The 60,948-nt window shown below is 45.1% G+C and overlaps 1 protein-coding gene and 1 long non-coding RNA gene across 2 annotated transcripts; one reads left to right on the forward strand and one right to left on the reverse strand.

The window, feature by feature from the left end:
* The first annotated feature begins 6,840 nt into the window (after positions 1-6,840).
* LOC127056632 (uncharacterized) lies at positions 6,841-25,744 on the forward strand. The gene is made up of 5 exons (XR_007775860.1): positions 6,841-6,966; positions 8,952-9,111; positions 10,161-10,240; positions 16,566-21,707; positions 25,730-25,744. It is a non-coding gene; the product is annotated as an uncharacterized LOC127056632 (long non-coding RNA).
* On the reverse strand, positions 24,438-44,117 carry LOC127056630 (V-set and immunoglobulin domain-containing protein 4-like). The gene is made up of 7 exons (XM_050964717.1): positions 43,999-44,117; positions 39,046-39,402; positions 33,732-34,013; positions 33,320-33,397; positions 28,502-28,615; positions 27,062-27,083; positions 24,438-25,836 (listed from the first exon to the last, which is right to left on the reverse strand). Exons 1-7 carry the CDS (start codon positions 44,051-44,053, stop codon positions 25,623-25,625), a joined length of 1,122 nt encoding a protein of 373 aa, XP_050820674.1. The 5' UTR covers positions 44,054-44,117; the 3' UTR covers positions 24,438-25,622.
* Positions 44,118-60,948: the final 16,831 nt, after the last annotated feature.

Here is a 60,948-nt window from a genome sequence, read left to right on the forward strand (position 1 = left end):
GCCAACCCCCGGGATATATATGCATTACTGTAATATTTACTCAAAACATGTTAGTCTACAGGACCTTAATTTAAAATTTGCTTTAAAAATAGTTCATTATTTAGTTGGTGAAGATGATAAATCACATCTCTAAAAAATCCTTGAATAGATTTTTAGATGCACAATCATCTTTAGCCTTAAATGCTTGGATCTGCAGACATATAATTTTTTAAATAAATTCTTCAAAAGACCACTCTTATCTAAAATACACATTTTAATTTTAATTACTAGAATAAAAAAAACTTGCTTCCAAAGTCTTCCTGTCCTTTCTGTCCATCTCTTTCTCCCTTCACCCCCTTCCCCGCTACTCGCCCTTAAAGGGACAACACCCCTTTCCTGCCAGATAGCTGGACAAAGTTTCCCTTTCTTTACTTCTGACTATCTGATGAACTAGTTTTAAGAGAACCCTTCAGCAAAATCAGTACCTTAGTAAGATATAAAACCCTTTGTTATGCCTAAAATCTTTGGAAACATATTTTTTAAGGTTGTGAAATTTCATAAACATGTCTATTGTTATGGAGATCACGCAATGTAAATTAATGTTCCCTTTTTCTAAAAGGAATGAACATTGTTATGAAAACACTAAACTTCTGTGATGGATTAATTTAAAATAATGTCTTTGTTTCAGTGAGTTAAATATGTGGTAATCTGGAATGATTACTTTATGAAGGCTTAAGAGTACATTTAAAATATAAAATCAGCTTAGAAATAGTGATTAAGAACATGTAAAACAGAGAAGAGCTGCATCATGTATGCCATAATATTTAATGTTGTATTCAGCAAGACAGCTGACTTGCCCTTACCACAAAGTTTTTGCAAATAAATCTCTGACAAACATCAGGGCTGTGACTAACATTTTTTATTCTCAAGTTTAGTGCTTTTAATTAGGTACCTTCTGCATTTCCAGTCTTTACCCTCTGACATGCAGTGGAAAACATTCTCCATTTTCTTTTGAAAAAACCCTCTTCTGCAATTTCTTTAATGTCATTTGCTTCCCCCACCCCCATCCCCTGGGCTGCCATTGGGCATAGCGGCACCAGTTTAATAATACTGACCAGGGCCCCATAAATCCTAAGGACGGCCCTGCTCCAACCACATCAGACTGTCCCTGTGGTGAAGTCAGAAGCAGCAGCCACTTTGGGAGAAGCTCCAGTAGTAACTGGCTTTTGTGAGCTTTTAATCAGAATCGTCTCCAGGATCCAGGGGAAAAAACGGAGATTGGGGGGGTGGGGGGAGGGTCGGGGGGAGATTCCACAAGTGGGAAGGAAAAGAGCAAGAACATTTGAATGTTACAATTATAGCAGTTTGTCAAGCAAGGACCAAGTAGGATTCTTCAGGTGAGAGGAGAAACCTGAGAGAGAGCACTGGGGTATTACAGTGTGATGGGTGAATTACAATTCCTGTCCACACTGGGATTTTCATCCTGCATTAGCAGGGCTTAAAAATAGGGAGCATCTGTGCTCCAGATGGGTTACAGGCAGGGCTGGCGCTTCCATTTAGGTGACCTAGGCTGTCGCCTAGGGTGTCAGGATTTGGGAGGGCGGCAGGCTGCTCCGGTAGACCTCCCGCAGGCGTGCCTGCGGAGGGTCCACTGGTCCCGCGGCTCTGGTGGAGCATCCGCAGGCATGCCTGCGGCAGGTCCAGCGGAGCCGCGGGACCAGCGGACTCTCCGCAGGAACGCCTGGCGGGAGGTCCACTGGAGCCACGGGACTGGCGAGCGGCAGACCCCCACTGCGGCGTGCCGCCGTGCTTGGGGCGGCGAAATGGCTAGAGCTGGCCCTGTGCCTAGGGCGCCAAAAACCCTGGTGCCGCTCCTGGTTACAAGACTGGGCTGGAACTGCAGTAAGGGTCTGATCCAAAGCCCACAGAAGTCAAGGAAAAGCCCATTCACTCTCACTAATGGTTTGGATCAGGTCCTAAACTGGCAGCACAACACTTTAATTTGCTTACATACTTGTGGAATTTTGCCTTCCAAGACATCTCTCAGCGCTTTATATTCAATGAGCTTCCTAGTGTAACACCACTGCCCTTGCACTGAATCCAGATCTAGCCCAGAGGACCAGATTCTGCTTTAACCTACACTTGTCCAGTCCCACTGACATCGGGGAGGAGGCATGGGTAGGGTGGGGTCAATGAGAGTGAACTATGGCCACATGAATTTCACGAGTTAGCTCATCCCGAAATGAACGCAAACCAATTCCTGGCCCTGGCCTCAGCTGGGAGGGGCATCACTCATGATAGGCCCAGATTTACCTGCATCCTATACAGACATGCTGCTTACTCCTACACGTATTGACAATGGAACTGCAGGATCTTGAAAGTAAAATGAGCGAGGACGTGGTGAAATGAACCTCCCGTCCCATTCTAGGTGCGGGCTACCTCATTCAAAGGTGCTTTGTCACCCATATTTGCTGCACAGTTTTGTGCTTTTGGCAGGCAGAAGGCTACAGCTGATACCCTATGCAGGGCTGGCTCTACTGTTTTTGCCGCCCCAAGCAGCGTGCCGAATTGCCGCCGCAGACGGTGGGGCAGTCCGTGTGCCATTAGGGCAGCATGCGCGTTTCCACGGCAGCGGCAATTCAGAGGCAGCTTCTGTCTTCAGCCGGAAGACGAAAGCTGCACCGCTGTGGATAGCTGAAGATAGAAGCTGCCACCGAATTGCCGCCACCGCGGAAACGTGCATGCCGCCCTAACGGCACACGGACTGGCCCCGCTGTCTGTGGCGGCAATTCAGCGCGCTGCTTGGGGGCAAAAACACACAGACTGCAGCCCCTTGCAGATTGCCACCCCAAGAACCTGCTTGGAATGCTGGTTCCTGGAGCTGGCCCTGACCCTAAGTGTCTCAGGCCATGGCTACACTTACAGTTCTGCAGCGCTGGTAGTTACAGCTGTGTTCGTACAGCTGTGTAGGGCCAGCGCTGCAGTGTGGCCACACTGACAGCTACCAGCGCTGCAGTGTGGCCACATTTGCAGCATTTGCAGCGCTGTTGGGAGTGGTGCATTGTGGGCAGCTATCCCAGCATTCAAGTGGCTGCAACGTGCTTTTCAAAAGAGGGGGGTGGGATGGAATGTGACAGGGAGCGTGGGGGAGACAGAGAGAGTGGATTTTTGGAGCTGACACTGTTCTCAGCTCCCTGCCTTGCAAGTTCTAAGGGCTGGAAGATACACAGTGCCTACCTTCAATCATTTTAAAAGTTTTGATCTTTCCCCCACCTGTCTCTTATTAACTAAATGCTAATTATGCACTCCTAAATAGCCGTCAGACCACATAAACAGTTGCTCAACATTACCCCTCCCCCCTCTCTCCTCAAGCAAACAGCTTTGAACATTCCAAAGCAATTATCCTGCCTTCGCTGGCTCGCTCGCTGGAGCAAAGAGCAGCTGTGTTTGTTTTTTAGCAGGTAGGTACGGGGAGATCAGAGTTCAGCCATTCTTCTGGTTTGTTGTGGACAGGAATTCTGGGATACCTCCTTATACCCCGGAGGCCAATAAAAGCGCTGGTGGTGTCCACACTTGCTGACCAGAGCTGCATCACCAGCGCTGGAATTGCTACACCCGAGGCAGACCAGGTGTACAGCCAGCGCTGCAACCAGGGAGTTGCAGCGCTGGCTGTGCTTTGCAAGTGTGGCCACATCCTGAGTTGCAGCGCTGTAACCCCCTCACCAGCGCTGCAACTCTCCAGTGTAGCCAAGCCCTCAGAGAGGTTATGTCTGCACTGAAGCTGTACTTTCCATCTCGAAGAGACATGCCTGCACCTGAACAAGCTTGAGAACGAAAAGTAGACGTTTAGCTGTGGCAGTGCGAGTGGTGGGAGGGGCTAGCTGCCCTAGTGTGTGCCTTGGGACTCAGATGGGATTATATTTGGGGCAGCTAGCCCATCCCATAGCAGAGGCAGCCCCAGATACACTTCTATTTTTAGCATGCTAGCTCTACCAGAGCTAACCGGAGTATGTCACCTTGAGCTGGAAATTGCACCTTCCGCTAGGTTGCAGACGTACCCTGAATAAAGATCGTTAATATCCCCTAGGGGAGGCTGCAAACATGTTCTGGAAAGGCTGACTTGGTTAGGAAATGTGGAGTGCAATTTCAAAGCTATTGCATGCCTTGGGGTAGTGTGATGACACCTGACAAGCTGAAGGGGAAATCAGCTTCACTGTGAAATCCCCACCTGCTTTTGCTAAAGCTGGGCCTAGTGGCTCACAGGCAGTGGGGTGTGCTCTAGAGCAGGGTGTCCGGACTGGAGAGAGATTTAGGGTCTCTCACTGTCTGGAGACTCAGACCCATTGCTAGCTAGTTCAGGTCACCACGGGTATGTCTACACTGCAAGAAAACACCGGTGGCTGGCTTGTGACAGCTGACTCGGGCTCACGGTGCTCAGGCTGTGGAGCTATAAAATTGCTGTGTAGATGTTCGGGCACAGGCTGGAGCCCAGACTTTGGGATCTTGCAAGTGGGAGGATCCCAGAACCCAGTTCTGCAGCCCAAGCCCTGTAAGCCCAAATCAGCTGAGACTGGACAGCTGCGGGTGTTTTATTGCAGTGTAGACAAACCCTAACTCTAAGGGGCTGTGTGGTAGCTGCGGATTGTCAGAGCACTATCATATTCCAGCCATGCCCCCGACGGCGGTGGCCACAGCCGGTGTGTGGTGTAGGAATGGCTCTGCCTGCTCTGTGCCAGCTTCAACGCCTCTATGGGAGGAGTCCTCAGATGGCAGGTCTGGGTGCTCTCCAGCCCCTTTGTGCCACCAGCTTGGTGAAAACAGGCTGAATTATAATGTAAAGCCTAGCCATTTATGCTTCACACGCAAATAGTTTAATGCTTTTTATCCATATTAACTACTATCTTTCTTTAGCGCAGGGAAGGTCAGTGTTGTAGGCTGTGACACAAGGGGAGCATGAAATATAGTTGTCCTGTCAGTATCATGTTTCAGACATAATAAAAGACTGGTGAATAGTTTTCAAATGTGTTTACTTCTGCATAAAGGGTCAAATATTCCAAAGCTCCTAAGCGAGTATCTCATTTTCACAAATGACATACGCAAAAAGTTCTCTTACAACTGCAGGCTGAAAGAACAAAGATATTTTGGCCAAAATTTTCAAGCCTATAATAAGGCTAAACCCATACATAGACACTAAAATGTAAGTGTCCTGATTTTGAAATTTTCTAATTTCCACTGGGTGTTAGGAGCCTAAATACCTTTGAGGATCTGAGTCTGAGTATTCACCATTGCCATCAAAGAGAATGGGAGCTGTAGATGTTTACACTCTTAGCCATCAGCTTGCTTTACTTAGGCACCTACTTATGGATTTAAGAGCCCAACTTTAGGCACCCAGGTTTGAAAATGTTCATAGATTCACTTTAGATTTAAAGACCGGAAGAGACCATTCTGTTCAGCTGGTCTGCATAACACAGCCATGGAACACTAGCCTTCATCTTTAGTACAGTCCAAGTGTGTTTGCTGTGTGAGCAAGATCAAACACTGCTCTGAACACTACCCACCACAACTACCCTGCATACACTTATTTATAGCAATTTAATTTGTGGAGCAATGTATAGACATAGGAATGTGGTTTCTTGATGAAAATATTTGAGCATGTTTACAGCTTTCAGATCTTTTATCAAGCTCTGGGTTGATTTTTTTTGTTTATTCAACAGCCTGATTCTGCTCTCCCTCACATAAGTAAGAATCAGCACTGACTGCACTGAAGTAATGGAGTCACACGGGTGAAAAAGCGATGTAAATTGGGTCAGATTCAGGCCCATCATGTTTTATCTACAACATTGCAACTTGTGACACAAACAGCATAGGAAACTAGTGAGCACATATCAGATCTGCCATTGCGTTCACTTAAAGAGAGAAGCATGATGAAATTGCTCCAAACTGAGACGCTAACTCTGAGCTTTCTTAGAGTGGACCTCTTGGACTATGGATTGGGGCTGGATTTCTAGCACGTTCGAAGTTTGAGGGTGTTAAGATTTAGAGTTCTGGCTTAGGATGTCCCTAGGTTTTTTCAACCCTGTTATTGTCACAATAAGCACATGATTTAGTGTATGGACCAAACTCTGTGTTACACTGCACTCCTCCTTGTATTGCATGCCCAGAAAGGAATACAAATAAAGTATGTCCTCCCTCACCAATAATTTGATCTGGAAATTCAAGGAATTTATGGAAGTTTCCACTGATTTCAAGGGCTTCTCTGTGTTTGCATGGTAAAGAGAGAGAAAGAAAAAAAAGATTCAGAACAAATTGTACAAACTACATCCCCAATTCCACTCCCTCCCATTTTTTTTTAAAATCATCCATATTTTCCATTCCTCTTTATTATTATATATTTTAAAATGCCGGGGATGAAAGAGGAACTCAGCATGCTAGCTATATCCCTCATTCTCTAATACTCCCTGTCAGACACAAGGGTTAGGGCTTGTTCTTAGCTGAGGACCTGAGCCTGGATCCTGCAAGCACGAGTGACTTTACACATACAAATAACTGCATTGAGTTCAAAGTGTGCATGGCCACTCATGTGCATAAGTGTTTGTAGAATCAGGGCCTTGGCAAGCACAGTAACAAGATGGTGAAACAAGTGGCTGCCTCCCCCTGTGTGTTGATAAAGCAACTGAAAGCTGCTGGCTTTGTTTAGGTCCCAGCAGGCAAAGACTACAGACCCCTCCATCTGGTTTGGCTAGAGGTACTGAGACAGCAGTAAAAGCAGGAAAGTTGGAAAAGGGAAGGCTAGATGGGTAAAATGGGAAGGAAAGGCAGCTTCTGAATGGCAACAAAGGCAGAACTGATCCCTGGTAATTGATGAGACACAAGCCAGGAGCTGACTAAACATGCAGTGACATCTTTCAAACGAGCACGGACTCCATAGGAAGATGCTGCACACAATGCTGTCTGCACTAAGACTTTTCCAAAAAATTCCTGGCATTGGTAACACAAGTGTTGTGGAGCTTAGCGTGGGGGGCTTTCTGGCGGTTGTGTTCAACACTGTGTGGATTACATGAGAATGACAGTTGGAACTAGCAAGCTGGCTCCACGAGGGCTCCTCTTGTTGCTAACACCCATGGAACCAGCGTGGTGTTCACAATGGTGAGAATGGTTTGTGAAAGTTCTCCAGTCAGAACAAGCTAATGGTAAACAAACCATTGATGTTTTCTGTGCTGGTGTGTGTACAACGCTTATATCAGGGGTTCTCAAACCAGGGGTCAGGATCCCTCAAGGGTCACAAGGCTATTACATGGGGGGTTGTGAGCTGTTAGCTTCCAACCAACTATGTCTCCAGCATTTATAATGGTGTTAAATATATAAAAACATGTTTTTTATTTATAAGGGTGGGGGGTTGCACTCAGAAGCTTGCTATGAGAAAGTGGTCACCAATACAAAAGTTTGAGAACGGCTGGCTTAGATACTCTGGAGATAGGGGTCTTAGAAATGTCGGGGACTCTAACCCAGACAGCAAAGTTCGTTGTCTGACCGCGAGAGAGACAGGCAACACCAGCAAGATCCGATTAAAAGCTCTTTATTGACAAGTGCACGCATCAATAGAGAGCAGCTCGTCTCCAGAGAGAAGCAGCCTGCTTTTTACATTTTAGTATAAGCCTATATAGACAGTTTCGTTGCATCATAAATTATTTACTGGAGCAACCCACCCCCTTTTTTTAACAACTAGAAACTAGACACTTTTAGTATACATGTTTTACAGCATTAGGTGATTAACAATATTTTAGCAAGCACCAGAAGTTAGGAATGTAGGGGAGTTAAAACAGACAGAGAACTGAACCAAGGAGTGAAAACAGGGAGGCAGGGATTTCTTATTAGTTCTTTAAAGGAACTGTTTCTAACACAGCACAGTTGGTACTATACCAAAAATGCAGCATCTTTCTTATTTTACTTTTTCCCAGCGCTTGTAAAACATGCTGCTGCTTCTCAGTGTTTTCCACTCAAAAATTACCCAAAAACCTCTGTTAGCCTAACTTCGGTCAGGTTGGCATACCTGGTTTTGTCTGCAATATTTTTTTTCAAGCCTAACAGAAATATGGTGGGTGAATAGGCAGATGAGCAGACAGATGGACAGAGAGAACTAGCAGTGCAGTCTGTGGTATATACAGTGACTTTTAAAAACAAATGCTTCCTTCCCATAAATCGCCTGTGGAAATCAATGGTGATCTGATGGGGGCTGGTTATTTCTTTTGCAAGAGAGAGGGGTCCAAACTACAATTTCAAATCCAAAGACATCTGATTGGTTTGGGAATGAGATTCAGTTCCTTGGTCCCAAACCAGCCCCATCTCTTTTGGTTCTGGCTTGGGACCTTTTTTTTTAAATTGGGTCCATAAGCAATTGAAGGTGTCAAAAATCTCTCAGGAACAGCTGATCTCTTGAGATATCCTCTCTCTTTGGCTGAATGATATCTCTCTGCCAGCCTATGTCTCTTTCATCTATTTCCCTTCCCAAGTGCTCTCCTTCTGCACCACGAGTCCACATTGCCAGCTTTGTCACAGTGTAGCCATGGGCAGCATCGTAATCCAAGACAATCTGGCCATTTAAATATTTAAAGTAAGTTTCCCCTTCTAAAAGCAAGAGGCTAGCCCCTGGAGTTCCTTTGTAAACCAGCAGTGAACAGCCTCCCCCAAGGTGTGATTAGCTCAAATACAATAAATGTGGCCTGGTTACCAGTTCTGCTGATGCCTTGGGGCCTATTCTAATCTGCAAGGTATTCAGTCTGAAAGTGCATCTGGACAGTTTGCACAGACCCCGTCCAGCTTTGCTTTAGCAGCAGTTTGTGAGCTTTGCACCCTGTGAGAGGGACAAAGCCAGGAGCTGCTTCTGCTGCTGCATTTCACAACTCTGACATGTTGTCACTCACATCCAGACATTTCCTGTTATCTAACCTCAGCCTTATCTTCCCCATTTTCAGCTTCCTCTTGAAGAAGGAGAGGCCCCTTCAAAAACGAGCTGCCTTCCTGGGCTGAGCACCACTGCTCTGCTTCTGCTTTGCTCCCTGGGTGCCCCCAGCAGGCCCAACGTGCCTGACCCAGCACCACACAATTTCTTCTCCCATGAGAGCACAGCTACAGGTATGGGTTGTACCCGCTGGCACTCCTGCTTGGCTTTACTTTCTTGTATGCTGTAAAAGGGGGTGGCAGAGGGGAGAAGGGACGGAGTTTCAACTGGGACACTTGTTCACTCCTCCAAAGGGCCTGCTATCTCTACTTTGAGGTGGGTACAGCTTAGGAGAACAGGCAGCAACAAACCACTTCTAGCAATTCTCCTGTCTACAGTTGTTTTTTGGGGGTCTTTTTTGGGAGACTTTGGGGTGAGGTCCCAAGGAACAACTCCAATTTCTGCCAGCCCTCTGCCTGGACACTCCACCCCCACTAGGGTGACCAGTCAGCAAGTGCGAAAAATTGGGATGGGGATGGGGGGTAATAGGAGCCTATATAAGAAAAATTGGGACTGTCCCTATAAAATCGGGACATCTGGTCACCCTAACCCCCCGCCTTCCTTGGTGTCTTTCCCCTATGTTTACAATTTGGTCTAGATCATTTCTTAGTCCAGCTTCCAGAATCTCTCTCCCCAAGATACAGAATCATATCCAATATTCAAGCCTCCCTGGGGCAGATATTTTTAATGAGGGGGTTTGCTGGGTCTCTCCTTGGAGGGGAAAAACCATGCAGCTGGACAGTAAATTTTAAGTATATGGATAGAAGGGTTGGCTTCTTCATTTGTCTTTTCTCCCCATCCATCCTGCCAGGAAAGAAAATGCAGCTGATTGTGTCTGGGAGCTCTGCACTTGGAACCATTATTAATTTATGATGATGATGATGATTTATTATTAATGACTATGTGTACAGTTTCTAATGTATGCCTGGTGCTTTACACAGAAATTAAAAACATGTTGTTGGCCTTGGGGAGATTTCAATCCAAATGAGACATAGAAAAGCCAGGGCTATAACTAGCAACGAGCAGGGGGAGGTGATCCGGGAGGAAGGAGGTTTCTGCCAGTGAAAGATCATACAATAAGTTAGTGCACATGCCCCACTGGCTGGGTCCTTTTCTTGAGTTCTGTGTATGTGAATTTTAGATATTAGCATTTTTCCTCTCTTTTTCTTTTCTCCTTTCTTAGAAGTTAGTGAAGCAAACAGTTTGAGAGAGCAGAGTCCAGCAGGAGTGCAGAAGAGGTGGGGTGGAGGCCAGCGCTGAAAGGTGAGTTTCAAGGTGGGATTTGCAGGACCATTCAGAGATATGCAATGCTAGCAATAATTAGTATTGTATCAAGCACTTCTACAATGTTTTGCCTAGAAGCATAAATTATCATGTGTAAATTGCCACTCTTCTGATTTTCAGGCTCCTAAGTCATTTCTGCAGCTCTAATCGATCCCCTGACGTGTTAGACTCAGATTATCCATGTATTGATCAGCTATCAAAAGGTTCTCCTTGGCTAATAGTTTTATCCTTTCTGGGTCTCTGAATTGGGTTGCAAATAAGAACTCTGGGGACACCATGTGCTTTTATGTCAGCCACAGTGAGATGGGGCCCAGCATTAAACTCTGGATGCGGCTTTTGAATATCCCAAAGTTCAGGGGTGTCTGTACCTGGATTATTGGTTCAAGCCCATCCTTGAAGCTGAGTTTAACTGTCTGCATTGTAAATTGGCTCCTTGTCCAATTATCCAAATAAATACTCTATAGGATTTTTTTATTTTTATAACTCTGTGGGGTGAGAGAAGAAAGCTTTAATACTGTGTACCTCATAAAAATCATTAACCTCTGGGTCAGATCACGATACCCTTACTCACACGGAATAGTGCCCTGCTCCATGAATAGTCCCACTGAAGTCAATAAGACCACCTGTAGAGTAAGTGATCCTCAAGTTGAGAAGAGATCAGAATTTGGGCCTATTTTTTATTTAAAACAGCAACGTATGTCTGAACAGTGCATTATATTCATCTATTACATGGCACTACAGATGTGCACAGGGCTGTACAAAGACAAATGAACACAGCCCTGCTGCAAAGAGCTTTACCATCTAAGCTACGGTGCAAACAACATGAGAAGATGTCAACGCAGGGAGGGAGAGGTGGAAGGGAAGGGCATGCAGTCCTATAGTTTCTGGGGAGACTAATGCATGTACCTTAGGGGGTTGACTTATTGTTTTTGGGACTCTGGTTTATAAGCCTCAGTGGAGAAGTGGGGTTTGAGAAGAAGGTGGAGGAAGGGGTCCAGGTGGGTTTGCAGGGAGAGGGAATCATGTGAAAAAAGGGCCAGAGGCAGGTGTGGGGCAAGGACAGAGAAGGGACATTCAGATGAGTGGCTTGGGCTGAGTGAGGATGAGTGGCATTTCTGGCAAAGAATAAGACAACGACCTAGGACCTATGTCTCTACTCAAGACAGCTGGCATAAGTAAGGACAAAATCACGCTGACTGGGGGTGGGTTATTGGGATGACAAGACATGGGGAGCAGGTGCTTGGGGAAACATTTCATTGTTTTATACGTTTCCTTGTAGGGACATTTGGTTTGAGCCTGGCTGCAAAATCAAGAAAGCAGCCTGAGCCCAGCTCCCTGGAAGGTCAGAGGGCACATGAGAGGCTGCTTGCCAGCCCAGGTGATAAACTGAACCAGTCCCCTGGATCCAGCACCCCTGAACTTTGGGGTGTTGCCAATCTGGTTCTGGAGCTGGATGTCTCAGTTTGAGCCTATCTCTGGAACATGTAGAGCTCCATTGTGCCTGGTCCCTGTACAGAGGGAATTGGTGCGAGAGGCGTCTCTCTACATGCACCTCTGTGCCAAGGCTGGGCACAATCTTTGTGCCTGATCGAAAGTCCCCTGAAGTCAATGGGAATATTTCCGTTGAGCTGGATGGGCTTTGGATTGGGTGCTTTTTCTCTGAACGCAGGAATCGCTTTGGTTTAGTGCTGTTGGCAGGGCTGGATTCCTCGGAGAGGGTGAGGGTGAGATGAGACCATAACCTCACCCCCACTCCCTCTGTACCAGCCAGCAGAGCTGCAGTGTGTACCCTGCACCTGCTTGCAGGTGGCTGCCTCAGCTGTCCTCCTGGAGTCAATGCTCTTCCAGGAACTCTCTGCTGCAGCTCCACTCTGTCCCCTATAGTGTATGGCGGGTTAAAGCCATTATAAAGCCCTTAGCAAGTAAACAGGAGAGTTTCCATTAATTCTAGTGCTGGGGGGAGATGATTTCATCTGCAGCAGGGTCCCATGTGCAACTAGGAACCATAGTGCTGTAAAAAGACCAAGAGCAAGCGCACAACGAAAGCTGTCGTGTGGCTTTTGGCAGGCCCTGTGCTGCTGTTGCTCAACTCTTATGAGGGATTGAATGCTTTATTTACTGCTGAGAGAACTCTCATCTAGTTGGATTCAGCATCCTTGGAAGGCTGTTCATAACATGATCAGCTCTCATTAGCAGGGAGCAGAGCATTTGCTGTCCTGCATGATCTAAGCAAGCAGCAATGACACTTGTCAGCCAGAGAGCAGGTGTTACTAATGTACTGGGCATGATACTTAGGTAGTTGCTCTGTCAGAAACTTATTAGCTGTCTAACCCAAATCCACAGATGTGCTATAGCAAAAATGGACTTGGGTACAACCTGGCATGGCTGCTTCAGTGTAAACTCTTATCTCCAACTCTGATCTTTTCTGGAGCATGCCTGGTACTTGGCATTGAATCCTTTGATTCAAATCCTGTGCTCTTTATTCAGGTAAACCTCCCATTGGCATCGACCATAGTGATGGATGCAGATCTTCAGTGGAATAAACTAGGATTCAATAGGAGGTTCGATTAAGTAAGGGCCTCAGGATTTGGCCCAGTGATATTAGGGTTTTCAATTTACAGCTAGAGCTTGGGGGGACACTCAGGAAGCCTGATTCTGACCTCACTCCAGTTTTAAATTAGCGTAAGTCTGTTGATTTCAATGGAGTTACTCTTAATTTACACCTGCATAAGTGAGAGGAGACTCGAGTCTAGAGGTTACAGCTGGTAGACCATTCTACAAACCCAGCTCCGTGGATTCTCTCTCTCTTCATTTTGATTTGAGATTTGTGTTTGAGCAAGTGTAGCAATTAGAAATGGGTCTGCTTGCAAACCCAGGTTCTGACTGCATTGAACCTGAGAAAAGGTGTGTATCCAAATTGAGAGCTGAACTTCAGAGCTTGGGCTTGGTTCCACTGAAAATTCAAAGAAACACACAGCCAAAATACAGGCACTTGTATAAGTTTGGGGTCAAATCCATCCTGCTTTGCTATTTTCCTTCTCTCACCAATTGCACAGCGAATAGGAAGAGAGTCCTGTAAAACTCCCAAGAGAGATCCCAAGTGGCTGATATGCTCACAGCAGGATTTCTAAGCATTGGCCTTTTATGCCATTCACAAGGGACTGCATGGAGAAAGCTTCTGTTTCTGTTTTTCTGCCTCCAGTAATATTGATGGTTAAGTCTGCTTTTGAACACCAGGTTTTTCCTTAGAAATACACATTCCAACTGGAAACCAGAATCCCTGTCAATAGTGAGGTCCACCCAAACAACATACCATCGATACAAGGTGCGGAGTGAGTTTCTCTCCTACATACTGAAAAAATGATCTTCACTTTGTGCCCCCCCACCCCCTCTATCTGTTGCTGCCAGCAGCATTATGAGCAGCTCTGTTTTTCCCCTCTCAAAGCCACAACGGCTTTAACCTAGAATAGTAGAAGCAGTGGTGCTCATTTTTTTTAAAAAGAGCCTTCTTGAACTTCAGTATCAAATCCTCCTCTGGTGTAAATCAGCATCCCTGCACATAAGTCAATAGAGCTCTGCTGATTTATACTTTTGATGCAACCTCCACATCAAACTTTACTGGAAAGAGAGTTCTTAGAGCAAACATGAGGCATTTGGACCACTTCCCAGTTAGTTTAATGACGAGTTCATTCTTCTTTCCCCCCTTGTATAGAGAGAATGGTGCCAAGGACTGCACAATGTCTAACTAGTAATCATAAATAATTTGCATGTAAAGCACAATGACGGATCTGGGGAGAAGAGCCAAGCACCTGCTGCCCAGTCCCCTGCTATAACCATTAGCGCACATCAGCTTTGCAAGAGTTAATCTGTGGCCTTGGCTAAACTAGAACACGTGTACGGCTGTGACTTAGTCACTTTGAAATCAGTTTAGTACGACATGGCAAACCCCTCGGGTAGACCACTTAGATTCATTTAAATTCTGCCTAAACCAACGTAGCTTAAGGCCGTAACAGACTGGATAGGTTTTTTTATTGGTTCAGTTACACTGGTGCAAGTTTACCAATATCAACAAAACCCTGTGCCAACAATGTTGTTCATGCAACTATTCAGTGCAAAATACTCCCTTAAGCAGAGGACAAGCACAAGGACCATGCATCATTAAAGTCTCATTTAAACCCAAACTTAAGTGTTTAAGTGGAATTTGAGCGTTGCATAGCTCTTATGCTTACTATGCATAGGAGTGAGGTTGGGGGAGGGGATCAACATTGACTAGATCTTTTTATTTTCCATGTAGAAAAAATACACTCCTTTGGGGGGTGCATGTGTGTTTGTGTAGTAAGATATGAGAAACTAAGATATCATCATATCTAGAAGTTAGAAATTAGAATTTAGACCTGTTAGATCACCCACTCCATTTAACTGCCAGTGTAACAGTTTAATTCTGTTTTCATCTCCTTTAAAGGTTTTCATTTGAGTTTCTCACTGTGGTCTCAAAAATAGCCTGCTTACGTTCTCAGAAACTTGGTGCCTCTGGTCATGTGAAATGAAAAGAAGAGAACTCTGACAGCAGCTAACTGTTTCATTTTTAAAAATAGGCTGTGCCGGGGCCTATACCACAGAGCATGTGAACAGCACTGAAATGGTGTGACACGGGATAAGTTTTTTCCAGGAGTTGTGATAGATTTTCCCTGCATCATAATTTCAAGCAGCAACCAGCTGCTGGCTTCCTTTAAACACATGCACGCATCTGTCAGTGAAGTTTAGCAATGTCTTTTCTCTTACAGACTTGGTGCTCTGAATTTTGTAAAGCAAACTATTGATCAGATTGTTTTTAAAAGGATTAAGGCAAGGACACTGCATCTGCATGTTTGTGTGCAGAGGAGCGAGGGGGGCGGGGAGGGAGAGAACAAAGGGAACAGGGTTTTAGTGGGGAGTTACATTAGGTTATGGGGGAGTGAGTTGTGCTGGCATATGTGGGTAGAAAGCTATGTTTGTTCATCGGGGCGGGAGGGAAGCTTCATCGTAGAGCAGGCAGGAAAGGGAACAAAAGGGTTAATTTTGACAATGGAAGAGAACATTCCTAAGGTCATTCTTGAAGAAATTCATTATTTCTTTCTGAGTTCCCCTGGCTGAACAGCAATAGAGAATTAGAACCCTTACAACATTATTGCCAAACAGTGCAGTCCAATATAGGAAGGTGGTGGGCTTGAGACCATTACTGGAGTGAAGGCAAGAACGCTGCTGAACTGCCACATTGTTTTAGCAGTTTTGGTTTGGTGGCGGTTTTGGGGTTTTTTTTTTTTAATGAAAGTGAATGCATTTGACACTGGACTTTGAGCCAGTTTTAGGATCTGATCCTGCTAATAGTGCAGTTAGTGGAGTTGATTTCAAAGGGACCAGAATCATATCCCTCATCTCATATAGGCTTGGAGGTCCCATTTTTCAAATTCAGGTGGACAATTTCAAATCTGGGTGCTCAGTGATCTCAGCACTTAAACATCAAGGGTGAAATCCTGGTTCCATTGATGTCAATGAGAATTTTGACATTGACTTCAGTGAGGCCAGGATTTCATCCCTAACACCTGTTTTAGACACATAGACCCAGATGCACAAAGGAATTTAGGCTCTTAACTTCCATTATGGACCTGGGCCAGAGACGCCAATTCAGCAACATACTTAAGAATGTGAAGCATTGGCTACAAAGAGATGCTTGTATGCTTGAAGTTGGGCACATTCCTAAGTACCTGGCAGATTTGGGGTTGCAGGTGATTGTGTGATGGTTGGAATGCAAAATTACAGCAGGGGTTCTAATTAAGGAGCCTAAATTTGAAAATCCTGGCCTGCTTATCTAAACGTATAATTACAGAAATGAAAAATGCAAATACTGTATTAGATTATCTTGCCTGTGACCTCATCTGGTGCAGAAATGCTCCCTAGGGTATATGCTCTGGGCTTTTGTCTAGACTAGTACTTTTTAAAAAGGCCCTTGAGTACCCAGAAAGATATCAGCCTTCCTGACAATACATCCAAACTCCACTTCTATGTTTGTGGATGGTCCTTGTGTGGGCAATGCAGTAAATATTTCAAGCCCTGTGGGCTAGCAGGGCACTCAGATTAGCTTCTATCTCTGGGCATCAGTCACAGCTCCTCATATCCAGCTTCAGTTCACAGATCAATGTAGCTGATGTGAACTCAGCAGAAGTCAACACTTGCTTATTTGGCTCCCCTCCTCACCAATTAAAGGAAGGGATTTTCCTTACCTGTCATTGACAGAAACTCAACCTTTCTTTTTCTTCCCCTCTAGGACACTACGTCACTGAAGGTTTCCCAGGTGGTATGCCCAAATCCTGCAGTGCTGCGCTCCGTGTATTTGACAAGCTGAGTTTGACACTCAGTGTGGCAGAGTGTCAGTTTGTCAAATACCCCAAGTGAGGCATTTGCTTAGCAACATACATCAGCACCACAGAAGATTGATTACTTCATTTGACTGTTTAATATTTTCTCTCCGCTGAAAATACAAGGAGCTATCTAATAACTGCATACTATGCTTTGCTTCCTGTGCTAGCAGATTTCCTTAGTACCCCAAATTCAGAAGCATCTGTTTGAACACGCATTTGAATGGTGAGTTTCTACAGAAATAGGGCCAAATTTTTGCTGGCACACTTCCATTGAGTTACACAAACAGAGAATTTTGACCAGAATTATTTAGCCAAAGACAATGCTCGTAACTGAAGTAATGGTGGCAATTAGGAGGTGATGTTGAGTTGTTGTGTGACAATGGTTTTTTAGTATATTCAGCTAAGCTAAAGGTTAAGGCAGTTGTGATCCCACTAACAACACCATTGCCAATAACAGAGAATTTCTTCATCAGATGTGTTGAAATATTTATATATAATCATAGAAGATGGAGAGGAAATAGACTTATAGGGCAATTATTTCATTTTCCCTCTTCTCTGCCAGCCAATATAAGATGATTCCCTGCAGTGAATTCTCCTGTGGTTTGTTTAGTTCTATTTTAAATGACTCATGTGAAGGAGCTTTCATCACTTTGCTTGGAAGTCCTAGTAAAATAAATCTCATGTTTAGAAGTCTCCTTCTCTTCAGCCAGTTACTCCCGGTAAGATCTCCTAGCAGAGTTGCCTATTATATTTGCTGTACCTCTGCCGTTGTATTGACGCTATACTAAGCCAGCTCACATGAAGAAGACCTATTTATTGGCCGCCATTTTCAAAAGTGACTTGTGATTTTGGGTGAGACATCATAAAAAGGTCTGATTTTCAGAGGTTGGGGGACTCAACATATTTAGAAAATCAGGTCCCTTTATGGTGTCTCAAGTTGGACACTCAAAAACTGAGCCAGAACCCAAAATCCCTTTTGAAAATTCAGGACATTGTTACTTTGCTAGTGCAAAGGCTTGTTAGAAAACAACCCTTCTCACTGTTAGTGGAGCAGTATCAGCAGCCAATTGTGCAATTAAATTTTATATATATATGGTATTTCATCCTTAACTCTCCTTTTTTCTTTAGATTACATCCACTTATTGTAAAATGTTTTGGAGATGCTGGGCTTTGTATGAAGAATGCTGTCTGTAAATAAATGGTTTTGACTTTCTAAGTGAATAGCATGCTGCTTCTGATCATCTACATAATAGAACTGCAGTGTGCACCTGTGTGAGCAAACATGGCTGTAGTCATTCTGATTCAAACTGTCCCTCCTGAGTTTTCTTTCCAGTCCCTAAAGTTGATTCATAGACTGTTCTCTCCTCTTTATTATTATTTTTATCTGTGCATTCAGTTTTTAAAAAGTACAAGGTCCATTGTTCTGTCTGATTTTCCATTTCTGATAATCCATAGTGTAACTGAGGCATACATTATCCACCCTAAACCCTTTCTGTCTCTGGTCAGAAGCCACTGGGTCAGATCCTCAGCTCTTGTAAATGGGCCCGGCTCCAATCACGCTACATCTTTTGACACCAGCTGAAGACACATCTCAGGGTCCATTTTAAGTCCCTCACCTCCTCTTTTCCAGCAGTTTACTTCAGTCTTTATTCTTACTTCTTTGTCGCTCCCCTCCTCTTCCAAAATGTCTAAGAGCAGATCCTTCAGTTTCTTCCAGACCTTGGGAGGAAGCAAGATTAATCTCTCCATCTTTGACATTTTGCTCGGCCAAATCCTGCTGTTTCTGGGGCATTTTTATTTTAAATTCCCATCAAGATCTACAGATACTCACCACCTCTGAAAATCAAGATAGACACAAAAAATCCAATTCACCCCAAATTAGCAAATCCCCTCTGAAAATACTGGCTTAAATGTCCGCATCACAACCCCACTTTGCCTCATAGTTCCATGAATATAGTCTGCCCTGAATCCCACCCTTGTAGTGGCACTGATATCAAGTCAATGGTGTTGCCGAGATGCAACCAAAGGCAGAATTTGGTTCATGACACGTTAACCACTGCTGCCAAGTATTGTACATCTTGTACACAGAGCAGTTTCACAGAGGAAGCTGTGGTTTTTCTCTCTCCTTTGGCTCAGATTCTGGAGTTGACTGTATTAGTCAGATCATCAGGTGAGTGATCAGTGCAAAGAAAGGAGAAGTTCCCCGATTATCTGGAGAAACAACCCTCCCCCTGGCCACCCCTGCAAACCCTTTTGACTTTCAATGGGAAATGTCCTGTTCTGGCTGGCTTCTCCCTACCAGAAATCACATGCCCACAGCACAGAGGGAAGCAACAGTGCAGGGCCAGAAAGGAAGCTGCTTGGTGCTTTTGGGGAGGGGACCAAAGCGTAGGTAAGGGCATCCCTGGGGCTGCCGGACCATGTAGCAGTCAGGGACAATCAGAGCACTCCAGCCATGCCTGCTCTGGACCTGTCTCAGCCCCTCTTCAGTTTCTTCCTCCACTCTGCTCCTGCCCCATCCTTTGCACCATGGTTTCTGCAGGGGCAGCACAGAGCTGATGTTCTTTTGCTGAGGGGAATCAAAATTGTGGGCCGCGTGGCCCCTTAGCAGCCTCCATGCACCAGCTGGTGCAAAGTAGCCACAGGTGCAGCAGTGAATTTCCTCCAGGTGCCGCTTAGGAACATTCCCTTCTCTTTATTTCCAGCGGTGCACAGCTCCTGTGTGTCACTTGTTGATACAAAGCTCTCCAGTGGTTACCAAAGAAGCATGGACAGACCCTGAGAGCCATTAAACAATGCGAGGCTTATTTCTCAGTTAGTGGCACAGAACTACACCCCAGCACAGCAAGCGGAGATTGTCCCCCTTAGCTGCAATACTGTTCAAATGGAATCAGACCCTTACAATTGCTTCAGCCCTCAGAAAGGATGTGCACACTGCCCTACTGGAACAGAACCACGAGCTGTTTAGTCCATTACTCTGTCTTTAATAGTGGCCAGAAACTTTAGAGGCGGTGTGAGCACCCAGAGATCCCCTCATTATACAGTACTGTTCCAGGGAAAGTGGAAGAAAAGATATTTCTTCCTGTCCCTGCCCGTTGATCAATTAGTGCCCCGACACATGAGGACTGACAGCCCCAGAAATGTTGCAGTTGCTATCACCTCTGCAGATACTATTGTTAGCTATAAAAGCATTTAAGGCACTTGTTTCACATAAGAGTAGCATATAAGTAATGTCAAGCCACAGGCTAGTGTTGGAGGCAGGAGGGAAGGGGGCAGAGTCTGAAGCACCTTCATGCACTCAGGCAGATTGCTGGTGAGCAGCTCAGCATGTAAACCCAAGTAAACAAGCAGTAGGGAAGAAACAAAGACAGAGACAAAGTGATTGAGTCAAGAGCATAATACAGGAAGCAGCACATAGGGTTGAGACAGGGAGCTAAGAACAGGGCTTCACACACCCTTCCAGGAAGGAATGTTCCTCCCATTTGTTTTTTGCCAGAGATCTTTAAATTCACTGGGGCAGATTAAAGGAGTAACTGCAGATAAGGGAGACAGTCCATTTATACATTACATGACAAATGTTGCCTACGCTCATGACTTTTTTGGAAGCCCATTTCTTAGCACCCCAGCTTCTGGAATCAAGAGATTCTGCTTTCATTAACAAAAGTAACTTGAAAACATGAAGTGAGGGCACCCTGAATGCTCGGAAACCAGAAAGCAGATAAAAAGAGCCCAACATTAACTATTTGTAAAAAAATAAAATAAAAAAATCCCTTTTTTAAGCCCATCTCATGATTTTTTGATGCTTCAAGCTGGCAGTACTGCTAGGGCATATGAGGTGCTGGCAAAGTGGCTCAAACATCTCCAGTCTCAAGGATCCAACAGGTTTATTTAAAACAATAAACCCATCAGGAAGGGCTAGAACAAACAGGCCCCTAAGCTCTCAGGGCAGGTAGAAGGGTGTTCTTACTTCTCCATAAGAAACAAGCAGAGTAGCTTGGCTTTAGGCTAATAACCTAAGACCCTTCCTTCATAACTTACTAAACCTGTTCCTTTCTCATAGGGCTGTCATGAACAGCCTCCCCTTCCCATGATTACTTTCATGACAAGGGTCAGTGCCTACTCTACCCCCAGGGCCTGACAGAACCTCAAAGGCGATTAGAGAAAAATCTGTTTGAATTTTTGCTTCAGAGGACCTCATTTCCCTCTCTGAGCTTCCTCTTCTTTTCCTATCACAGGCTAGCAAAAGGCTCTACTCTTTTCTCCAAAAACCTCCTCTTACTCAATCTGTCCTGCAAAACCTACTGCCTGCCTTGCCTCATCTTTTATGGCCACACCCCCACCAAACCCAGCTGCAGTTGATTGCAGCCCAACCCTACTGCAGCTTTTAACCCCTTCCCTATCTCAGTAGATGAGGCAGAAATGGGAGGCAGAGGTAACACAGACTGATGAGCCAGGTCTCTTTATTAACCCTTAGAAAATTGCCTATTTCCCAGGTATGTACCCCATGAATGACAGATAAGCCAAGTTGTGCAGACCAGATCCACAATCCAGTCAGAAGTGGAAGATCCCCAGTGAGCTCTGGGGTGTGCAGAATTGGGGTTCTGAGTTGGCCAGCTGCAGGGATGGGCCTGGGTCACAAAGGATCTGAATTGTCCATAAATTTGTGACAAAAGTTGGGGTGGGCAGGTTGGATTTGGTGTTCTAGTTCAGCTGTACTGAGAACTAATTGTTTCCATGGGCATTTCTATGGTCAGGCTGGGGAACTAGTGGGGAAAAGGTTCTGGCAGTTGTGTAGTGGGGGAGAAAAGCAGCCCAAGAGGGAAAGACATTGCTTTGGGACAGAGGAAGCTTTGCTAAGTAGTGATACAGTCTAGCAACACACCACTGCCATCCATAGCTTATCTCCACTCTGTATCCCCCACAGGTGACCTCACAGCCAATTGACCAACCCATGAAAGCAAGCAGACAGGTAGGGTCCATTTGTTGCAGGAGGCACTAAGGTGTCATAGGGATGACCCAAGGGACCTGGAAGCAGATATAGTAAATAGGTAAGACTCTTGGGGATACAGTGTTACCAACTCTCATGATTCTCATTGGTTTCTTTCTTAAAGCTCCAGCTTCTGGAATCAAGTGATTGCATGAGAATCTCAGCTTTATTTTTTTTTTAAAAAAAGTAAGTTTCTAGTCCTCATGGTTACAGAGAAACCTTGAACACTTGAACCCTAAAGCTTCAAAAGGCGGGTGACACATAAAAGGAACTCAAAATATATTCTTTTTAAAGAATCTCATGTTTTTAAGATGGTCTGATTTTTGGGGACTGACTCATGATTGTTGAATGCCTGGGGGTGGTAATACTGGGATACAGCAAATCAAACATAAGCAAGGAGCAGCTTTGCAGAATCACCACCTGCTAGGGTGACCAGACAGCAAGTGTGAAAAATCAGAATGGGGTGTGTGTAAGGGGGGGAATAAGAACCTAAATAAGAAAAAGACCCCAAAATCAGGACTATCCCTATAAAATTGGGACATCTGGTCACCCTACCACCTGCTGGCACAGTTTGGTTACATTATCTAAGGTTCAAGCATAGTAATTGCACACACAGGGCAATTGGATCCTAGTACTTTTAGAGGGCTCTTCTCACTCACAGAGTCTTTGGAGTGCAAAGAGGCCTTGGGACTGAATGAGGAGCACATTGTACAGTGACTGAAGCTGAAAGAAGTCAATCAAATTAAAGTGGAGTCTTTATTCTAGCCACATAAATGTATATGTGAGCTACTGCCCTAGGAGAGAAAGACTCCATATCCCACTCGGACACTGACATGTGTTTGGTAGTGGTCTGTTGTGATTACTTAACATACTTAGGTTTTGAATAGTAAAAGCAACATGAACAGGCCTCCTCCTTTGGCAGTAGTCGCACTTCTGTCTGCCAATAGCAATGCCCATTGGGAGTTCTGACTGAGAACCAGAGGGCTGTGTGACTGACCCTAGTTAGACAGCTACATTTGGGTTTGATGAAGGCCCCTGCTGATCTGAAGACTAGGTACAGCTCAGACAATATCATTATAAGCTCCCAGCTGCAGGGCCTCCTACCCTCTTTAGGGATGAATAGGTGATGTTCTATCACTCCTGGGCCTTTCTGCTGACATTATCAATTCATTTATTTACCATATTCATTTCTAAGGCACTGATCACCATATTATCTGGGCACCATTCACATAATGTAGTTAAGCTGATGTAACACTTCCCACTGTATTTTTCCTCTGCTCCCCACTTCATCCATTGCTCTTGAGATTGTCAGTTGCGTTGGTGGATTTTGTGATGTCCTCCTGGATTTGAACCAGTGTCCCTGAAGTGAAAAGCTCTTTACTTGCACTGCCATTTCCCTCCATCACTCATGCCCCTTTATGTCATTTTTATAAGGGTGATGAAGGAGTTAACTGTTCAAGCTTCCAGGTCAAGAGTAGTTGTGTGGCTAAACAGGGACTCCTAGTGGCCTGAACAAGAAAAGGTTACAGCAGGGAGAAATAAGATAAAGCTGCTTCCCAGTCCCATCTGCCCCCACTTTTCCTCCCTCTTTCTCTTCTTATGCTCTGAGATTTCAAGATCCACCCAGGTTCTATCTACCTGACTGGTGTAAATCAGGACCCGGAGAGCAGCACCAGGTAGGATTCAAATCAAGGGTTACTAAAATAAGAGCGATGACCTCCACTGACAGGTAGAACACCCTCCATTTGTCTTATGGAAGAAACCCCATTCAGAATGGGTGAGACATAATTGATTTGGAAAGGAAAGGGGAAGGGAAGTGAGGTGGAGGATGTTGCTGGAGATAAGCCTTGGGCTTCTCAGCTAGTTGAAAATTCTCCATCAAAGTTTTTCTCAGGGGAAACAAAATTATTTTGCAATATTTTTTCATTGAGGTAGCGTTATTTTTTTGTTTTCTAATGAAAAAATTAGAAATAATTTTTCTTTTTTAAAATAAGTTTTTGTTTTGAGCGGAAATAGTCATTTTCTCTCACTTTCTGACTTTTTTCCATTGGAAAGCAGAAGGAGCGTGGGTGGGGAATGAAAAAAAAATTAGAACAAAAATTCCATTTTATTTTACTTTTTCCTCAGTTTTTCCAGGGGCCTCTTTTTCATTAACTTTCCCCTTCTTTTATTAGTAGAAAAAGTAATGAAGTGAGAGAAAGTAGGTTTTCCCTACAAAATGAAACAATCTTTTGAATTTTTTTTAAATTGAAAATGTTTGCAAAATTTTTCATTAAAAAAACAATTTCCACTAAAAATTTCAACTGAAGCAAAACATTGATTTCTTTTAATGTGTGTGTGTGGGGGGAGAGCGAAATATTCTTGTCTTTTTTAACCTACTCCACAGGGGGTACTAAATGATGGTTACTGGATTGGTGGTTGGCTGATTTTGCTTTACAGCTCAGGAGAGAAATCATCCTCCCTTTTGTGCTGCAGCTGCTCCTGGTCAGCAGATGGAAGCAGTGGTGTGGGGCAGCCAGCATTGCCCTATCTTTGCACAGGATCATTTCTGTGTGCACGGCTGCAATGGATTCTCAGTGGAGTTGCAATGGTATAATTAAGAGCAGATCTGACCCTGGCTCAGCAGGTCTGACAGCAGCACAAAATAGTAAAACCTTGTTTGTTTCATTAGAGTAAGCAGCTGCGAGCTAACCTTTAAGACCCAAACTCTCATATGCTCTTGTGCTGCCGCTACAATGGCAGGCAAGCTGCATGTCTGTGAAAACTTGTGTGAAGAAACTGCACAAGTGACTGTGAAAACACCATCTAACTTTATTTTGAGTAGGGCATGCTGTACCCCAAATCACTCTGCAGAGTTACATCAGACAAGAGAGCAAGGGGAACAAATTGCAGGAAACAGAATGAGCATGCATTGGATGATGAAAGACCAAAGTGGTCAGAGTCAAGATTCAATAGACTCCTTGAGACCCATTTGCAATTACCACGGGAGAATATTAAAATAGCACTTATCAAGCACTTGCTATGTTCAAGGCACTTTAAAAACATGAAAGCCTCACAACATCCCTGTGAGATAGGTCAGTATTAATATCTCCATTATACAGATAAATAAGTGAAGCAGACAGATTGAGACACATGCCAAAGGCTACACAGTGAGCCGTTGTCAGTGTCTGTATTAAAACGCAGGAGATTCTGGTTCCCAAACCATTGCTCATATCACTAGACTACCCCTTTCTTTCCCCTCTAAGCTCTGACTCAGGATGACAAAGTTCTGCAACATTCCTATTATATTGTGTTCCTATTCCCCCCACCCTAAAGTCAAGCTGTAGTGTTTTCCCCAACAGCAACTCTGACTTTCCAGAAGAGAGGCAGGAAAGAAAGATGCCTTCCTCCAATCTGACACACTCTGGACATCAACCAAAACCTTACGGTCCTTTTACCACCCCCCCACCCAATCTTGGGGAGAAGACCTGACTGCAAATAAGATGTAAAATCAGTGGTTTAATTGTAGTGGAGGAAGCCAGAGAACTTTCCGCCTTTTAATAAAGTTGCCTGGCCCTAAGCATTCAGTACCTTTCTAGCCAGGGAATGTATACTTATCGTTATAGATCTTTTTATTGTTTTAATTATCATTTGTTAGGTGTGTTACAATCCACTATTTACCTTGATCTGCAGCTTCAAGACTTTTGTGGAGTCCCTTTAGTCCTGACCCCTGTCCCCCAGGATGCTCACAAATTAATCACTGCATAAATCAGTTAGATAACTGCTTTGCTGAGGGTTTCTGCAACAAAGGCCAGAGCTTAATTTGCTGAAGAAGCAGAAGGTGACACAGTTCCCCTTGAACAAATAAAGGAAGGAGTTTAGAATATTTATAAGATGAGAAGACAGACGGGAAGGAGGGTTTCCCTTGGTGAAGGGTCACCGTTCAAGCTCTCCAGCTCTATCTTCTGCACTCCTGCTTGCATGAAAATGCTAGTTCCTACTGAACATCCCCCACTTCATATTCAGATTCCATTGCGTTCACAAGGATCTTGCATTCAATGTTTTCCTTTATGCTTATTGTCTCATATTCATTCTCTTTCACAGGCTGTGTCATGAAGTTGTTTTCGACTGTGGGTTTTCCCTCCTCATACTTGCACTTGCCATTTACTCCTGAACAAGTCTGTCTTCTCCTGTCATTCCTCGTGTTTTGACTGAAACAAAAGTCCAACATTAATGGAAGAAAGGAGCCAGGGGCGACTCGACACTTTCAGATTCTGATCTCATTTAAACCAGAACAGGGTAAATCCAGAGTCATTCCATAACTTCAGTGGAGTGACTCTGGATTTGCAGTAAGGTATTTGAGATCAGGCTCTGGTCCTCTGCTTTTGAATGACAGAGGAATATTAGCTGTGGAATAACAAGACTCCTGATACTCATCCAGGGACATTATGGGAGGCTGTGCGAGTTGGCTTAAAGAGACACGCAACAATGATGAGAGAGTCACATACAAAAAAGAGGCAACCAAGAACAATCAGCAGAGAAATTGGCTCCAACATTAGCTGACATTATCATACTGACCTCAAAATAAATGATAGAACAAATAGTGCACAAATTGCAACCCATGGACCAAATGCAGCTGATAAAGTTCTCCAAGGCGGTCTGTGGCTGGCCACATCTTTACGGTGAAGGTGCAACTAATGAAGAACAGTCTCAGCATGCAGTGCACAATACTGGTCAGAGTTAGACCTTATTTTAACATACTGCTGTACAAACTTCACTGATAGAATAGCACCTGGACATATTTCATTGGCAGAATATCACACTGCAACACACACTCTTATCACTTTCATTGGCATCTGGATAAGTAGCTCCCACAGTAAGTGTTGTTTTTATTGTCGGGGCCTTTAAATTGGCAGCTTGTCTTGTGTGTTAGTAAATGGAAAAGTAGGACACAGGGATTCAAATTTCCAGGAAGAAATACCAGGGAGTAATGGAAGAAGGTTCAGCAAAGGACAGTTTGGATGAACATCAGGAAATGGTTCTAAACGGGGAGACCCATTCAACTGGGATATTATCCCAAGGGAAGAGTTAGAAATTCCTGATCTTTAGATTCTGGACAAAACACTGGGAATTCACTGGAAAATCATGCACTGGTCTCTTTGGTGAAGGAACAGAGAATCCAATAGGTCTTCTCCAACTCTAATTTTGGTGTGGTTCTAAGATATCATTCAAGAACATTTCTATCGCTGTCCCCTGTGTGAATAACTAAACCTTCATGCTGTCAATCACATACACCATTAAGCTATTCAAACCTCTCCTCCTGTATAACCAAAGAGGACATTCATTCTTCACTTGGCAAATAGTTTTCCTGCCACAGAAATCAATATTACAATCCCAGAAGTTCCCTCAGCATGACAGGTGATGAATCTTACTTACTATGTTACTTTATATGGATTATCTGAAAAAAAGAACAAAACACAAATGTGAAAATGTTGCATTTTATTACCCCACACACAGAAAATCAGTTTTCTTTAAAAAATGTGCTCATTGAAAGGTTTAATAATGATAAATGGCACTTACATAGCACTGTATAAAGTTTTTATAGTAGTATACAGACATTAAGAAATCCACTCTAGCACCCTGCTAAGTAAGTTTTTTGTTACCATTTTACAGATGGGGAAATGGAGGCATGGAGTGGTTAATGACCAGCTGAAAGTCACAGCTGAGCTGGGATTAGAAACCAGGAGTTCTCACCTCCCAGCCTTGTGTTCAGTCCACTACATTTTGCTGCTCTTCCCTAGCTGATATTTCTGTACAACAATTACCATAACTATCTGGTTTTGAAATTCCCATTTCTGAAATGAACACTAGAAAGCTCTTACTATTGAGACTGGATGTATCGTGCCTGCCCAGCTAAGGAGCAGACATTAAAGTGGATTTAGCCTCTGGTGACTGGTTATCTGGGGCCCAGATTCTCTGTGTCTGGCACATGACCTCTCTTGGTCTCTTGTATGCAGGCAATGGCTACACCAAGTGAGGCAAGAAGAAACAGTTACCCCCTGATTCACCAGTAGGATCCATGCTGAGCTGGTCTCAGCTACACTCGTAGACCTACTCAAGTTCTGTAGTCAGTAGGAGATGTGCTGAGTATTGGTGTCAACTGGAGGCTGCTTTTAGAGAATGGAACCGTGCTGATTTCCTAGCAACGATCTTTGGAGCACACAATTGCAAGATGTGCATTCACAGTCCTGCAATGGATAGGCAGAGTACCCTCAGTTCAGTGCTCGTAGGAAATCTAGGAAGGCAGGCACTGTGATTATGATTACCCTGTCCATTCCCTTCCTTGATAGAACATGCCTGCCCCCTTGTGTTCATATATGAGAAGTGACTCATTTTCCTTTCCTTGTATTGCATCAGTATTCTAATTTGGGACCAGCTTATTCCTTCTAGTCTATATGCTGGATGGAGGAAAGCTGCTTAGAATATTATTTCTTCTTACTGATTTTCCATGTATGTAAACTAGGCCTGTGAGTAGCCTGTGGGAATGCAATGTGACTACTGGCCTGCTGGGAAGACCTCATTTATCTGGAATGAGTTACACCTAAACTTCGGAGGAGGGAGGGGGGAAAAAATCACATGTATCCAAGAGAACACTCCCCATCCCATCCTCCATCTGCACACACATCTCTCCCATGACTCAGACCACATTTCTGTCAAATGCTTTGAGCAAACATCTTAAGGTTTTTAAAGCAGATCTCAAAACTGCCTCAGCTTTCTGTTGGCAGAATATTGGCCCCCTCCCTCAGAAATCCTCAGCAATAGAGCCAGCCTGAACACCCTGAGCAGCCCTGAGCTTCCTCAGCACACCCCACTCACCCTCCTTGATCTTTCTCCTGCACAAGACGACAGCGACGATAACAAAAACCACAGCCACACAGATCACAACCATCAGGATGATGAGATAGAGGGGCAGGCCGGTCCTCCGGGAGCCTAGATCAAAACAGCATAAGCTGAGGTTTCAAGCAAGGAAGCAGTTCTGCTTTGTAATTAATAAAGGCTGGAAGGAGGTTACTAGTGGAGTTCTTCAGGGATCAGTTTTGGGACCAATGTTATTTAACCTTTTTATTACTGACCTTGGCACAAAAAGCGGGAATGTGCTAATAAAGTTTGCGGATGACACAAAGCTGGGAGGTATTGCTAACACAGAGAAGGACCCGGATATTCTACAGGAAGATCTGGATGACCTTGTAAACTGGACTAATAGTAATAGGATGAAATTTAATAGTGAAAAGTGCAAGGTCATGCATTTAGGGATTAATAACAAGAATTTTAGTTATAAATTGGGGACACATCAGTTGGAAGTAACAGAGGAGGAGAAGGACCTCGGAGTATTGGTTGATCACAGGATGACTATGAGCCGCCAATGTGATATGGCTGTTAAAAAAGTTAATGCAGTTTTAGGATGCATCAGGTGAGGTATTTCCAGCAAAGATAAGGAGGTGTTAGTACCGTTATATAAGGCACTGGTGAGACCTCATCTGGAATACTGTGTGCAGTTCTGGTCTCCCATGTTTAAGAAGGATGAATTCAAACTGGAACAGGTTCAGAGACGGGCTACTAGGACGATCCGAGGAATGGAAAACCTGTCTTATGAAAGAAGACTCAAAGAGCTTGACTTGTTTAGCCTAACCAAAAGAAGGTTGAAGAGAGAGATGATTGCTCTTTATAAATATATCAGACGGATAAATAGCAGGGAGGATGAGGAATTATTTAAGCTTAGTACCAATGTGGACACAAGAACAAATGGATATAAACTGGACACTAGGAAGTTTAGATTTGAAATTAGATGAAGGTTTCTAACCGTTAGAGGAGTGAAGTTCTGAAACAGCTTTCCAAGGGGAGTAGTGGGACAAAAGACATATCTGGCTTTAAGACTAAGCTTGATAAGTTTATGGAGGGGATAGTATGATGGGATAGCCTAATTTTGGCAGTTAATTTGGCAATTGATCTCTGATTATGAGTGGGTAAGTATGCCCAGTGGTCTGTGATGGGATGTTAGATGGGATGGGATCTGAGTTACTAGAGAGAATTCTTTCCTGGGTGCTGGCTGGTGAGTCTTGTCCACATGCTCTGGGTTTAACTGATCGCCATATTTGGGGTTGGGAAGGAATTTTCCTCCAGGGCAGATTGACAGAGGCCCTGGAGGTTTTTTGCCTTCCTCTGCAGCATGGGGCACGGGTCACTTGCTGGAGGATTCTCTGCAGCTTGAGGTCTTCAAACCACAATTTGAGGACTTCAATAACTCCGGTTAGGGGTTTGTTATAGAAGTGGGTGGGTGAGATTCTGTGGCCTGCATTGTGCAGGAGGTCAGACTAGATGATCATAATGGTCCCTTTTGACCTCAAAGTCTATGAGTCTATGAGTCTAAAAACAGACAAACCATGATGATGGACCTTTCCCTTGGGAGCTGAATGTACTGACTGAGGCCTGGGTTATTATGTAGTTTTTGTTTGTTTCCCTTCCTCATACTGAGTCAGCCAGCTGGGACAAAGGGGCTCAGAGCAGAGGTAGTGGTTCAGTCAAATCTATTGTCTCACAGCTGGAGTTCCTGCACTTGCCTTTTGCTGTGATATTGGGGTCCATTGTGGTTTATGGTCAGCATCTCCATTCAGAGATGAAAGGAAGCCCCAGCTGACTGAGAAAGTAGGAGCTGTGCGGAGCAGAACTGTGCAAAATGTTCACATCCAAACACCAAACCATAAGAAACTCATCTGGTTTGGGACCTCATTAAAACTCTAGTTTCAGCTCATTTCATCCAAAGAGTCACCATGGTTCACAGACATTTTGAGACATGCTGGGATTTGTCACAAAAATTACAATATCTACTGTTTCACTGAAAAACTAGGTAAATCATGATAGTTCCAGCTGACTTTAACTTTGAGATTTTCAGTACATTTGAATCCTGAAACTCAAAGCAAACATCAGGAATCGGACAAACCCACAAGCACTGGAAGCTGCGAAGGAGGTGAACATAAGAATGGTCATACTGGGTCTGATCAAAGGTCCATCCAGCCCAGTATCCTGTCTACTGACAGTGGCCAATGCCAGGTGTCCCAGAGGGAGTGAACCTAACAGGTAATGACAGGGCCGGTGCAAGGATGTTTCGCGCCCTAGGTGAAACTTCCATCTTGCACTCCCCCCGCCCTGAGGCTCCCCCCCTCCACCCTGAGGCACCCCCCTTGCGGCAGCTCCCCACTCCCCACCCTCTGCCCTGAAGCACTCCCCCTCGCCCCAGCTCACCCCTGCTCCGAGCAAGAGCACCCTGAGCATGCCGTCGCTGCTTCACTTCTCCCCCCTCCCAGGCTTGCGGCGCCTAAGCTGATTGGCGCTGGAAGCAGGAGAAGTGAAGCAGCTCACTCCTGCCCCGCCTCCTCCCCAAGCACGCAGTCGCTGCTTCACTTCTCCCACCTCCCAGGCTTTTGGCACCAATCAGCGGGAGAAGTGAAGCGGCCACGGCGTGCTCAGGGAGGAGGTGGGGCAGGGGTGAGCTCGGGTGCGGAGTTCCCTTGCGTGCTGCGCCCCCACCCCTTACTTGCTGCAGGCGGCCCTCCCCACGCTCCTCTGCCCTAGTTCCCTCTGCCTAAATGCTGGCGGTGACTGGGGCGGCTGAAGATCCGGCTGCCACGGTTGCTGCCGAAGAAAATGGCATCCCCCAAATCCCAGCACTCTAGGTGACTGCCTAGGTTGCCTAAATGGTTGCACCGGCCCTGGGTAATGATCAAGTGATCTCTCTCCTGCCATCCATCTCCACTCTCTGACAAACAGAGGCTAGGGACACCAAGAAGGATTTGGACCTGCTGCCTCTACCTAGTCTTGGGCTGCCCCTCTGCAACCGCAGTACCCTTCTTGGCCTTTAACAAGGCCTGCAGCCTGAGGGTTTTCCAGGCTCACGCTCCCGAGCTCCTCTGGCTTTTCCCCACTTTAGGTACCCTGCTCAGTTCCCAGTAGCCAGGCCCATCTCTCTCAACAGCTAGAGAGAGACTGTCTCTTGGCTTCTGGCCCACAACTCTTTTATAAGGGTCAGCGACTCACTCTGCTTCTCATAGCTTTTCTCACTCTCTTACCCTGCTGCAGCCCTCTCCAGGGCTGTTTTTACCCTTCCAAAGCCGAGCGGGGTGATCACCCCTCTACACCCTGCAACAAAATCTACTGCCAGATGTCAGCATAGGAACTCCAGCTTGACTCTTTGACCTCCCTGCCCGCTGCTTGAAAGGTTTCCCCTTACCCACTGTCATGCCATGCGTTTCTGGAACTTGCACGTCACTCTCAGTTGCCAATGCTGTTGTGATCAGATTTGCAAATCAAGCAAGGTCCAGGTGATCATAATGGTTTACGAATCATTCAGCATCAGAAAGAAATCTGATTCTGGTCTATGAAGCAACTGTAGGACTGGAGGCAGGGCCGGCGCTTCCATTGAGGTGAACTAGGCAATTGCCTAGGGCGCCAGGATTTTTGGGGGGCGGCATTTTGCCGGGAGGGGGCGGCAGGCGGCTCCGGTGGACCTGCCGCAGTCGTGCCTGCGGGAGGGTCCGTTAGTCCGCAGCTCCGGTGGAGCTGCCGCAGGCATGACTGCGGACGGTCCGCTGCTCCTGCGGCTCCGGTGGACCTCCCGCAGGCACGGCTGCGGCAGCTCCACTGGAGCTGCAGAACAACGGACCCTCCGCAGAAATGGCCGCGGCATCTCCACCAGAGCTGCAGGAGTGGCGCGCGGGGTGGTGAAACGGCCATGCGCCTAGGGCGCGAAAAACTCTAGTGCCGGTCCTGACTGGAGGGCATTTCACTGTTTAACCTAATAAGTCAGTGAAACAAACCCTTTAGAGCCAGTGCTGCCCATGTACCCGCCAGGGTGACCATCCCTCTGGATAGAAAATGAAAGGCCCTGCTATGATACCTTTGAGCCCCCCAAAACCACTGGGGTGATAGGGGCATGATTAACGCCTCTGATTATCTTCTGCGGTACCAAATGGAGCTAAGGAAATCCATAGCTCCCCTATGTCCCCAAGTGTTAGAATGGCTGCCATCCCATGGAGACTGTAACCAAGCAGTCCACCAGCATGAGGCCATGTCTCCAGGGCCGGCTCCAGGCCACAGCGCGCCAAGCGCATGCTTGGGGCAGCATGCCACGGGGGGTGCTCTGCCGGTTGCCGGGAGGGTGGCAGGTGGCTCCGGTGGACCTCCCGCAGGCATGCCTGTGGAGGGTCCGCTGGTCCCGCGGCTCCGGTGGAGCATCCACAGGCATGCCTGCGGGAGGTCCACCGGAGCCACGGGACCACCAGACCCCCAGCAGGGAAGCCTACGGGAGGTCCACCGAAGCTGCGGGACTGGCAACCGGCAGAGCGCCCCCCGTGGCGTGCCGCCATGCTTGGGGCGGCAAAATTGCTAGAGCTGGCCCTGCATGTCTCCCAAGGAGCAAGGAAGAGTGGAGCTGGAAGTCACCTATGGCAGCAGAGGTCATTTCCAGCAAGCCACATGCCTCAGCAGCCTACAGACCATCTGTTAAAAGCTGGCTGCAAATGAGTGGACATGTCACACAGTCAGTTCATCCTCTCTATTGTTCACATACAACCACAATGAAAATATCACTTCATGTCCAGTCTCCAAGCTGCTTCCGATTCAGTACTGAGCAGGTCTCACCTCTTTCTGAGACAGGCTTGGCCATGGTGTTCGCCCTGTTCTCAGAGCTGGGTACTGTGGTTGCTGGTTTTGTGAGGTCTGTGAGAGAAATGACCACACGTCAGATTCTGCTACTCCTTCAATTTACAAATTGGATAAATACAAAATCTTTAGGGGGAAGTTGGAAGCCTCCCATAATGCACTTTATTGTGCAATACTATATCATTGGAGGGTGCATGACATTTCTCTGACCCCGGCCAGTGAGCTGAGTGATCCCAAAGCATGCGGATTGACAGCCATTATTGTTTTAACCTAGCAAGTGTCACTATAAATGTCTAATCCTTTTTAAAATCCTCTAAGCCATTTGCCTCATTATCATCCTGCAGCTGGGAGTGTCTCAGAGACCACCAAGCACTAGTTTGGGGGCACTTACCCCTCACAGTCAGCTGCACTGCATCACTCTGCTGTTTGACTTGCGAGCTTGCTTTGTTTTCTGCTTCACAGTAATAGTTCCCCGTGTCAGACGTTTGCAGAGAATCAAACATGAGTACGGCATGATTGCTCACAAGCACTGTGTTTCCTCCTGGCTCTCCCTTGAACCAACGGTAGGTGATGGGTGGGGACCCATTGGCAGAGCACGTCAGGCTTGTCCTAGCCCCTTTTGGTACAGTGAATCCCAGATTGCCTGCTATGATGGTGGGTTTAGTCACTGAAACTGAAAAACAGAGGGAAAGGGATTTGGGTCAGTAGTTAAGAACTCCATAGCATTCATCACCACACAATTTTGACAGGGTTCCATGCCCCGTTTTCTGTCCTACCTCCAGTCTCACAATTAGACCAGTATGTTTTTGGAGCAGTCAGCCATTTTGAAAAAAAATATTTTTTATGGGGAACATTAGGGCTCTGTGTGTGTGTGTTTTAATGTGTTAAGGTTAGAAGAAAAAAGGATTTATTTACACATTCTTAGAGAAAAATAATTTTATAGGCATTTTTAAGTGGATTATCACCAAGTGATAGAGAAAGGAAAAATGTTAGAAAAGAGAGAGTTTTAAAACTGCAAAAAAGAGATATGTTAACAGGTCTTTTTAGAGAAAATAATTACGCATTTTTGAAAGAAAAGTATTATATTAATTTAAAAAGAAAATATGGTTTATGTACTCATATTATTTTGCCATAAAGTCTGAAAAATAACTCTGTGCCTTTTGAAATAAAGAACAGAGCATGCATTTTTAGAGAAAATAAACAAGACACAAAGTGAGAGAGAACAGCTAAGAAAAGCAAAAGCATCTTAGTCTGTTACAGAAAAAGGAAAAATAAAGGGAAAGAGAAAGATGTAAAGCATGAGTGGGCAAACTTTTTGGCCCGAGGGCCACATCTGGATATGGAAATCGTGTCGTGGGCCACGAATACTCATGGTTCCCGGCCAATGGGAGCTGCAGGGTCAGCACTTGGGGGAGGGCCAGCGTGTGGAGCCCCTGGCTGCCCCTATGCATAAGAGCCAGAGGGGGCACATGCTGTGGCTTCCAGGAGCCATGTGGAGCCACAGCACGTGCGGAACAAGGCAAGCTCCAGACCCCGCTCCCTGTCAGGAGCTCGAGGGCCAGATTAAAATGTATGAAGGGCTAGATGTGGTCCCTGGGCCATAGTTTGCCCATCTCTTAGTAAAGCATCAAGAAGGCCTCTGTCACTGAGCACATGGCAGAGAGAAGAGAAAATCATCTAACTCCTGCAGCTACTTCTAGAAAAATTCCAGCAATTCTGAGGGACAAGGTGAGTGAGGTAATATCTTTTAATGGATCCACCTCTGTTACTAAGAGAGACAAGCTTTTGATCTACACAGATCTGGTTCCTTGAAAAACTTATTAGCTACTCATGCTACACAATCTATTCCACCTTGTATTTAGTTGTGACATTCTGAGTTAATTTCACAGACCTGAAGATGTTTACAGGCTAAGAGACTTTTGCTTTTTTTGTTGATCTCTCTCACTTTGTGTCTTGTTTATCTTCTCTAATATACATGCTCTATCCTTTATTTCAAAAGACATACAATTATTTTTCACACTTTTTTCCAAAGTAACTTAAATGCATAAACAATATTTTTTCCTAAAAACTAATATTTAATACCTTTATTTCTAAAAATGCATAAAATATTTTTTTCTCTGTAAAGATTTCAACATATTTAAGTATCAGAGTGGTAGCCATGTTAGTCTGGATCTGTAAAAAGCAACAAAGAGTCCTGTGGCACCTGATAGAGCAGGGGTAGGCATGGGTGCCAAAGGCGGCACACGAGCTGATTTTCAGTGGCACTTACACTGCCTGGGTCCTGGCCACTGGTCTGTGGGGCTCTGCATTTTATTTAATTTTAAATGAAGCTTCTTAAACATTTTAAAAACCTTATTTACTTTACATGCAGTAGTAGTTCAGTTAAATATTATAGACTTATAGAAAGAGACCTTCTAAGAACGTTAAAATGTATGACTGGCATGCAAAATCTTAAATAAGAGTGAATGAATGAAGACTCAGCACACCACTTCTGAAAGGTTGCCAATCCCTGTTATAGACTAACAGACCTATTGGAGCATAAGCTTTCGTGGGTGAATACCCTCTTAGTCATATGAATGACGAAGTGGGTATTCACCCACGAAAGCTCATGCTCCAATAAGTCTGTTAGTCTATAAGGTGCCACAGGACTCTTTGTCAACATATTTAAGAAACTTTTCTCTTTTCTGCAATTTTAAAACTCTCTCTTTTTGGACACTTTTCCTTTCTTTATCACTTTGCTAGAATCCATGTTATTTTGTAAATTATCTAAAAATGTTATAAAATTATGTTTCTTTAAAAGTGTCTACAAAATCTATTTTCTTCTAACCTTAACATGTAAACACACACACACACACACACACACACACACACACACACACACACTCCTAAGGTTCCCCATGATCTTTTTTTATTTTTTTCAAAATTTCCAACTGTGCCAAAAGTGTACGTGTCTGAATATGAGACTGGGGCAGAACATAAAACAAAAGAGGGGCTTGGAAACCTGTCAGAATTATATGGTGACAAATGCTATAGAGTTCTTAACTATGTAGGTCTGAATTATCCCAACACTGGGTGAGGGGGCGTTTATTATACATTTGGAGGACAGTATGAGGCCAGATCTGGATTTTATGTCTCTTCAGATGCAGGTTTCAGGCCTTTCTCCAGACTAAAGTTATTCATTGCCTGCACATATCCTGCTTAGTTCATGGCTGCCTGGTGACCGCTTTGCTCCAGCTATGCTAGTGCAATATGGCTGCCAGGAATACCCCAGCACAGAAGACTTTCTTTGGCAGATGCTGAGCCATCTCACTGCCCTTTTGCATTTGCTCACCACCCATGGAAAGAGTTGTGATGAATCTGCCAAGCAGGGAACTACCCATTCCCATCAACCACCTCCCCACCCCATTTCATCTTCCACAGGCCAGGTAGGAGGAGGGGGCAGTAGACCTGAAGAGTCCTAACTCTCAATTTGATTCCCTTCCCCCACCTCCTGCAACCATAAGAACAGCCTCATTTTGAGTTAGAACTGGTTAAGCCTGAGTATCTAGAGTATTTTCAAACTTTCCCTTTCTTGCTGGTACCCAGCAGGGCAAGTTCCTAAAAGGCCTAGCCACTGAAGTGCCCTCAGGGCTTGCCCCAGCATCACAGTACCCCTGGCATGCTACTAACACCTTTGTGTTCCACAGTACTGAACAGCTACATCCGTCAGAGTTTTCCTGGGGATGCTGTTGTTGGGGATGATCTGGAGTGGGGAGAGAGCATAGCTGGGGTCTGCACCATCACAGGCATGAATTCTATCCTCTGTCTTGTTTCCCCTGCATTACGGTGGGACTAGTGCCAGTTAGAGTTCCCAACTTTCTACTCAGACAAAGCCGAACACCCTTGCCCTGCCTCTGCCCCACTTCCGAGGCCCTGCCCAGGGCCTGCCCCTTCTCTGAGGCCCCGCCCCCACTCACTCCATCCCTCTCCTTCTGTTGCTCACTCTTCCCACCCTCACTCCTCACCAGGCTGCCTCAGGGGGCTGGGATGAGGGCTCCAGCTGGGGTTGCCGGCTCCAGTGTGGGGCCAGGGATGAGGGATTTGGGGTGCAGGAGGGGGCTCCAGGATGGGGGGGAGTATGGTAGAGTGCTCCCGGCTGAGGCAGGGGTTGGGGTGTGGGAGGAGGTTTGGGCTCTGGGCTAGGGGTGCAGGTTTTGGGCTGTTGCCAGAAATGAGGGGTTCAGGGCATAGGTGTCGACCTCTGCTTGCGCCGATGGCTGCTCGACCCCCCTCTGCCTCCAGCCCTGCCCCAGCTCCACCCCTGCCCTGCCTCCTCCTGCCCCTGTCCGCCCCCATTCCAACCCCTTCCCCAAAGTTCCCATCCCAACTCCACCCCCTCCCTGCTCCTATTCTGACTCCTTCCTCAAATCCCTGCCCTGGCCCCACCTCCTCCCCTGACTGTGCCACATTCCCGCTCCTCCTTCATCTCTCCTGGAGCTTGCTACTCTGCCAAACAGCTGTTTGGCACTGGCAAGTGCTGGGAGGTAGGTGGAGGAGTGGGGACGCGGCGCACTCAGGGGAGAAGGTGGAGGAGGAGGTGAGGAAGGGTGGGAGGGTGGGGAGGGGAGCTTGGCTGCCGGTAGGTGCAGAACACCCACTAATTTTTCCCCATGGCTGCTCCAGCCCCGGAGCACACATGGAGTTGGCGCCTCTGGTTCAGGGTGCGGGAGGGAGCTCCGGGCTGGGGTAGGGGGTTGGGGTACTGGGGGGGGGGGTTGGGCTCTGGCTGGGGGTGCAGGCTCTGATGTGGGGCTGGGGATGAGGGATTTGGGGTGCAGGAGGGGGCTCCAGGCTGGGGGGTTTGGAGTGCAGGAGGGGGCTCTGGGCTGGGGTAGGGGGTTGGGCTGTGGGGGAGTGTGATAGCTCCAGCTGGAGGTGTGGGCTCTGGGGTGGGGCAGGGGATGAGGGGTTTGGGATGCAGGAGGGTGCTCCAGGCTGGAATCAAGGGGTTTGGAGGGCGGGAGGGGGAATCAGGGCTGGGGCAGGGGCCTGGGAAGGGGTCAGGGGACAGTCAATGGCCTGCCAGGATCCCTTTTAGACTGGCTGTTCCAGTCGAAAATTGGACATCCGGTCACCCTAGCTGCGAGTGCAGTGAGGAAGAGGTATGGAGCTCGAGAATCCATTGGAAATGCTGGCCCCAACCCTGCGGATATGAGGAGTCAGTGTGCAGGGGCGGCTCCAGGCCCCAGCACGCCAAGCGCATGCTTGAGGTGGCAAGCCATGGGGGGCGCTCTGCCAGCGCTGCAAGGGCGGCAGACAGGCTGCCTTCCGCAGCTTGCCTGCGGAGGGTCCGCTGGTCCCGTGGCTTTGGTGGACCTCCCACAGGCGGGCCTGCAGAGGGTCTGCTGGTCCCGTGGCTTCGGTGGACCTCCCGCAGGCGGGCCTGCGGAGGGTCTGCTGGTCCCGCGGCTTCGGTGGACCTCCCGCAGGCGGGCCTTCGGAGGGTCCGCTGGGCCCGTGGCCTTAGCGGACCTCTCGCAGGTAAACCGCCGGAGGCAGCCTGCCTGCCTTGCTTGGGGTGGCGAGATCCCTAGAGCCGCCCCTGTCAGTGTGGCCTGGAAGCCCCTCTGCATAACCCCATCCCCACCAGATCTGCAGCCAGCTCAGTCAAGTGCTTTATGACTGACAAATGTTACACAGGTGCAAGGGTTTATTACTGGATTTACCTTTAACAACCTTAACTGTAGTGGTTCTCTCCTTTGTTAGCAGGCTGTTGTTCTGGGCTCTCCAGGTGACTTTGCAAGTGTAGTGTCCACTGTCCGTCATTTCAAGCTTCTCAATTTCAAGAGAGACATCCCCTGGCCTGTATTTTGGGACGCTGACTCTACCTCTGTACCGTGACAACATGATGTGATCACCAGAGCTATCCCTTCGAAAGACGGTGGCAGGGCTTTGATCTCGGAACAGGGTCCAAATGACAGTTTGCTGCACAAAGTCCTGGGAAGGCCCATAGACACATGGCAAGGTGATGGAACTCTTCCATGTCCCTTCAATGTCGTGGGTGCCAGTCAGTTCCAGGATGGCTGCAGAAATCAGGAAATGAGAGATGGAAATAAAAGAGGAAATAATATCAGCAACACCAAACCATGCTGGATGCACCACCAGGTTGAGCTCACCAAGCCACAGATCATTTTATATGTGCTGTTTGTTATTACCATCTGAATCCAGGACTGTCAGTCATACCATTGACTGCATCCAGGGGCCTGAACAATCCTTCCAGCTCCCTGGTTATTTTTGTTGCTCTTTTCTGAACTGTCTCCCATTTTCAATACCTTTCTGCTAAGGAGATGTAATAGATCTGAATATAACATCCCAGCTGTGCTGACCACAAGTCCACAGAAAGGAGCACCATTACCTCCTTTTCCCAGGATTGTGGTTATATATTCATATTACCTCTAAGTACACGGTTGTTTTGGATCTTTCAGCTCCAAAGAGTTCCTTAGTTTTCTGATTGGATCTGGTGCCCCAATACTCTACCATGCACGTCCTTTTCACAGCATGACTAGCCAGTGCTTCTCCCACCCCTTCACGCACACCTGTCCATCATATATGGGAGGAAGGAGGGGAAAAAAATCATCCCCACTGCTCTAATGCCTTTAAGATATTTAGGGCCAAATTCTGCATTTAGTTACACCAAAGGAAATCCAGACTGTAGTAGTATCAGAGGGGTAGCCCTGTTAGTCTGGATCTGTAAAAGCAGCAAAGAGTCCTGTGGCACCTTATAGACTAACAGACGTTTTGGAGCATGAGCTTTCGTGGGTGAATACGCACTTCGTCGGATGCATGTAGTGGAACATCCGACGAAGTGGGTATTCACCCACGAAAGCTCATGCTCCAAAACATCTGTTAGTCTATAAGGTGCCACAGGATTCTTTGCTGCTTTTACAGACTGTAGTAGGTTTACTCTGCATTTACACCAGTATACCTGAGATGAGAGCCTGCCCTTTTGTCTCAATATTCAATTTGGAACTTGGAAAACAGAGATGGAAAGTTTCACAACTCTTAAAGTTTCCATTGGAGCATTTCCATTTATTTCTCAAATATTGTCAAGAGTCCTGCAGTAGTTTTCCTTGAATATTGTGAAATTATCAACAGCTATGAATGTATTTTGTATTCTCTCAGCATTGGCCTTTTAAAATCCTAATGTCCACTGTCTAAGGCATTAAAGGCATAGAAGCCATCTGTGTTGTGCAAACAAAGTACCAAATAGACACAATGCACCAGATTCTCAGCTGGTATAAATCTGTGTAGCCCTGTGAGACAAAGGACTCGACTGAGATCAATGAAGCTACACTGATTTACAACAGCTCAGGATCTGGCATTTTAATACATGCAGCAGAGGACTATGAATATCCATGTCTAGGAATCAGTTCTGGAGAATTATTGGAAAAACTAGAACAATGAGCAGAAGCAAGATTAAAAGGGAGAGTCTTGGTTGCAATCAGGACCGGCGCTAGGGGTTTTAGCGCCCTAGGCGCACGGCAATTTCGCCGCCCCGCGCCCTGGTCCCGCGGCTTCGGTGGACCTCCCGCAGTCGTGCCTGTGGAGGATCCGCTGGTCCGCGGCTCCGGTGGAGCTGCCACAGTGGTGCCTGCGGGAGGTCCACCGGAGCTGTGGGAGCAGCCGACTGTCCGCAGGCACGAGTGCGGCAGCTCCACCGAAGCCGCCTGCCTCCCCCTCCAGCAAAATGCTGCCCACCAATAATCCTGGTGCCCTAGGCAATTGCCTAGGCCGCCTAAATGGAAGCGCCGGCCCTGGTTGTAATCTAGACCAGGGCAATGTCACTGAGAGTCATTATCAAGCTCTTCGTACTAGACAGTTCTTTGGCCTGCATTATATGAAGTTGGTGGTGGGTCTCTGCCAACTCCTTATCATAGGTGACCACATCCCCATCATTGCCATGCCAGTTAGCACTTCTTGCCCACTTGCCAGCAGTCTCCCCAGAGAGGCCAAAATTAAACAACTCACAGATAGCGGATTCCCCTCTCATCCTACAAGTCACAGGTATCCCAGACCAACCAACATGACGGGGAGTATTCACGGAGTTTGGGCTGCAGGACATGGGTCCTCTGCCAGTTATAACAAACATCAGACATGCCGACATTAGAGATAATGTGCCTGGGCAGATGCAAAGACTGGGATGAATTCTTTGGGAACTATGTCTACTTCAATCATAATGAAAGCCCTGGTGTCAGATTCAGAAAAGATTTGCTTTGAATAATGCAATAATGAGACCTGGAATTGAGTGAGGAAATTACAAATCTGGTCACACAAAGGCCAGATCTCTGACACAGAACACAATGCAACCACAACAAAAAACCAACAAGAAAATACTCTAAACTTTGTCCAAAAAGATGACAAGAAGCAAACGAACCGCAGGAACTAGCTGGATACAAACAGAAAACTTGAAAACAGGAAGTGGTGATCATGGTAGCTCTAAATGGAACCTTTTCCAGCTGGGAAGAACTTAGCTGAAGAGTCAGCTTTGAGGTTTATTCTTTTATTTATACTGTGAACTGGAGCAGAGTGAAATATATACAATATATTCCAAACATTTTGAAAGGCCAAGTTATCTTAGAAATGAAGAATGACACAGCTGGGCTCAAAGGGGGCTGGGCCTTTTAGGGGAGTCGGCTAGCAAAAAACAAATATGATTTAAGGAAGACAGAAGGAAAATAACCAATGTTGGAACAAAAGCACTGAAGTATAACGTATATGCTGAACAGAACAGCCCTGCAGTATGCTCAGTAGTAGTTGGCAGTGTAACCTCCTCGGCTCGTATGAGTTGAACAGGGTCAGATTTGGGAGGCTCCAAGAATAGTCGAGTCTATATTGGGGATTTACAGAACAGTAACCTGGTCTTTTGCTCTTGGTAAAGAGACACGTTTTTATGAAAAAACTTACATTGTCCTACCTACCTAGCTGTATTTTAAGGAACCTATGTGCTTTGCCCCAACCCTACATGCTTTCTGGTAAAGTTCACTGGAAACTTAGAAAGCTTTACTCCATATTTCCTGGATTGTGCATGTTGCTTTGTGCTGTTAAACAGCTGCTGTGTTTCAGCCCAGAGCTTGCTGCATTTTTCAGAGTGATACGATTACTATATCCCAAAGGAGAGACTACCAGATGTAATGGGATAAACAGAGCAAAAGGAAACCGATGCTGAAACATTTTCAAACAGGAAATATTTCCTACCAGTGAGAGCTGTTTAACTGGGTTATAGCTTCCCAAGGGAAATGATGGGGTTCCCATCTCTAGGGGGATTAAAAATTAAAGTGGCCAAAACCACAGAGAATGTATTTTAGAGAACATTCCTCCATTGGTCAGAGGAATGGGTTAGCTAACCTTCTAGAATACTACAAATATTCAAACATTTTCATTTTCGAGACCATTCCATAAAAGTGGGAAAATCTCTTTTAGACCCTCTCCCCTCCTCCTCTCCCAATCCCCCACCTTCCATAAAATTGATCCCTGAATCACTGGTCTCATGCAGTAAACCTGTGAACTGGGACAAGAATTCTTTGGGGTGGTCCAGATCTGCATCTGGTCTTCTTGGTTCATGGCCATCTTTATAAGACGAATCCCAACCAGAGCACTGGATCGAAACTATTGGCAGGTTTGCATTTGGAGCCACAATTCTTATCTCATCTCCAAGTTCTGTGAATCTTGGCTCACTCTCCCAGTTTATCAGATGCTCGTCCAAATTTCAGCCTCATAAATACTCAGAGAACTGCTGAAGCTCATTAGCAAATGACTTCAGAATGTTCCTCAAAGTCCAGCTTTTACTTTTCGTCCCTCCTGGTCCCCTTTTCTGAAAGTCTCCTGTTCCTTTTAACTCCGTTTAAAACAGAACTCCAAATAAGCAACTGAAATAGGAGTTCACATACATCTAACCTTCTACTTTTGCATCACAAACCATGACTGGTGCCTTCCCCCACATTCTTTCCTAAAACATGGGAGTAACTCAGGGCTTCCACACACACCTTTCAAAGCAGTATCAACATTTTCCCCTTATCTTGTTTTCCAAGTTCTTCCTAATGCAGTGCAGATTTACTGGTAAAATGTGAGCACATTTCATTTGAAACTGCAGCACTACATAAAATGACAGCTCAGATTCTGATCTCAGTTACGAGCGTAGCTAGCGTAACAGAGTTCTGGAGATCAGAATCTGTCTGGAGGTAAGCCAGGGGTGCAGCTCTAGCCAGCATTGTAATTAGGATACCCACCAGCACAATTCTGAAAAGTTGTTACGTTCCAAAAGAAAGAATGTATTCCAACCATACAATGAACTTTTCAGAAACTAAAATGCCAGAGAAGAAACTCTCTCAGTATCCTGAACAATCTTATTTTGTTCTAACTCTGGGCACATTACATCTGACAAATTGCTTAATGCTGGGCTGTTTGTTACATTCTCAAAAACATCTCCCAGTTGCATGTGATGCAAAATGACTGTAAATGTGTATTAGCTGCAGAACTAAGGTTCTGGTTTTCACAGCATTTTTAATATTTATTCTTCTATCAACAACGTACCTATACAAACAATCAGCTAACACACATGGGGATGTCTGCACCTGTAGAGTAACTTTCCCTGAATATGAAAAGCATTTGCATTTACTCACCATTGCAGAAGATGAAGGAATTCACAAGTGCCACTAACCACATGAACTTTTCCATTTTCACAGGACTGCAGCTACTTCTCTCTTACGCAGAACTCAGTGAGACAGACCCGCTCTGCCAGGGTCAGAAGCCAAGTCAGCAATACTTCCTTTTCTTCACTTATTATATCATCTGGGATCTAGAGCTGCTGTTGCTGCTCCTCTCTTTTCCTTCCTTCTTTCACAAAAAATACAAGTTACATTCTACTGGCGGTTGAAGGTGTTGTGTGACTGTTCTACAGATAGGAGAGATCCTAATGGAGGATGGAGTTAATAAGAAGTTTCTAATAATCTTTTCTTTTCCATTTCATATTTACCTTGAGTCTATCTACCTTGCTTATCATTCACTTGATTTTTTTTCAAGTAACTTCTTCCTTTGAGTCTCTTTATAACTTGCTATTTTTTCTGCTTTCTTCTCTTTCATGTTTTCCATTCTTTTCTCAGTGTATATATACACACACACAAGAACGATGTTAAAAGAACATTTTTAAGGTTGAAAAGTCAAACACTCTAAAGTTAGGAAGTACCTCAGTTAAGGTTGTGCAACCTGAATTTGGCCTGCTTGACCATATTTATTATGATACAATCTTTAACTACATGAGCACATACTATTTTTCTGTAGGAGTCCCTGCCTTACTCAGTGCACAGGATGGATGGTGCTCACCGAAAATTGTATTTTATCCTCACTGTTCAATGTGTGGGCCCATCCCTTATTTACTGCACACTTTCAAACCCTGCGCTGAAGGCAGAATTATTAATTTTCTCCTGGACTTTTCTATGGCACTTATCACAATCATTTTGGAGTGCTTAATTGATATTCCTGTGATGAGGAACTGAGGAATGGACAGATTAAGGTCAAAAGAATCCACTAATTTTGGGTGCCCAATCTGAGACACCTAGGACTTGATTTTTCAAAGTCCTTAGCATTACATAGTATGTTCTAAGTTCAAAGCACAGCTGCCATTGACTTCAGTTACAGCGGTGAGTGCTCAGCACTTCTGCAAATGGGACCTCAGGTTATCAAGTTAGGCACTCAGAAAATGAGGAACACACAATTGATGACCACCAGTGAAAAGTTTGATTTAAATTACTTTCCTAGCATCACTCAGGAGCTCTGTGGCTGAGGCAGGCATAGAATCCTGTTCCCCGGGGCAGCATTTAATTACTTTAACCATGACCTGCTTCTTTCTCTTCCTGCAATCCCCGGCCTTATTCACTACACACTTTCCACTTCTCAGTTCTCTGACACTTCAGCTAATGAAGGAACTGATAGCAGTAGTAGATAGTCACACTTCACATGCACCAGAACTAAAAGAGGATGAGACACATACCTACTGGAAAATTATCACAGCTAAGAAATGGCAAGACTGAGAAATCTTGGGGTCCATTCCAGGCTCTGAAGAAGGTGTGGTCTAGGGGGCACAGTCTCTCCTGTCCATTGCCCTCAAGGTTGATCTCTTCTGCCCCATCACCTCCAATCTATCCCTGTCCCAGGCCTGTCTGTTCCCCATCCCTGTCTCCCTGTCCCAGTCTCCCCACTCAACCAGTCAACCACCTTTTCCCCTCAGTTATAATTTCTTCCCCCTCCTCCAGTGCCAGTCTCCTTATCCCAACCTACTCCTTCCCTCCTCCTCTTTTATTCTCTTTGCATTCAAATAAGACAGCATTCTCCTCCAAGCTGCCTTGGCACCAACAGGGAGGTCATCGAAACCAATGGAGAGACAGGCTCTCTGCTCTCAGTTCCAGTTCTTGGACAAATCCTGATGCAGCCCACCTGGGCGCTACGATTACCGGAAAAGTCTGGCTTTCCCCATAGCTCTGGGCTGGAGTATGCTCAGTTGCTCTGTGGGGATGGTGCATGTACAGTCTGGTTACAGGTGGAAGCTGTGTGGGGATGGAGCATGCTTAGTTTGGTCAGCCCTGGGAACTGAGAGAGACTCAAGCAAGCTCAGGGAGGGCTGAATCTTTGGAGATTTTAACTTCTAAAATAAAACAAGTCTCCACTGAGCATGTGCAAACTACAGTTGTTTTAAAGTTTATATATTGGCCAAATTTGGTCAGATTTTTACAGCAACAGTAAAGGGCATATTCCTGACACAAAGGCCTCCACCCTGCCAATTTTCAAGTCCCTGTGCCAAAGCCGTTGAAAGATGAGATGTCAGAATTTTTTAGTATGGGCAAAACAATGCATTTTCCCCTATCCTTGTCCTCTGAAATGGGTGAACTGCTTTGACTGAAATTTCCCCAAAATATTCAGCCTGCTGCAAATGCTCAGCATAGAAAATTTGAGCCCAAACAGCAAATGTATAAGGAGCTGAAAACAGGTTTTAGAATGGGAAGTAAGCGACCTTAAAAACTGGTGGTGCTACCAGCCTTGCCTATGATACATGAACCATAGTGCAGGTGCAATGGTTTATAAAGGAAGCATTTATTGCATTGTTGACCTCATTCCTCTGCTTATTCCATTTCCCTGTTCATAGAAAGCAGTGTTACAGAACTGAAAAAAAACCAAAAACCCACAATACGTTATGTGTAGTCTTTTCATTGTAACTCACTATATGTCAGTGGTTCTCAAACTTTTGTACTGGTGACTCCTTTCATATAACAAGCCTCTGAGTATGACACGCCCCCCATAAATTAAAACCACTTTTTTATACTTTTAACACCATTATAAATGATGGAGGCAAAGCTGGCTTTGGGTGGAGGCTGACAGCTCGCGACCTGCCCCCACCCCGTGTAATAACCTCACGATCCCCTGAGGGGTCCCAACCCTCAGGCTGAGAACCCCTGCTATAGGTCATTCTAAATAGTAATAAGTCTGGAATAGCAGAAGAAAAATATATATTTCAGGCTGAACATGTTCTGTTGAAACTTTTTTTTCAATAGAAAGTGGCCTTTCTACTAAAGGGAAATTTTCACACACACACAATATTTTCATTAATATTTTGGAAGGTCTCACCAAAGTACTGAAAACTCACCCCCACCTCCAATTTTTTTTAGTGTTCAGCAACCAAACACATTGTTTTTTGGTTGCAGAAAACCCAAATATATTCCAGAAAAAAAGTGTATTTGAATATTTTCCTTAGGAAAAAAATTATTATTTCCCAGCCACTTCTGGTCTACACACAGATCATCAAACAGGACGCCATAGAGCCCTTCTTACCAAGAACAAAGGATTGCCATATTATTTATGGGCATAAGAAATACAACCATGTTTTCCCAGGATATACTAATGCAAACTTTATAGCAGTCCTACAACACCACGTTATGTTTTTTGCCAGTTTTACTGTTTGCCTTTGATTCTTTGAGTCTTAATCTGTTTACCCCTACGAAGTACCTTCCTTTGTGTATGATGTTCCTGGAGTCATTTGTTGTTCATGTAGAGGGATGGGGTTTTTGCATGAATTAATTAGAATGTGAATACTATGTGGGATGGGGTCACGAATGAGAGGGAGATGCATACATTAATTTCAGTGTTCTTAGGCCAGGTGAGTGGATGAATAAAGTGGTTAAATTATAATTATGCTGGGCAAACCTGTTTATTGTGAGAAGCCTTTGGCAGAGCAGGAAGGGAAAGTCATCCTTTGGCCTAGATAGGTGATAGGAGATCCCACCACTATCATAATGGGTGGCACAGTCACATTGACACACACCTCCTGGGGACTATCTATGCTGAAAATTTAGAAGAGGAGGAAGCATTGTGTGGGGGTTTTCAGTCATGGAAGGACAATCTGAATACAGCCTAGGGTGGCTATAAATTTTCTTCTGGTCCTTTTTATAAGGCAGGTTAAGTGTTGATACTTGTGTGGGGGAGGCACCTTGGTAAAGGTTGTGGGTCACTTCTCATTTCCCTTGCTCCTCTATGGGAAAACTAATCACACAAGTTCTGCTTTTCCAAACCAACCTTGCTTTACAGAGCTGGAAGCAAGATTTTTAATTAAGAACTGGCTGAGGAGGCATATTTCATCCTAGGGGGTTAAAGCAAGTTGCTGGCAGCTATCTGAGAGCATTTTGAGCCAGCCTCATGTCCAGTCTCTAGTCACCTGCTGAAGTGCATTTGTCTGCACTGCCCTGGAAACAGGTGGTTCTTTCCAGACTCCAGCAGGTGCCCTATCAGCCATTGCATCAGGTCCTGGGGTCACCACAATTCTTTGGAAGCACCATGGGGCCTAGCTCCTATTCCGGAGAGCACTGTTTAAGCAGGCACAAAGCGTTCTGGGATGCAGAGGTGGCAGATAGGGTGCAGATGACTGAAATGGGGGGTCATGTTCTGAAAAAGGATGAAAAAAGCTGATGAAAAGGAAATTTGATTTGCGTTTCTCGCATTCTACTCTGGGCTTGCTCATACTTGTGTGTGCTCCTCCACTGCTTAGTAAGTACATCATGGGTTAGGATTGAGGGAAGTTCTATCCCTTCCTTTCCTCTTCTCTTGTGACACGGCTATGCTGAAAAGAGAAGACGACGACTTTTGGCTCCACATCATTGCTGTTGGGGAAGGAAAGAGACTCATACTCTTAATGAGGCAACTGTGGGTTTTAGTGACCCATGCCCAACAGAACTGGGGAATTTTAGAAAACCGTGACTTGGATTGTTAGTAAATAGCAGAAATGATTGCCCAGAGAAAGCTGAAATTCACCAGCCTCCCAACCTGATGCCTCTGCTATGACTACAGTTATAGATACTTGCAGAGATAATAGAGAGGGAAAGATGTCTATAGCATCCAAAGTTATTTTTTGTTTTTACTAAAATCAAATTACAAAGTAACTATACAATCATCTGAGCCTAACATTACAAGATTCCTTAATACTTGCAAGCAGAGTCAATCATTAGTGTCTGATATGCAAATATTTTTATGATGATGGGCCCACTCAAGACAGTAATTCCATCGTGCTAGTTGCTGTATAAAGACATACAAATATATTCTTTGGGAAAATTTATGCTAGGTTCCTCATACAATTAAATAGGTATTTTGGTCGCTTATAAATAGGTTAATAAATGATTAATAGATGCTCTTACCATGTTACAGACAGGAATAATATGTGCCATAGCTGGCTATAAATACATCTGTAAAAGGCATTACAGATGGTTAGAAATCATGGCTATGGGCAATCTATTGACCTGTTGGGTGCTATAACAAATGACGAACCATTTGTTAAAACATCTTTTAATCATTTATTATACTTTTATAAGCTATTTATAAATATACCCTTTGTGACGTTGCACTCCATAAGTTTATGGAAATATGCTTTTGAATGTGAATATGATGTAGCTGGAATATGCTTTACGGAAAAGGTCTCTTGTAAGGTATCGTTACAAAGCTCATCATCTATTGAGTGTGGTCATCCTATTTGTATGTATGTATGATTCTTGTATCTAAAACTAGAAATATGAAGTATTACTCTGAAGTCCTATTGCAAAGTGTGGGCCATTAATGGTGGTTTAGAATCTTGATGGCTCCCATTGACTAGGACAATTGGTTGTAAATGGCTCTGTTTACTTGCAAGCGTTTCTGCGTTTGTGTGAATCAGGCCAGGAAGAATGAAGGCTTGGGGTCTCACAGGACATGTGATTATGTCACCTGGTACTGGAATCCATCTTAAACCTGTTGCCTTTCTATTTGGAAGGAGGGGTGGGGACCCAGAGAGACAAAAGATTCCCGCCTTGTGCCAAAGCTATAAAAGGAGATGGAACAGAACAAAGGAGGCTGCCAGTCATGAGAAATCCCCTAGTTCAGTGGTTCTCAAACTAGGGTTGCTGCTTGTTCAGGGAAAGCCCCTGGCGGGCTGGGATGGTTTGTTTACCTGCCGTGTCCACAGGTTCGGCTGATCGTGGGTCCCACTGGCCGCGATTTGCCGCTCCAGATCAATGGGGGCTGCAGGAAGCTGCATGGGCCAAGGGATGTACTGACCCCTCCCTTCCTGCAGCCCCATTGGCCAGGAGCAGCGAATTGCAGCCAGTGGGAGCCGTGATCTGTGAACGCGGCAGGTTTCAGCCGAACCTGTGAACGCGGCAGGTAAACAGCCCAGCCTGCTAGGGACTTTCCCTGAACAAGCAGCACCCTAGTTTGAGAATCACTGCCTTAGTTACCTCCTGAGCTGGAACTAATATGGATTGTACCAGGGGAAAGAATTGGGCCCAGACTAAGAAGGAGTCTAGTCTGTGAAAGAAGCTTACTGGAGGGTGAGATTTACCTGTATTCAGTTTTTTTAACGTATGAGGTTTAGACTTGTATGTTTTGTTTTATTTTGTTTGGTGACTTACTTTGTTCTGTCTATTATTATGTGAAACCACTAAATCCTCCTTTTTATACTTAATAAATCGCTCTCTTTTATTAATCACTTACGCTGGGTTAATACATACCTGCAGGAGCAAACAGCTGTGCATATCTCTCTGTCAGTGTTATAGAGGGCGGACAATTCATGAGTTTACCCTGTATAAGCTTTATACAGAGTAAAACGGATTTATTTGGGGTTTGGATGCCATTGGGAACTGGGTGTCTGGGTGCTGGATACAGGTAACCTGCTGAGTGGTTTTCAGTTAAAGCTTGCAGGTTTGGGGGCATGGTTCACATCTGAGTCTATGTTGCAGCAGGCTAGTGTGTTTGGCTCAACAAGGCAGGGTTCTGGAGTCCCAAGCCATCAGGGAAAACGGGCTCAGAGGCAATTTCAGCACATCAGGTGACAGTCCCAAGGGGGTCTCTGTGACTGAACTTTTCACCCCCTTAATATAAAATGCGACCAGCACCATTCTGTCCTACTACTTGGGACAATTGTAGGAGTAAGGTCAGTACCCTCAGGTCTTGTCTAGTGGGAGAGAGCTCAATAATCTGCACCCTCCTGACTTGCCTGGATGGAAAGAGAGCAGAGAACAGCAGACATCTATCATTCAAACCTTGCATTCCTTAGGCAATCTCTCACTGATTACATTAGGGGTGTTTGGGATCTACAGGGAATTCAGGATAATACCCTGCTGTACACAAAACCAGAAGCTGCTGGAGTACAGTTGGCCCTTTTCAGTTGGGGTTAGAGGGTTAACCAAAGTATAATGTACTATAATTTAGACCCTGCCACAAACTGTCTGCATGGCATCATTATTAAGTGGTCTTCACTAAAGTTGAGCTCAGACTGGTCACTGAAAATACGGTGAACTGCAAACAATGGATCATTCCAGCTCAGTGCAGGATGGTGAGAGCCAATGGGACATTTTTCTTCTCTGAAAATCAACCATTTGGTGAGAGCAGCTGAAGCCCATTCCTCCCATTTTGATCACCTGGAGGAATGTGCTTATTCAGAAGCACCACACTTGGACCATTGCGTTTGGTTTAACTTAATGATATGTGGAGTTCAGTTTAAAACTTGACCTTTTGGTGCACTGCAACCCAGGGGGAGGAGTTGTGTATGTACGGTGTAGGTGAGCTTGTGCGAGGTTTCAGATTGACGGCCCTGGAGACTGAAATCCTCTGTGTACCTACAGAAAATAAATATCATAGACAACCACACTGCAGCATTCTCTCACACTCAGAGGTGAAAATGGACCAGTACGGGCCGGTACAGTGTATTGGTAAGAAGTGGCATACTGCTAAGAAGTCGTTGTCCCTTTTGCCACTGCCTACCCCAGTCCCATCGGCAGCCCTGGGGGGGGAGGCAAAAGGGGCAGCTTCCCTGGGGCCTGGCGATTTAAAAGGGCCTGGGGCTCCTGGCTGCCACTACCGCAGCAGTGGCCACAGCTCTGGGCCCTTTAAATTGTCACCGGAGCCCCGGTGCGGAAGGGCTGGCTCGGAGAGGGCGGGAGGCTGACCCCAGCCCCGCCCCTTCCTCCCAAGGCCCCGCCCTTTCTGGGGGCCTGGAGCCAAGCCCCTGTACCGGTAAGTCTTTTATCTTACTTTCACTCCTGCTCACACTGCACCTACGCCAGTGTGCCTAAAGCCTGACTTAAAGGGACAGCTGCACAACCCGTTCCCTTCTTAACCTCTCTGCTGAACGAACTGAACTGTAGCGGTTGTTTTTAATCACACAGGCAATGGCCTGCTACCAACTGGAGCACTTGAAATAGAGTCACAGAGCAATAACTCTATATCTGAGTTATCAGTCCTCATTTTCAAAGGAAATCTGCACACACACATTCAAAAGATGAGCCTGGGAGCCTAAAGTCATAACTTTGCTAGACACAAAAAATGGTAGACTGAAGTAAGACACTGGATTTATGGCTTATTACAACAGCCTGTAGCCCACTAATGTTCCCTCCCAGCTGCTTCCCCCTCCCTTTCCTCCGTGTGACTGGAGGGGTATTAACAAACCCCTGCACTTTGAATGATCCCTTGAAATCCGTGTTAACTACTGATGCTAAACAATCTGTTCCATCTTGTAGTTAGTGGTGACTCTGAGTAAGTTTCCTAGACCTGAAGAACAGTTCTGTGGAAGCTCAGAAGCTTGTCTCTCTCTCACCCAGAAAAGTTGGTTCAATAAAAGATATTACCTCACCCATTTTGTCTCTCTAATATCCTGGGACTGACACAGCTACACCACCATTGCATACAACATCTGCATTTCAGTCATTTCCAGCTCAATGGGAACCAAAATGCTGTTATCTGGGGGAAGCTTGCTGCGCCACTCGCTGGGTGGGATTGCGTCTGACTCTTAACAGGATTTGATTTGCACTAGGCCTCAGATGAGGAGGGGAGCCTTTGGAGGATTTCTGCCCACTGATCCCAATTATCAAATGGGCTGGCTCTTTTCCACACCTTTTTGGAGCAGTGGGTCTTGTCTGGGATTCTCTGCTCAGTATCCCCCTGGTTCCCATTTATAGAACCTTTGTTCTCACTCTCCATTTTCATGTTCATCGCTGTGTCTTTGTGGCCCCGCCCCATTCCTGAAAGGGGGTACCATTGCTGCTGCTGTGATGGAGCTCCTTCACAGAGGTCAAATAGGCTCTTTTTAAAAAATAATAATAGGTCTGCACCTTGCCCCAAAGTGACTCCAGAAACCAGGACACTGACTGGAACTGCAAAAATATGAGCATGTAACACCTTCCCGTAAGCTTTCAACACTTCAGAAATTATCACATGGCTATAAATTGCCCAGTCATGATTTTCGGCTGCCCTCTAGAAAACGCTTCAGTCTGATTGTGTTTTGCAATATCACAGTAATGTGTTATTTTGTCCCTTACATGACCACCATGCAAATAATTCACCATTAAATAGATTCATAAATTTTTAAGGCCAGAAGGGATAATATAGGCTGATCTCCTGTATATCATAGTGTGACATACCAGGGCACAATCCAGATTATGGAGTAGCTGTGTTACCCTTGCCCTGTAACCTGGGGTACTCTTTACAATGCCCTGCTGCTGTAGCCTCTACCCTGGACTGCTCACAAACAGTCTCCAGCATGTAAATCACTCCCAGCTACGTCTGTGTATGCTGCAGCCAGCCAGCCAGACCTTGACTCTTACCAGTCTTGGTTATGCCGCAGGGTGACCCCAACACCCCCCACCACCCCAGTCCTGGATCTTCCCCCAGAAATTAAGTCCAGTCTTGCCCAGTACTCTCCTGGACAGTACAAATATATTAAGTGTGTTATTCCTTTAAGGGAATAATATGTCAGCTTATTATTTTAAAATAGTTATCCAGATATTTCAATTTAAACACACAGGATTAGATAAAACAACTACAAAGAGACAGATTTTAAGCAAGTCCAAGTAATAGAAGTCAGAAATGCTTACAAGAAAAATAAAGATAAAACTCTTTCTGGTGCCTAACTTAAACTATACTAGATTCAAAGAGAAGTTCTCTCACCACATGTTTTCGGCAGTCTTACTGGCCAAATGCTTTAGGTCAGGATCCTTCCCCCAGAGTCCATCAGCTGCTTCCTTTGTCTTTTCAGGTGCAGAGAATGCAATGGGTGGAGGGAGAGAGACAGTCCGGACTGCTCTTTGAAAATTATTTCCAGCTGGGAGCAAGGCAACAGGCAGCCTGCATGGAAGGAAAGTCCATGCTGTTTCTTTGCTAAGATGTAGATTTTTGCCCCTGACCCCTTTCCTGCCAAAGAATGGGCGCTTAGCAGGTAATGGTCCATCAGCCCTGTGTACACCTGGCTAAGGCATCAGCTTCCCCTTTCTCTCTGAGGAACTGGTTTGACCATCTCCCAGGTTTCTCTGGAAAACATATGTTTAGTCATGATCTCAGCTCGTTTATAACTGCACAGATATGCTGCTACGTGCATTTTGCCATGCGATTATTGATCATCAAATTATGAGGTATTTAAATGATACCTCACAAGGCATACCTCATACAAACATTATTATAATAGTGTGTAAGGTATGAACACAGGGACATATTCTGTCACATTTCCCCCTTTACAAAGCTGCAGAAAGGTTGGCCACTGGCTGACCTGTAGGCAGCAGGGTCAGGACCCTCCTTCCTGGGTAGGGAATTTGCCACCATGTTTTTTTTCTTCCTTTATATATACAATTTCCATATTAAACACCTGTAAGCCCCTAATCCAGTGTCTAATGCCTCTGTACACAGTTCAAACACCTTTTCAAAATATGGACTGGCTAGAACAGGCTTTTTAGACAATATTTTTTTTTACCTTATCAAAACCCTCTTGTCATGCCTTTGTCCATATGGCTTTGGTTTTTTTTTTTTTACATAGATCTGTGCTTGCAGATACAATGTCAGTCACTGAACTGACACACAAACCTTCTATAATAATTTACCAGATCTATGAAGGATTGGAGTGGTTGTTTTGGTTGGGGTATAGGCCAATTTACAATGGCTTCAACTTACCAGGGATCAGGGGATATTTGACCTTCCCCTACCCAGTATTCCCAATAAGGAACTCTGGCTGATCCAATTTTACATTTGGAGGCGTTTCTAGTTAGGTCTGCTTCTTCGAGCTTTGATGCCACAATTTTAAAGTATTTTTTGTGATCAGTCCAAATGTTGCTAAACACTCCGACGTTGTTGACATCCGCCTTTGCAAAGTTCTGCAAACCATTTAACACTTGGTGGAGCAGCTTTCAAAAGGTAGCTCCTACATTAATTAACCCAAATGGTAACATTATGAATTCCGATATTTCGCTTGGCTTAAAATGCCCAGCATATCATCAATTCTAGTCATGGGATACACATCTGGTATAGTGACAGCATTGAGTTTTCTGTGCTCACCACAAAACCTTACCATGTTGTCTTTCTTGGGTACCAAGACCACAGATGACACCCAAGAGCTGTCAGACTCTTTAAATTACTCCCAGTTCTAACATGCTTTACATTTTTATATTAATTTGTTCCTGCACCTTGCCAATGGCCCTGTAGGGTCTGCTGGCAGGTGGCTGTGCTCCTGCTGTCATGATTTTGAGTCAGGAAGTGTCTTCCCTGACTTGTTAGAAAACACCTCTCTGTGTTCTTGCAGCACTGACAACAGCTCTGCCCTTTCAACTGGAGTTAAGGCACTGCAGATACTAATGCTTTCCAGAGTTGAGTCAGTCTGGTGTTCAGTCGTCAGATCAAAGAGGCAGCCTGCCTCCATTTCCCCTTCTGCGCAGCAGATGTTTACCCTGTCATCCCTGCTTTGGTATACTTTAAGTCTGTTTACATGTACTGGATGTGAGACAGCATTACATGAGACTTTTTAACATGATATGCATCTTCATCTACCTCGATCACCTCAAGAAGTCCTTCCCAAGAATTTCACATTTTTTTCCACCAGGTTTAATACCATTACCAAGTCTCTTATTTCAAAAGTGCATTTGCAAGTATGTTGATCATACTACACATTTTCTTTGGATTGACAGTCTTTGGGGTTAGTTTGTCTCTTCTTTCTTTTCTGAACCTTTGTACATATCCAGTTACTGGCTCTCCCTCCGCCTCAGTGTTAGTCAGAGCTATTGCTTCAGGATATCTAGAGACAAAATCCACAAGGATATATTCTGTCACACACAGGATATTAATTTTCACACAAATACTTTAGCTGCATTTCAGTCCTCAGAAAATGAAGTTGCATGCCGCAGACTGAGAACAGGAGAAACCAAGGTGCCACCAACACCCACGGCCACTACAGTGGCAAGGAATTGATTAGATGAGACATTCCCAGATGATACGAGTATGTAAACCACGCCCCATGCTGCAGAGGATGACTAATAAACCCTGCAAATCTGATCTGGGAGAAAAATCCCCTGACCCCAGATCTGGAGGTCAGTATGATCCTGAGTGTGTGAGGAAGACCCACAAGCCAGGGTCTTCTCCTCTAATCCACCCTATATGGTGTTCTGTCTCCTGCTGTGGCCAATCTCTGATAGTTCAGAGGAAGGTGGAAATGAACCAATCCCAAGGCATGTAGCCAACTGAGCATTGCGGAAAAATTGTCCTTCCTGACACCTACTGGTGACTGGTTGAAGCCCTGAAGCATTAGACTTGATAATAAACATTATCTTAATGAATAACTGCAGGTGTTATGAGTATGCTGAGGGCAATACAAGTGGTCCCATTCTCCACTTGGCCCCTGAAGGCAGAGGATGAACAGGAGGATTCAGCTTCATAGATTCCAAGCCCAGAAAGGACAGCCACAACCATCCAGTCTAACAGGCCACCTACTCCTTCCCAACCACACAGAGGCTATTGAATTTCTCCCAGAAGCTGGATTAAGGCATATGTTTTAAAAAGATACCAGTGCTTGGAGTCTTTGACATGAGAGACGGTAAGTCCAGCACCTTGCCTGATAAGTGTTGGGATTCCCTTCGAGACCTGTTTCCACTGGACTTCTCAAGAACTAACTTGGACTGCAGACTTTGTTACTCTGTTATCTTTATTTGGCATACAGCAAGACTATGCTAAATTGGTCAGATTCAAACCCAAAGGGTGGGTGCAGGGTACATCACAGCTCCAAAGTTACACAGAAACCCTCTCCCTTTGTATACATTTACACATTGCATCATACCTTTTGGATTGGTTCCTGCAAAGGAACCAATCCCTGTGCATTATGTGCTGTCCACCCATTGTCCACGCTCATTCCTAACTTATCTTGTCCAATAGTAAATGGTTCCCTCTTATCTTAGCTGACTCAGACTTTCAGTCTTTTAGCCTACTGACATATTTACTTATCTGTGTTGCATAAATGTTCTGTTTTCAGCCTAATGATCTCTTTCCCTCCCTAATTCTATCTTCCAAGAAGTGCTCCCCCCATCTGTTACTCATTTATGACAGGCCAAGCCTCAGCTACACTAAACCGTTCCAGTGTTTAATTATTCTCAAAACTAGGAAATTATGTCTTATTTTAAGGCTGAATTTATCTAACTTCATCTTCCAGACATTGGAACTTGTTATGACTTTGAAACATGACCCCCACTCCCCAATCAAATGTCTCTTCCATGTGTAAGTGCCTACATACAGTGATCAAGTCACCTTTCAACCTTCTCTTCGGCAACCTGAAGAGATTGAGTTCCTTCAGCCTCATATCAAAGGCTTGTTTTCTAGCCCAGGGATCATTTTTTGGTCCTCCTTTGAACTCATTCCAGTATTTCCTCAGCCTTCTGGAAGTGTGGACACCAGAACTGGAGACAGTATTCTAGTAGCGATCTTACTAATGTTGTATACAGATGCAAGATCACATCCCTACTTCTACTTGATATTCCCCTTTTTAAATATCCAGGAATCTCAAATTTATCCTTTTCGATACAGCATTGCACTGAGAGTTAACAGTGAGGTGATTATTTATAATGACCATATAGTCCTTTTCTGAGTCACTTTTTTTCCAAGATAGATAGTCTCAATGTGTAGGTATAACCTGCATCCTTGGAACCCAGATGTACTACCTAACATGTAGCTGTATTAAAACACATTTTGTTGGATTGTGATCAGTTAACCAGATGATTCAGATCCCTCTGAAATAGTTATCCAGCCTCCTTGTTATTCACTACCTCACCAACATTTGTGACCTCTGAAAATGTTACCAGAAAAGATTTGTACATCATAATCTAAATCATGGGAACAAATATTAAATAGCTTTTGACCAAGAACCAATCCCCAGAGGGTAGTAACAGTCCACTCATTGATAGCTCCCCATTAACAATTACCTGTCAGTGACTCAGATTTTCATCCATCTAATGTGTGACCTCTCAATTCCATGTATAGTAATGTAAGTTTTTCAATCAAGACGTCATGTGGTACTATGTCAAATGCCTGGGGAAAATCCAAGTATACTATCTCACACAGTTGCCTTTATTAACCAGACCTGTAATCCTATCCTGTTTGACAAGACCTACCTTGCACGAAACTATGCTGGTTAGAATTAATTATATATTTATATTTTTGACCTTCCTTATTGCTTTAAAATCAGATAGCTAATGTTTTGCATCTGCTGGAAGTTGCAGAAATAGAGTGGGTCCTATCAGTCTCCACAAAATGATCCTCTCTCCTATCAGGTGCAAAATGTCTTGTCAGCGCCCTAGCTCCCATCATACACTGGTCCCATCACACGAGCTAAGTCTGTTGCAACAGGTTTTTGATGCTCTGCTGTGTTCCATCAGTAAGAGCAGATCTAGCATTGCCTTTTCCCTGGGTGGTGCCTGACCACTTTCAAAATATCAGGTGTCAGGATATCCCTGTGTGAAAGATGACCCTCAGCACTTGGGTTATACCTAAACATCCAGCACATGTATGATAATACTCTACAAGGGAAGTTAGCCTTCTTTACTCTTAGGCTACGTCTTCACTACCCGCCGTATCGGCGGGTAGCAATCAATTGCTCGGGGATCGATATATCGCATCTCATCTAGACGCGATATATCGATCCCCGAATGCGCTTATATCGATTCCGGAACTCCACCAACCCGAACGGAGTTGCGGAGTCGACATGGGGCGCCACGGACATTGATCCCGGGCCGTGAGGACGGTGAGTAATTCGATCTTAGATACTTGGACTTCAGCTACGTTATTCACGTAGCTGAAGTTGCATATCTGAGATCGATTTTCCCCCATAGTGTAGAGCAGCCCTTATATGCTTGGTACATTACCTCAAGCTGAGATATTTGCTCATGCACATTCTTACATGCAGAATGATGAAAGGCATGACAAATATGCTGATTTTACAGTCCTAGAATTTAATTACTTCATCTCATGTTCCTCCTTTGCTACCCAACCTCCCCACATCCGGATTATACTAGTGCCAGCAAGCCTGCACATTTCCACGACCTCATCACCAATAAAAACACTGTCAGCATTTTCTGTTTCCATTTTAAAACCAAGATTTCGTAGCTCTAGATTTTTAAAATAGTTCTCAAGAAAAGAAACGAAACTTGGGAGGTGGGGGGAGTGAAGGAACTGGATCTAAATATGATGGTGAACAATGCTTAACCCTGCTGCTGCACCCAGATACATTCATGCTTCAAAAGAGAGCAGTAGCTGGAAGTGCAGATATTGAAATCAAATCTGTTCAGACTGGAAATGATACAGGAACAACCACATTTCCTGACATATGCGACTGGTTTGAAATTGTATTAGAACAGCTAGGTCTGCACAGCATTGCTGCTCCCAGCAAAATCCAGACAGAGCAAAGATATGTGACAAATTACAAACCAAACTGAAACAAACAAACCCAAGTTTTTTCAAAACCAAGAAATTGACCCCATTCAACGACTCCTAAAAATCAGCCAAGGGCACTGCATATACAACAGGTAGCAATTAAAGAGATACAAATGTAAAAGATCTCACAGGTAAAGGACAGTTACAAAAGTACTGGACTGATTAGCATTTGGTAGGTACTCACCTGTTAGAATACAGATATTCAGGCCTGCTTGTAAAGGCTTATACTTTAAGAACGTAGGTGTATTTTTATCACTTAGCTACTTATAGAGGTATAAAACAAAGAATCAAAATCACCATCTGCCTGCGTAGGGGCCTTCTCTCACTAGGATAGTCTGAAGCCTTGTCCTCAGGCTAAGGCCTTTGACTAAGCAGCAGAGGCAGCGGTCACATCCTCAGATTCCAAACCAATCACATTGAAATAAGGTGGTATTGGGCTGTTAGGAAGACGATCCTGTCCTGATAATGTCCATCACCACCAGATAGAGAAACAGATCTTAAGATTGATTTCTTGCCAGACAGGATGCCCTTATCAACGGTTATGGTTGTGAAACCCTCATTTCTGTATTGTTTTATCTTTATGGCCCCCACATTTCTATTGTGAATCTGTCTGGTTCTCTAGTTGTTTCTGTCTGCTGTATAATTAATTTTGCCAGGTGTAAGTTCATTAGGGTAACCAATCCTAACCTATTGTAACATTGGTTAGTCAAATTAGGATTGGTTAGTCAAATTTCAGTAAAATGATTGGTTAAGGTATAGCTGAAAATATTACTATGTAACGGGTCAAACAGGAAGTGGAAGGTGGAATTGGAATCATGCTTGCTAAGTGTGTGGGGGAAGTAGGAATAGGGAACGGGGAACAGACACAGGCAAGGCTCTGCGGCGTCAGAGCTGGGTAGGGGGACACAGGGTAAATGCTCTGTGGCGTCAGAGCTGAGAATGGAACACTGGGGAACAGACTCTATCAGCTTATAGAGATAAGCCCAACTGGTGTGAAGGGCTTCAGAATATGCTTGCTTGGAAACTAACCCCAATGAACATTGCATTGTTTGCACTTCTCACTTCTGGTCTTTTGCTGCTTGCTGTCTGCGTGAGAAGAACCAGGGAAGTGAGAGGGTTGAGGGAAAGCCCTCTAATACAGGGGTGGGCAAACTACAGCCCAGGGGCCACATTTAGCCCTTCAGAGGTTTTAATCCAGCTGTCAAGCTCCCATCGGGGAGTGGGGTCCGGGTCTTGCCTTGCTCCAGCTGGGGAGAGGGACTGGGGGCTTGCTCTGCTCCACATGTGCCGTGGCTTTGCACAGCTCCCAGAAACAGAAGCACGTGCCCCCTCTGTAG

Source organism: Gopherus flavomarginatus, chromosome 8 (assembly GCF_025201925.1).
Source record: "Gopherus flavomarginatus isolate rGopFla2 chromosome 8, rGopFla2.mat.asm, whole genome shotgun sequence".
NCBI classification, from domain to species: Eukaryota; Metazoa; Chordata; order Testudines; family Testudinidae; genus Gopherus; species Gopherus flavomarginatus.

Excerpts from the sequence above, each read along its gene's own strand:
- LOC127056630 (XM_050964717.1), bottom strand. The coding sequence starts at position 44,053 with ATGGAAAAGTTCATGTGGTTAGTGGCACTTGTGAATTCCTTCATCTTC. Across the intron at positions 34,014-39,045 it reads TACAGTTAAGGTTGTTAAAG|TTTCAGTGACTAAACCCACC; the intron begins GTAAATCCAGTA and ends TCTGTTTTTCAG. Across the intron at positions 27,084-28,501 it reads CAGGAGAAAGATCAAGGAGG|ATAATCCATATAAAGTAACA; the intron begins GTGAGTGGGGTG and ends TCTTTTTTTCAG.